Raw genomic sequence first — 52,690 nt, forward strand, 5'->3', positions numbered from 1 at the left:
CGGTATCTGGGCATGGGGAATAGCCTTGTTTGAGGTAAATCCATGTCTTTTTCATAACACTGGCCTACACTCATTTTGTTGCCTAAGATTTTATATCTGATTTTGGATGTATTTTGTGAGTTGATACGAGAAAACAAGTCACATTTTCTATATCTAGTAGTGGGAATGTGGTTCATCCTACCTGCTATACCGACTACTGATGCGCACAGAGCTGCACCAAACCAAAAAAAAAATTTTTTGTACGCCAGTGTAATGCGAGGTTTCGACATGTTTTTGGTTTTAATTTCATTAAGAATATTTACATACATTGATATGATTAACCTAAACTTGCTCTCAGTCAAACGGCAGGTATATCAAAAAACAGCACCTCTCTACATTACAGTCAAATAAATAAAGAAAGGTGCCTCAAAATGCAGACCATAAAATTTCCAATTTACAAAGTTACACGCTGTTCAAAGCATTTGAAGCTGAGAGGAATGATAAAGATATAGATATCTGTAGTTGATTTTGATCAAAAATATCGGTCATTATGTGACATATGCAATAGAAATTCAGACAGAATCCTTTCCTGACAAAAGTATTTCTTTGTATCAAAAATGGGTTGAATCCGGTGGGGAGGAGTAGTAGCCCTCATATACCTAATATAAAGATTTTCGAACTTATAGGTGACTTTATCCAGGCTATATCCGACAATATTTGGGCCAACTCAATGAAAATTGCAAAACATGTTTTATTCATAACAGTGTATTTTTGCGCCTAAAATATCGGGTGATTTTTTAAGAGCTTGATAACTTTTTTTTAAAAAAAAACGCATAAAATTTGCAAAATCTCATCGGTTCTTTATTTGAAACGTTAGATTGGTTCATGACATTTACTTTTTGAAGATAATTTCATTTAAATGTTGACCGCGGCTGCGTCTTAGGTGGTCCATTCGGAAAGTCCAATTTTGGGCAACTTTTTCGAGCATTTCGGCCGGAATAGCCCGAATTTCTTCGGAAATGTTGTCTTCCAAAGCTGGAATAGTTGCTGGCTTATTTCTGTAGACTTTAGACTTGACGTAGCCCCACAAAAAATAGTCTAAAGGCGTTAAATCGCATGATCTTGGTGGCCAACTTACGGGTCCATTTCTTGAGATGAATTGTTCTCCGAAGTTTTCCTCAAAATGGCCATAGAATCGCGAGCTGTGTGGCATGTAGCGCCATCTTGTTGAAACCACATGTCAACCAAGTTCAGTTCTTCCATTTTTGGCAACAAAAAGTTTGTTAGCATCGAACGATAGCGATCGCCATTCACCGTAACGTTGCGTCCAACAGCATCTTTGAAAAATACGGTCCAATGATTCCACCAGCGTACAAACCACACCAAACAGTGCATTTTTCGGGATGCATGGGCAGTTCTTGAACGGCTTCTGGTTGCTCTTCACCCCAAATGCGGCAATTTTGCTTATTTACGTAGCTATTCAACCAGAAATGAGCCTCATCGCTGAACAAAATTTGTCGATAAAAAAGCGGATTTTCTGCCAACTTTTCTAGGGCCCATTCACTGAAAATTCGACGTTGTGGCAGATCGTTCGGCTTCAGTTCTTGCACGAGCTGTATTTTATACGGTTTTACACCAAGATCTTTGCGTAAAATCTTCCATGTGGTCGAATAACACAAACCCAATTGCTGCGAACGGCGACGAATCGACATTTCACGGTCTTCAGCCACACTCTCAGAAACAGACGCAATATTCTCTTCTGTATGCACTGTACGCATTCGTGTGGTTGGTTTAATGTCCAATAAAGTAAACTGAGTGCGAAACTTGGTCACAATCGCATTAATTGTTTGCTCACTTGGTCGATTATGTAGACCATAAATCGGACGTAAAGCGCGAAACACATTTCGAACCGAACACTGATTTTGGTAATAAAATTCAATGATTTGCAAGCGTTGCTCGTTAGTAAGTCTATTCATGATGAAATGTCAAAGCATACTGAGCATCTTTCTCTTTGACACCATGTCTGAAATCCCACGTGATCTGTCAAATACTAATGCATGAAAATCCTAACCTCAAAAAAATCACCCGATAGATGCAATTGGACGAAAACTTGAGCCTTCCCCATATATCTATTACCAAGATTTTCGAACATCCACTTGACCTTGCTCCGTATGATTGGTAATTGTACATAAGGTACCTTAGTGAAACCCAGGGAATATTTTTTGAGTATGTGGCATATTAGTAGTATGTGGGATGAGCACAAATAGATAAAATCTGGTCGACACTACCCCCTACTCAAATATATTCAATATAAAATGTTCGGTTGCACCCGAAATTAGCCCATCCTTAATCGTTTTATTTTAATATATTGCATTATTATATTCAATCATGCATTTTTATTCATAAAATCACTTTAAATAATTTTGTTCGGTTTTTGAGATCAAATGCTCCAATGTGCGTCGTTTGCAATTTAAGTGTGCTCTGTTCAATCCACAGAAAGCAAACCCTCCTCAACATCGTATATAAGATTCTACCGACCGTACTGTGTTAAGGATTAAAGCCCACCGTCAACAAACTGAATGAATCTTTTCAGTGTGACCTCAGGCTTTTGACAGCACGAAAGAAGCTGCCTTTGCGCTGCAATGTATGAATTTGGTATCCCCGGCAAAACTAATAGGGTTGTGTAAACTGACGTTGAGCAATACCAATAGCTCCGTCAGGATCGGGAAGGACCTCTCCGAACCGTTCAATGCCAAACGAGGTTTCAGACAAGGCGACTCTCTTTCGTGTGACTTCATCAATATACTCCAGCAGAAAATAATTCCAGCTGCTGAGAGGAATAGAGATGGTAAATTTTTCTAGAAGATTGTACAACTGCTGACATACACTAATGACATTGATATCTTGGCCATAACTACTGCGCCGTTATCTACTATCTCCAGGTTTGACAAAGAAGCGCAGCAAATGAGTCCTAGTGAACGAAAGCAAGACGAAATATCTCCCGTTATAAAACAAACAGCCGCCGCACTCGCGACTAGGCTCCCACGTCATTGTTGACAATCATAACTTCGAAGTTGTGGATAATTTCGTCTATCTTGGAAACAGCATTAACAGCAACAACAATGTCAGCCTCGAAATCCGACGCAGAATAACTCTTTCCAACAGGTGCTACTTCGGACTGAGTAGGTCATTGAAAAGTAAAGTCCTCTCTCGGCGAGCAAAGGCCAAATGCTACTTCGTTGGAAACACATAGTGGAGACAATTTCAAATTTCATCTGATTATTCCACTCTAGAATGTATACTATAAATCAAACACGAATGAAGTAATCAGTGTTCTCAAGATATACGTATTTCTCATGTTCAAATATTGTCGAAATCGCACTATAACTTTTGAAGGACCGAGACATCAAACATGCGAAGCCAGTGCATTTAGCTGATTTTTTTTTTACCGAAAATAGGCCTCCGTTCCGGTTCAAAACGATTCAACACTAAAACGGATTGGACAAGAAACATTTTTTTCACTATTCTAATAAGTTTTTCTAAAGGAAATAGGATTAAAGTTCGGTTTCTCATGGTACTGTAACTTACATAATTGTTGTTTCTTTGTTAAAATATTTATTCTAAATAGCGATTTAACATATGAACATTCTGAACAATGCCTCCGTCGAGTTGAGGATTTCCATTTCGCTATGATTGATCAATTTGATATTAAAACTGAGCGAGATATGTGCTTTTAATCCAACCTCATCCAGTATTGAAATTGGATAACATCATTCTCACTTAGGTCCAGTATTGAAAATGGATAACATCATTCTCACTTAGGTAACTTGTTTCTGTCTTTTTATAGGAATAAGCATTGAATATCTTCAATCATCTTAAATAGCGAAGTTGCCTTAATTAGGTTTGGTTCTGTTCCGGGACTGATCTCCGTGTTTGACTTTTACTTGAAAGAATGCCGGTCGGCTGATACGACAAAAGCTATTAGGCATGAATCAAGAAAACCTCATTTATCAACAGAGCCCTTAGATCTTTTCACAAATCTGTTGAAGCAGGCTTTTTTGCAGACAAATTTAACAACTAACCTTTACCAAAACTTTCAGCCAGTATTGCACTGCTAACGGTGTGAGTATTTACCTGTCTGAAGAAGGCTGTAATCTGAAGAAATGTATTTACTGCTGCTTTAATGCAATTTGATAGACGCTGCATTAGACTTGACTTGAACCCAATTACATATGAAAAGTTTAATTAAATTCAATATGCATAGCTTCGATATATTTTAAATTAAGTAACAAAAGTAAGATATTCGGAAAATAAGTGAAACAGATTCGGCGCGATCTGCAGCCATATTATATATTCATATAGTTTAATATTTTCAAAAATATTTTAGAACGAGAATTAGAATCAAGATTTAAATATTAACATACTTTTAGACCCTATCTCATCCGTGGCCATCTGACAGGAGTGTTAAACATACTCAGTACCAACGGACTGACTTCGCGCATTCAAGACAATAGCTGACAGAGGACTCCTAGGCATATAATCAATGAAAATTTAGCGGCTCGCAAATGCATTCTGCTAGAAAACAAGACATTCTACACAAGTTAGCAAAGTTCTTTTGTACATTGATTCGAAATGATTGGAAATATTTGCATCGAAGAGGCATCTGAGTAGACCTTGGGTGTGTAAAGATATACCCTGTATATTAATTATCTTTGTGTCAGCCACTTAAGCATAGTCTGAGCCGATTATAAATTACAGGCAATGTACAGTTATATTGTCACATTTTATATATGTAAAGTGTGTGTAAAAGTATTTTGTCATTGTACAAAGCCACTAACTGTCTCATCTCAATCATTGCCAATGTTGCTCTTGGGTAATTACAAAAACACGCTAATCATCAGCGTGGCGCTTCGTGGAATTGCGCAGCGTAAATATTTTCATATGTAAATTAACTACGATATGCCGGCACACCCCGACATTGCTGAATGCCACCACAAATCAGCAGTCAAAGCAGTGCGAGATATGCGAGCGTCTAAGATTTACAACCACAAATGAGGGTATAATATGTACATATGTATGGTATATAACATAGTATAATTTAGTGGCAGTCAGGTTCGCAGTGTTTTTGCATGAGTGCGAGATGTTTTCATGCCAAAAATGCATGACCGCTCCTGAATTAATTCAAATTACACATAAATTAGTGGGAGTCAGAATGCTTAGTGCGCCTCCACAATGGTCATGGCATTTGCCGCTATGTCCCCATGGAAATGCAGTCAGCGTTGCTTAATTGAAGCGGACAGCGAGCGGGTGCCACCAAGTTGGTAGTCGGCAAAAGGCTAATGTCCTCAAAATGTGAAATTTACGACTTAAATGCCTGAGTTTGAATTTTAAGCATTAAATGGGACGCAAGTTGAACATCATTTCATTGCTGCCACGCTTATTTATTCCACGCAAATATGCCGGCAGATAAGAAGCGTGTCGGCGTGGCACCACAACTCAATTTCGGCGCAATTATTTCCTCTATAAAATTTAGGTTGAATTTGAATTGAAATGGTTTGCTTTAATTGAGCAGCCACTTCCGTTGCTCGGCTCACCATATTCGCATAAAATAAACGCCGTGTTGCCACAGGCGCTCGATGCTACGCAGTATATTTCTTACGTGGCAGCTTTTGCTGCTTTTGGGGACTTTCTGTTTTGGTAACGCGCTCGCTAAGCATTTTTTGCTGCGGCCACGACTGTTGCTTTAAATAAATTCAACTTAAAACTTTTGCAGCAAAAATTATTATTATTATAACTAACGAGCTCAAGTGTGCGTGTGTGCGCCGCAATAATAATCCACATTAGACGTGCCACGCTCCCTTTCGCACGCCACCACAGACAGCTCGTGGCACATACTCAAAGTACGCGCATACACATCTCCGGTACACTTATCGCACGCAGTCAAAACACACGGCAACCCTTACGCCCTCACTTTGGCAACTCACCTTTACGCTCAGTCGCTTTTAATTTACAGTACGTCTGTGCCTCTTCTAACAATCAGCCAGTCGTTTGCCCTCACCGCAACGCAACGTCCGTGTTTGTGCTCCAAAAAATGCCTTTGTGTCGGCAGCCTCAAAAACTTGTGAAATAAGCACAGTTGGCAACACTCTTTTGCCCTCAAGCATTTGCGATTAAAATTTTAATGGTTTCAGTTACGCTTGCCACGTACTTGCCAACTTGCAAAACTCGCACTGCAACAACAACAGCATTAGCAGGCAGCAGAAACAATTGTTCGTATCTGCGCAGAGACAACGCAGTAGACGACTTAGATAATCTGCAGTATAATGATTATTGTTTGTTACTGATGGTTATGATGCCGTTGATGTTGCTGCTGTATCAATGGTGGCCGCTTAGACTCCCGTTCCTGCTGGTGCTGGTGGTTTTGTTGTTGTCGCTTTTGGCATTGCAAATGAATTAAATACTCGCTGCGATAAGTTTGCACCTTGGAAAAGTTTCAACCGCAAAGTTAACGCAAGTGAGTCACATAAAAGCAGCAGTTCTAGTTATCATAATAGTTTCTCTAAGCTGAATGCGGAGACGGTCCAAGGGTGTGGATTCGGAATTGGCAGTATTGAAATTTGGAAATTTCGTAGCATTATGAATATTTGCCATTTGTGTTTAGTTGCCGACAATGATTTAGTCAAGCTGAATGAAATTTAACTGAAATTCGATCGTCCCAGTTTTGAGGCTTTCGAAGATCTGCGTGCGAAATTCCAAGATGGAGTTGCTAATTTGACCCCCGTATCGTTTGGTTTACCAGACTATTGCTTCGGCACCAGATTGTGTTGGCAGTCAAGGAGTTCTGTCTCTGCTCTGTCGAACAGAAGGAAGAAGCCAAATAGGAGGAGTCGGAGTCCAAGGAAGTAAATGGGTTTCGGTCTCTTCGACTAATAAACTCAACCCTAAAGGAACTAAAGTTTAACGTTCTTGTCATAAGAAGTTGAGATTGAGCATAAATGACCACTACGTTCTAAATAGTTAACTGAAAAACCATGGACGGACCAGATTCAAATTCTACAAAAAACAAGTAAGGAAGGGCTAAGTTCGGGTGTCACCGAACATTTTATACTCTCGCATGGTAAAGTGATAATCGAGATTTCATTATCCGTCATTTACATATTTTTCAAATACCGTATTTGTGTAAAGTTTTATTCCGCTATCATCATTGGTTCCTAATGTTTATACTCGTATTATACAAAGAAGGCATCAGATGGAATTCAAAATAACTTTATATTGGAAGAAGGCGTGGTTGTGAACCGATTTCAGCCATATTTCGTACATGTCATCAGGGTGTTAAGAAAACATTATATACCGAATTTCATTGAAATCGGTCTAGTAGCTCCTGAGATATGCTTCTTGGTCCATAAGTGGGCGGCGCCACGCCCATTTTCAATTTTTAAAAAAAGCCTGGGGGCAGCTTCCTTCTGCCACTTCTTCCGTAAAATTTAGTGTTTCCGACGTTTTTTGTTAGTCGGTTAACGCACTTTTAGTGATTTTGAACATAACCTTTGTATGGGAGGTGGGCGTGGTTATTATCCGATTTCTTCCATTTTTGAACTGTATATGGAAATACCTGAAGAAAACGACTCTGTAGAGTTTGGTTGACATAGCTATAATAGTTTCCGAGATATGTACAAAAAACTTAGTAGGGGCAGGGCCACGCCCACTTTTCCAAAATTACTTCAAATATGTCCCTCCCTAATGCGATCCTTTGTGCCAAATTTCACTTTAATATCTTTATTTATGGCTTAGTTATGACACTTTATAGGTTTTCGGTTTCCGCCATTTTGTGGGCGTGGCAGTGGGCCGATTTTGCCCATCTTCGAACTTAACCTTCTTATGGAGCCAAGGAATACGTGTACCAAGTTTCATCATGATATCTCAATTTTTACTCAAGTTACAGCTTGCACGGACGGACGGACAGACGGACGGACAGACAGACATCCGGATTTCGACTCTACTCGTCGCCCTGATCACTTTGGTATATATAACCCTATATCTGACTCTTTTAGTTTTAGGACTTACAAACAACCGTTATGTGAACAAAACTATAATACTCTCGTTAGCAACATTGTTGCGAGAGTATAAAAACCAAAATTTCCATACAAGGGCTGAATTCTGATCCTTCAGTTTGTATGGCAGCTATATGAACAGCTTCTTTGGCAGAAAACGGTCTGGGCAAGATTTCGGATCGATATCTCAAAAACTGAGGAACTATTTTGCATATACGCAAACACGTGGGGACGGACGGACAAGGCTATTTCGATTTAGCTCGTTGGTGATCATTTTTGTATAGGGTGATCCATTTTGAGGTTCCCTACTTTTTTATCACAGAAACTTGAAACTTAATGGGGAATGTTTATTATCATTCGAAAGAACATTATTTGCCATTTATTTTTTGAAGATTACCTATTTAAAATGTTTGCCGCGGCTACGACTCAGATGGTCCATCCATTAAGTCCAATTTTCGATAACTCGTTTGAGCACTTCGACTGGTACCTGGCGAATGATGTTTTGTTCCAAGGCCTGAATTGAGGCAGGATTATCCTCATAGACATTAGACTTTACATATCCCCAATCGACCGGCCCAAAACGTGAGTTATACATATGCTCACCGAAGTGTTATCTTAATAAATTTATTGATTGTTGCGATGTGTGGGAAGTGGCGCCGTCTTGTTGAAACCAAATGTCGTCGAGATCACTAGCTTCAATTTCAGACATCAAATAGTTGGTTATCATGGCACAATAACGGTCGCCATTGACGGTTACGTTCTCACCGGCATCATTTTTTTTAAGAAACATGGATGGATGATTCTACCGGTCCACAAAACACACCAACCATTGTTTTGTAGGATATAATGGCAGCATTTGAATCTCTTCAGGTAGCCTTTCGTCCCAAATCCGGCAATTTTGCTTGCTGACGTACTCATCGAGCGAATTTAACACATCGCTGAACAAAACTTGGTTCGAAAACATCGGATCTTCTTGGAACTTTTCAAGAGCCAATACAACGAAGCTATGTCACTTTGGAAGGTGAGAGGTCAGTTCTTGCAAAACTTGAATTTTGTATGCTTTCAATTACGTCAGTCCGAGTTGCTGCCAACGGCGCCAAATCGAGTCTCCACGGTCTTCGTGTACACTCTTACCTACGTCTGCTATATTGTCTTCACTGCATACTGGACGTAGTCTACTTGGTCGAATATTACCCAATAATAAATACTGAGTCTCAAGATGGGTGATGGTGTTGCGAATAGTAAAAAAAAAAACCAGACACGACTCACGCCTGATCTGTCAAAAGAGGGATATTGAAAAAAGTACCTCCAAAGGGATCAGCCGTTAGATATTTTATAGAGCCTGATGCTTTCTTCTGGGAGCTACAAATTTTGTGGGAAACTTGATATTCCCTATTCAAAGTAGCATAAGGAAATGGGAGATTTTAATGAAAAAATTTTATATGATGAAAAAACTTTTTAACTTTAAGTACACTTTAGGATCCTAAAAATATTAGTTCAGTTGGTATAGAAGCAAAAGAAAAAGGGGTTCTGATCTAAGCTTGCGCTTAAGCTACTGCCAGTCGAGTCCCTAAGAACTCCGAGGAGCTCTTAAGAACCCGGCTGTATGATGTGTTGTCCGTCAAATCCATTTAGTGTTTGTTATATAATCGCAAACCCATTCAAAGAATATGATAGTATCTCAATGTAGCACTTTTCTGACATCTCTGACGCACAGCAAAACCTTCCTGGCTGTCAATCCCGGCTTGGCCATTGTTTGGAACGATTCACCGGTCTCCGATTGATATTGTCGTATGTGATCCTTTTATCATAGCCAGTCACCATACGCTTCACAAATGGGTCGAGTTCGTTCCGTTTCATCAGCATATCGCAGGCGTTGATTCGGTCCAGAAGGTTTTTTTGAGTCAAATCATGCGGCACCCAAACATCAAGCTTTTTTGTATATCCAGCCTTCTGCTGATGGTTTAAAATGGTTTGGTGACTAATCCCTGTCTTCTGGGTGATGTCACAAGATTCCACATGCCAGTCTAACCCGATGTTTTTCATGATTTGATCGATATTCTTCGTCACAGGTCTTCCGTCGGCTGGCTTATCAATGGTGCCGTTTTCACCCGCTCTGAATCGTCGAAACCATTCCTCCGCAGTTCGAAGTGATAGGGTACCATCCCACAAAACTCCATTATCGCAGGAAAACTTTATAATAGCGCGAATTTCGGCGTTAGTGAACTTCATGTTTACACGTCTATAACTAATCAAGCATAGCGTCGTTTTGTAGGTTATGTCAAGACCAAAGATGTATAGTATTGCTAAATACGAGCTCTGTAACGCTTTATACATAGCCGCGAAATTCAAAAAACAAAAAGGCGGAAGGGAGATATTTGACAACCTAATAATTGTACGCTATGTGTGTTTTCGTAATACAAAAATATATTGAATATATATTCTGACAGGTATTTCAATTATTTGTCTCCTCACAAAACTCACTCTCCTACCACCTTGCGTTTTTTACATCGTTTTAGACCTTGTATAGCTGATAGATTTTACGAGAAGCTTTTCATTAGCACCTGCTCGACAAGCCCTCCAGGGCGGTAAACACTATTCGAAAAAATTTTTTTTGTGATGTTGGTCAAAGGGTAGGATCGAAAGCATAATTTGGGGAAGTTAGACGAACCTAAAGGCTTTAAGCTGACTCCGAGCAGCTAATAGAGTTTATAAGAAACTTTTTCAACGCTAAAATGTGCTGCGGGGTTATAAAATTCGATTCAAGGGATATTTATAATTGTCAGAAATGCGAAAGGACCCAGATAATGATAAATTCCAGGGGGACAAATAATTTTCCATATTAAACCTGAGTTCAGTTAAGGTAGGCCCATTTTCCAATCCCTTGTAATCTATACATTCATACACCCGCCACCTCAAGCAATTCATGTATATAATTCATGCAAGAGAATTTTATTTTTTGACGTATCTCGATGTTTTGAGAGCTTTTTATCACATCTTTGATTCCAACCAGTTACGCCGTATGAATCTAATTTGCATAGCCTTCATTAGCATTTTTATATGCATTGTTTATTTCTTTAAATGACTGCATGCTCGCAGGTTTGCTCTTCAGCTGCAGAGTTCAGCACGCCTTCTGGTTCACTTTTAGCTTTAGATTGGCTACTTGAGGGCGAGAGAATCGATTTACATAAATTTACACTTTCCCCAGCTTAAACGAGAAATCACTGAAACTCATTTAAAAATTCAATTTTAACACAAGCAAAGCTTAAAGTACACAACAACAGCCAAAAGAAAAGCAAAAACATGGACTGTCATAACAGTAACCAGTGGCAAAATAAGGACAAGCAACAAATGTTGACTGTCGTCTTACCTGGCAGACTCTTCCCATCCTGCCATGACCTGCGCCAAATTTATTAAGCCAGCAAAATGGCCACAACCGGCGAGCGGTGAGTTGACCAAATACCAGCCAGCAAAGTAGGAAAGGCAAGTAATTTAACAGAGTACAAGAGAAATTTAACTTTACTAAAGTGCACTCAATGGACGTGAGAGTGATAAACTTGAAGTATAAAAGGAAATTGAATGAAGAATGAAGGGCAACCGGTGAATGAAGTTAGATGTGCGAAAAAATACGGTGCACAGTTGTCCACCGCCTGGACTTCTAATTTAACTCAAGACATCTATATTTACAACCAACTGTTAAATTTATTCATGGCGTCACACTAGATGCATTGGCCAGCAAGTGTGGTAGAAATGTATTTGTTTGGAACTAAACTGATTCAGAGAAATTTCACAATATGAAATTATTCGCACAACCACATAAAGATACAGACTTACTGAGAAATGCTCTTTTTCATTGCTTTGATAACAGAGAATGGTAAGGCCTTATTATAAGTCATAAGTCATTATCACAGATTGGTAACCGTAGTGATACTCTCTATAATTTTTAAAACTTTAGACACCAAGGACAAGGATTATAAGATGTCATTCATTGAACTTTAGACACTGATCCTTAGCTTTCATACTGTTTTAAATTGTATTCAATTCATAAATTGAGAAAGACATGTTTTATTATTTTAACTTATATTTTAATATAATTTTTGTGAGGCAATAATTCTCTTGGAACAGACCCGTGAAAAGAGGATCGACACACACCTCCTCTTCGTCGAAGTCAAAGCTGCTTTTGACAGCACGAAAAGGAGCTCCCTTTAGGCCGCAATAATATGAATTTGGTATTCCCGTGAAACTAATACGGCTGTGTAAACTGACGTTGCGCGACACCACGTCACTATTAACAGTCATAACCTCGAAGTCGTAGATAATTTCGTTTATCTTGGTACCAGCATCAACACCAACAATATTAGCCTTGAAATCCAACGCAGAATACGAGTAACACTTGCCAACACGTGCTACTTCAGACTGATTAGGCAATTGAAAAGTAAAGTCCTCTTCCGACAAGTTCCTCATCATTCCCGTCCTGCTATATGGTGCGAAGGCATGAACAATGACATCGTCTGATGAATCAGCCTTAGGAGTATTCGAGCGAAAATTTTTGCGGAAGATTTTAGATCATTTACGCATTGGCAACGACATACAAGGTCTGTCGCAAAAGAAACAGAACTTTTTAAATATAACTGTTTCTGGTGGCGCCACCTATTGGTGGGTGTATGAAATAAAAAGTTTGGTTTCTTGTTGACATTTCGTAAAAATTTTAAGATAATTGGATAACCACAATCGATGTTATCGATCAAAAAGTGACAGCAGCTTTTGGTCATCGGTCGTAAAATGCAAAGAGAAAATATTAAATTTTGTTTTAAACCTGGGAAAACGTTTACTGAAACATTTCAAATGATGAAAAAAGTTTATGGTGATCAGTGCCTATCCCGTAGTAATGTGCACGAGTGGTTTAAGCGATTCCAAGAAGGTCGTGAGGACCACTGTGACGATCAGAAGTCGGCCGTCTTCAGAAGTCTAAAATAAAGACAATGCTGATTTGTTTTTACGATTCCAAGGGGATTGTACACCGAGAGTTCGTCCCACCTGGCCAAACGATTAATGTTTTGTTTTACCTTTGTGTTATGAAGCGTCTTTTGTCACGCATTCGTCGTGCTCGACCACAATACCGTGAGGCAAGGTCCTGGCGCCTGTTGCACGAAAATGCGCCGTGTCATCGGTCGACGCTTGTCACTGATTTGTTGACAAAAAACTCCATATTAACCATTAATCACTCACCCTAATCCCCTGATCTGGCACCTTGTGATTTTTACCTATTTGGAAAACTTCATTTGCCCATGAAAGGACACTGGTTTCAGGACATTTCAGCTATCCAAAAGGCGACGACCGATATTCTCAAGAGCATTCCGAAAAATGACCTTAAACACTCATTTGAAATGCTAATTGACCGGGCTAAACGTTGTATCGAAGCACAAGGAAACTACTTTGAATAAAAAAATATAACTTTTGAAAAATATTAATTTTTTGTTGGTTTTATAACAGTCCTGTTTCTTTTGCGAGATACCTTGTATACCGCAGTCGATGAAACGATGGATTGTACGAGATATACTGCGATATTGACATAGTTCTGGCAAGATCATGTTGTCTGGATGGAAGAGAACACTCAAGGTTTGAAGGTTCGATTCGGTACCCGCCGGTGGAAGCAAAGGCAGAGGAAGACCTCCCCTCACGTGGAGAAGAATTGGCAGCAAATAGCGAAAAGATGAAAGGACTTCCACGCTGTTGTTAGCTCGGCAATAACCGTGGTAAAGAAAAAGGATATATGATGTATCGACAAAGTCATGAACCCATCACAAACATGTTTAGATGTTTCATTTTCTTCAAAACACTTCTATGATTTAGTATTCTAAACATAGGTGTATTCAAATTATAAAAAGAATTATATTAAATTATTAAAAAGACGTTTAAATATAATAAATATTATTTTACGCTAGCCAATCTTTAGACCCTTAAAACAATATTATAAGTATAAAAAATAAAAAGTGCAGGAAAAGTTCGGCTAAGCTTCAGACTTTGACTTTTTTTTATAAATATAAGGGTGTCTATTATATTTTAAAAATGATTTGATGAGTTTGATAGTCTCGGGCTTATCTGAGAAGACAAGCGACTTCACAGAACCCCACAAAAATAGTTCAGCTGTGGTAAATCGCACGAACTTGAAGGCAAACAAAATTTTCTTGAGGAAATCGGGATCGGTGGTCACCTCGTTTTGGGCTTCCACTTAAATTCCACGAAATTTTCCATAAAGTGGCTGGGCACAGCTCCAACTGTTGAGCGCGATGGAGAATGGACACCTTCGGGACTTCTTCGATACCCTGGCATTAGCGTCTTTGCTGCACATTGTACGGCGTCCGTGAGAATGCTCATCATCCACTAGAGTAAATGTGGTGCGAAACCGATCCCATGTCGCTCGAACCGAACCAATATTTTAATAATAAATTTGCACGATTTGCAAACATTGTTCCGGAGTAATTTTGAACTCTGAAAAAGTATTGTCTCACTGAAAATCATAGGTCTAAAAAACTTCCGTTACCCCATTACTTAATTGAAATGTACTCGCACCAGTAAGATTTAGCCTTTGGGAATTTTACCAAAGTTGAAATCTCTGAGAGAAAAAAGTTAGCAAAGTATACAATAAACCAGTTAACGGGTTATAATAGACGCTTCAATATTCTTTGTTTTTGCAAAATCTATTCTTAAATTATAATAAATTCCAAAAAGAGCGGCATAACATAGTTTGAATATAAATAATATAACATTTGCATACCCTGCTACTTGGTTATATTCCTACAAATGCGTTCTGGTATTTAAGGGGGTGAGAACGCACGACGAGTAATTTCACCACAAAGTAAACCAAGCGAAATTAATTAATGCAATTGAACATTACTGCATAAGTACTCTAACGGCCGCTTTGGGATGCGCATGAGGTGATGGGGGTGTGGTGTGATGGTACGCTCTTCGTACCCTCTCGTTGAGTTGGTGCGAATTGTGCCATCAGGTAAATTACCTGCAAAGTGAATTCAAATAGATAGAGTCGTGAGCGCTGGGCAAAAACGTGCAGTGGGAATGATAAAAACAAACAATAACATTTTTGAGATCTTCCGCTAGTTGCCAACTAACTAAACAAACACTGAACCGCAGCAACAACACAAACAACAGCGCTGCCTTGGCAAATAAACGGCAAATGCAGTGAGTGCCGCAATTGCAACAGTGCATACCGTTTGCAGGCAGCAACAACAACAACAAATAGTTAACAAATGAAAAGTCGAAAGAAGAGGGGGGCTTGTGAGGAAAAAAGTTCGGAATTAATTAAGTGCAACCGTTGGAAACTTCAACTTGCCAATGAAGTGCATTAAGAGCGCATAAAGACACAGGCAAAAACAAAGCGAGCGCACAGACAGACAAGCACACAACGTATATAAATACATTGCAGATGCTTTAAGCCACAAACACAACTGCAAATCCACTAATAACAAAGTACACGCAGACACACGCACACAAACAAGCAAAGATTAAGTGGAACAGCTGGCAACCGCAGACGCAACTGCATCACAATTAGCCGGCGCCGCGTACGGACTCTTCGCCCCAGCGCAGCCAGTGTGTGCTTATAAGTTAACGTTTAGTCGAAGAAGCCCGGAAGATGGGTAGGCGCCGCTTGACACGCCGTGAGGGCTGAAGCAGCCATGCAGCACTGATTGCGGTTCGGATTCCTTATTAGGAGGAATTAGCTGCGGATGTGGCTGCAGACACCGTTATGTGCGCTTTGAAATGGCGCTTACTCACACAACATACAAACAGCACTTGAGTAGCGGCAAAGATCAAAGATGGGAGCCGGCACGCACTGATCAAGTAATTGCATGTTGTTTATGGAGATCTTGATATACGAATTCAAATACGTGTACAGTCGTAAGGTGCGAAAATTGGGACTTCAACAAGGTAGATTGCATATTGGGCGATTTAAAGCTGTGAGCATGAGATTTTGAAAAATTTTGGTTGAAAATCCAACGCAGATTTCCAACTTCGCCAGGTTCGTCGAATATATTTCAACCGAAATTATTCAACCTAAGAGCTGGAGAGTTGAAAAGAAAGTGCCTAGATGATTCCAATTCGCATTCTTACACCCAGCTTTGGCAATTTGCGTCCGACAAGATATGTAACAATTTTTCCACTCGCTGAAGTGGCGCAGGTATGATACCGTCCAGTCCTAGTTAATTAACAGGTTTTAATGAGTTCAGAATCCGTGTGAGACGGCGCTCATCTAAAAGGTGAAAGACGGTAGCCTTCTCGAAGCTCTCCAATGGACTACACTAAATTGGTTTCGTGAAAAGTGAGCGTCCGAGAGTAACTTAAGCGACTCCTCAATACTCGACGTCCAGATAGCTCCAATGTTAAAAACCCTCCAAAGGGGTTTCCCTTTACCTTTCCGCGTTTTCAAAGACAGGAGCTTTCAGTGCGGAACATACATGTAATGGGTTGTCAAAAAAGTCTTGCGGTATTTTTAGTGATTTTTTTTTATTGAAATTGAAATGAATTTTTGATGACTCATGCCCAGCTCTTGACCGATGCTACGGCTGCTACTCTGCCGGTCTCTTTCGACCAATTCAGGGATTTTATTGCAATTTTCGACGACAGGCCTTCCGGAGCGTGGCGTATCTTCGACCACCTCTACACCAGAACGAAAACGTTGAAACCATCGTTGTGCGGTGGAAATGGAAACTGTATCGGGTCCATAAACTGCACAAATTTTATTGGCGGCTTGAGATGCTTTTTTGCCTTTATCGTAGTAGTACTGTAAAATATGCCTTATTTTCTCTTTATTTTGCTCCATGTTTGCGACGCTATAACTCACGAACGACTTAAAAGAAACGACAATCAATCAAACACGTGTTAGCGCGTGAAATGAGCTTTCCAAAAAGGTATAGCATGACCCGATGCGACGAATAAAACCAGAACTACGCGCTTTCAGCGCCAACTAGCGAAAATACCGCAAGACTTTTTTGACAACCTAATATAACTGAAGACGTCGGATAGGTTATAGTCTCATTAAGGCGCAACCTGGAAAGCTGATTGAAACTTCCTACAAAAAAGTTCCAATTGTTGCTTCTAAAGTTTGTATATGGTTAATTATGCAGGTTAAAACTAATTTCTTTTGATTAGAAAAAAAATACGATAAAGAACCTCATATTCACAGATCAAGAATGGAATTTCCCTCGATGCCAAGGTGATGTTAAGAACTTCTTTCCTGCCCATAGGTACAGAAGTAGGGGAGTTTCCTCTGTTCCATATAAATAGTTCTTCGATACCAATAAAATCAAAAGAGACTCACCTCTGGCGCTTATGTCCTAACTTCACCAGACGGTGTGTCTTGAGTTCGCCTTCGAACTTATTATAAAACCGGTTCTCCTTTACCTGACCTCCCCCAGTTTTTTTTAAGCATTGCTGAAGTTAGCTTCACTTCGTCGGAGGGCGGCATAAAGGCCGAGACTATCCAAAGGCACTTCTATTGTTGAGTATTTTAGCTGGCTTCTATGAGACACTCATACATTACTTTCATCACTAAAACTTGGAGTTTCGAATCGTGATTTTCTTAATGTTTTATAATAACTGTCTTTAATTTGCCAACCGTTACACACCAGCGAATCGAACAAACTAAACCAGATGCTCAACTAAACGGACAGCACTTGTGGTGCACCCCTGCGATAACATGTCTTCTAACGCATGCGCAATATGCGTTATGATTCTTTTTTAGTTTTGAAGAAAAGAAAATCGCAAAATCCAGTAATATATGATTAGTCCGTCCGTTTGTACTACGTCGAATACTTTCAGAGCTTCAGTGTTTTCATCTATTCGGACAACATGATCTAGCGTAACCGCAGCCGCTTTATTTGCTGAACTATGTCAATGTCGTCGTATATATCGCACAGCTCATCGTTTCATCGACTGCGGTATTTGCCGTTGCCGTTCGCACCATAAATCTTTCGCTGAACCATTCTCTTGAAATCTCGTAAATCCGACTCATCAGATATTGTCACCGTCCATGCCTCTGCACCATATAGCAGGACAGGGATGATGAGTACTTTGTACTTCTCTATTCTCAAATGCAGCTGCACAATCTTATAAAAGTTTGTACTTCTCTATTCAAATTTGCAGTTCCAATTATTTTCTGCAGGTGTAGATTGAAGAAATAGCACGATAGAGGCAGCCTCTTTTCGTGCTCTGAAATGAACGAAGAGGCGGTGTCGACACGCCTTTTCACGGTTTTTTTCCAAGATTTGGTCAGTTGCTGATTTTTCAGGTCTAAAGCCACACTGATTAGAGAACACATGCTTTTGGGCATGCTTTCGTTCGACCATGTTCAGGTTGTGGCTAAACGTTCATCTACTGGGGTTAATGCCAGAACTCGGCGATGGAGCCTCTCTCCCAGCACCAGCACCCCACACCGAATTTGCGCTCCTTTATATGGTCACTGTAGTAAATGCCACAAGGATCTACTCGTCTCATTACTTGTTTCGTCGAGAACATCAACCAGCTGGGCAGCGGCACCTTCCCAAATAAGAGACCCGACATTCTAGGTGTATTCCCCTATATCGTAATCCTTAATACGTTAGCAGTGTCATCATCAAAAGCGGGCTCTCTCATCCGAGGCTGTCCAAAGAAGTGTTTTTCTTTACTAGGAGAGTTCCAAACCCAGCGCACAACCGTAAGTAAGGATGGTTCGCCTTCTCACTTTGGCTTGCCTTCAAACGACGTTCTTTGGCTACCCAGAGGATACTTGGTATAATACCAGAAGTGCTTGAGCCATATATAAAAGTATCGTTTCTGACCTCTCCCATATGAAAGGCGTTTAGAGAACTTTCCTCACTCGCGTAAACTTCTAAACATGGCTCCATCCTCCAACCGTCCGTTTAAATATCGGTTAATAGTTGAGAAATCTTAAAACAATTTATTGATAAACAGATTTAGTTCCGAAAATGGAAAGTTATTGGTATGATATGATATAGTTTCACTTAAACCAAATATGATAAACCTATGAATATCCATTCGTCCCTTTAACTTTAAGCTTTAGATAAGTCCGTATAAGATACTATATGTATATAAGAGAGACCGCAAAATATCAAACGCCGTGCCGTATACGCAACTAAAATTCATTAGTGCCGCCAACTTGTGTGAAAGCGTAACATAAAAGCTTGGAAAGCTTTCCGAATACTCAGTAGCAGTAGCATAGACACCCACCACTCAACAACAGCAAAACACTAAAGTTACGAGTAATCACTGCGAGTAAACGTGGAAAGTAAAGCTTTGAAGAAGCTTATTAAAAGCAACATTAGTTTGAACATTAAGCATATAGCAAGAATAATAGAAATAATATGTGCAGTACCAAAATGTCGTCCCATTACCTTTTTGGAGTGCCTCTGGCAATAGACCAGGAATATTTACTTTTATGACAGTGCGATTTCTTAGCATTTTATTCGTTAATATATAATAAAAACGGTAATATTAGAAATCCTGAAGGGTAAAACTCAGAAAAGAAACAACATTGCTCACTTCGGAGACGGATTGATTTGTAGGCTCCCGAAGTGGCAGCAACCCCTACGTGCGACAACAAACACAGTGCGATAGCAATAATAACATTTGTAGCCAACACAGACAGCCGCTCTTTTGTGCCATTGTTACTACGAATGAAGACGGCTACAAAAACAAAACAACAACAACAATGATCACAACAATAACAGCAACATTACAGACATTTTGCAGAGCGCTTACTATCTTATCGCTTGGCGGAGGGAAGGGTCAGCCAGCCAGCTAAATTCGTGCAGGGACCGAACAGCGTTGAGTTGATAGCTTCAATTCGTTGTAAATTTTCCGGCATAACAGACGCGACTTTCCGCACAACGCGTACGAAATTTTTGCAATCGCTTGCAAACAAACGCTGAAAAAGCAAATAAAACGCTCCTTATTAGCTGTGCGTATGTGTTTTGTTGTTAATATTTTCCACTCTTGCGGTTTTGCAATTAATTGTGCTATGTTTGCGTAATGTGGCAGCTATGTTGGTGGCAAGTGGTGCTGCGTAGCACCGAAAAAGCGCACACACATTACAAGTGTATCGATCGGGCAGTGAAAATTGTTTGGTTTCGAAAAGGAATTTGTGCTAATTAGTGTAACATACCGTTAGATTGAAGCCAACCACAATCGCTTCCAACTGAAAACGCGTTACTTAATTGCGGAAAATTTGATATTCGATACACATATACATACATATACATGCATATATGTATATGTATATTTTTTACGCTTTGAGTTGCACAAACAGATACATTTTCCAAAGCTACTAGCGCTACATATATTCACTATATTCAGTAGTGCTCGTGCATTTACAGTTACTCACTCATATGGCGCCGAGATACGCTCGTCGTGGCGCTGCGATTGATTGTGGTGGCAAGTAGCTCGCAATAAAAACTGGCCACTGCTGGCCACCTGTGCGCCCAGCTGCCCACTGCAATCGCACCGGATACACATTTCAGCTGCCATTCACTCGGCCAGTGCTTCCACTCACCGCACCCGCACATCCGCACATCCACCCGCATACACACGTGCATTTGTATGTACGAGTAGTCATGAATGTGCCACGAAAAATCGTAGTAAAATTACTTGAGATATGCTGTGCAAAAAAGCCTCGGACGAACGCAGCCGAAGCAGCTGCGTATTTATGTAAACACGAATTTGTTCGAGTAATTTAATGTGCCGGCTTTTTTACGAGCTCGAGCCAGTGGAATAGTTGGAATTGTAGTGAAAATGTTACAAAGCAAATCAATTGATTACAATGATGAAGACCACTTTCAAAATATATATATGGACTATACAACTAAAATCGATTTTAAAATTATATACATGCATACATACATATAATTTGCTAATTAAAGCTTATATAAACATTAACTGCTCGATTTGACGTATGGTCGCTGGTTATATAACTGATCATAGTTATCATTTTATCATGTATAATATATTAATTTCACATGTAAAACTAAATAAAACTTCGATCTTTATCAAAGCAATAATTAGGCTATTTGGCGCCTTGGTGTAATGATCAGAGCTGCGTTCCCAAATGAGACATGGTTTTTTTATTATGAATACTTATATAGTGAAATTCCTGTAATCGGACACCTCCCATAAGCGGACAAATTTCATGAACACAACTTTTTATACTCATGCAACCAATTGCTACAGAGTATTATAGCTTTGTTCACCTAACGGTTGTACGTATCAACTAAAACTAAACAAGATAGATTAAAGGGTTATGTATATATAATTGATCAGGATGACGAGAAAAGTTAAAATCCGGTTGACTGTCCGTCCGTCTGTCCGTCCGTTCAAGATGTAACTTGAGTAGAAATTTAGATATCTTGATAATACTTTGTATGTGAGTTCCTTAGTACAAAGAAAATCTCACTGCCACGCCCACAAATCGCCATTAGCCGAAAACATATAAAGTGCCAAAACTAAGTACTAAATTAAGATAACGGGTTTTTCAATAATAGTGCTACAAAAGTTTTTATAAATAAAACAAGAAAGGAAGGGTTAAGTTCGGGTGTCACCGAACATTTTATACTCTCGCATAATAAAGTGATAATCGAGATTTCATTATCCGTCATTTACATTTTTTTTATTTTGCTGTAAAATTAATTAGATTAGTAGTTCCTGAGATATGGGTTTTTGGTCCATAAGTGGGCGACGCCACGCCCATTTTCAATTTTAAAAAAAAGCCTGGGTGCAGCGTCCTTCTGCCATTTCTTCCAAAAAATTTAGTGTTTCTGACGTTTTTTGTTAGTCGGTTAACGCACTTTTAGTGATTTTCAACATAACCTTTGTATGGGAGGTGGGCGTGGTTATTATCCGATTTCTTCCATTTTTAAACTGTATATGGAAATGCCTGAAGAACACGACTCTATAGAGTTTGGTTGACGTAGCTATAGTAGTTTCCGAGATATGTACAAAAAACTTAGTAAGGGGCTTTTCCAAAAAAATTTCGTCCAAATATGCCCCTCCCTAATGCGATCCTTTGTGCCAAATTTCACTTAAATATCTTTATTTATGGCTTAGTTATGACACTTTATACGTTTTCGGTTTTCGCCATTTTGTGGGCGTGGCAGTTGGCCGATTTTGCCCATCTTCGAACTTAACCTTCTTATGGAGCCAAGAAATACGTGTACCAAGTTTCATCATGATATCTCAATTTTTACTCAAGTTACAGCTTGCACGGACGGACGGACGGACAGACATCCGGATTTCAACTCTAGTCGTCACCTTGATCTCTTTGGTATATATTACCCTATATCTGACTCTTTTAGTTTTAGGACTTACAAACAACCGTTATGTGAACAAAACTATAATACTCTCCCTAGCAACTTTGTTGCGAGAGTATAACAAAAACGTTTTTGGTTTGGGATATCAATGAAATTCTTCATTCCTGTGAAAATACATTCGATGCCATTATGTATTGAACTCGACGGGCACGCTAGCAGAAGTACAGACGCTGAATCCAATTTTCGACACAAGCATACATTAAAGCATAAATCGGCCGATACTGCTGCAATTTCACGTTCGATATTAGTACGAAGTTTATCAATCGTCGCTGGTTTGTTGGCATAGACCATAGAAAATAGTCTAACGGCGTCAATTCGCATAACCGAGGCGGTCAATTGACTTGACCATTTCGTGAGATGACACGTTCACCAAACTTTGTTTTCAATAAATCGATTGTGACATTCGCTGTGTGGCTTGTGCCGCCCTCCTGCTCCAACCACATATTATCCAAGTCCATATCATCCAATTAGAGTCAATATTATTATAATTGAGCGGTAGCGATTCCCATTCACAGTAACGTGCCGGTTTTGATCATCACGGAAGAAGTACGACCCAATGACGCCGCCGTCCTATAAACCGCACCAAACCGTAAATTTTTCGGAATGCAATGGTGACATATAGAGTACGAACGAATATACTTTCACAGGAATAAAGAATTTCATTGATATTCTTCTTAATTGGCGTAGACACCGCTTACGCGATTAAAGCCGAGTTAACAACAGCGCGCCAGTCGTTTCTTCTTTTCGCTACTTGGCGCCAATTGGATATTCCAAGCGAAGCCAGGTCCTTCTCCACTTGGTCCTTCCAACGGAGTGGAGGTCTTCCTCTTCCTTTGCTTCCCCCGGCGGGTACTGCGTCGAATACTTTCAGAGCTGGAGTGTTTTCGTCCATCCGGACAACATGACCTAGCCAGCGTAGCCGCTGTCTTTTATTCGCTGAACCATGTCGATGTCGTCGTATGTCTCGTACAGCTCATCGTTCCATCGAATGCGGTATTCGCCGTGGCCAATGCGCAAAGCACCATAAATCTATCGCAGAACTTTTCTCTCGAAAACTCGCAACGTCGACTCATCCGTTGTTGACATCGTCCAAGACTTTGCACCATATAGCAGGACGGGAATTATGAGTGACTTATAGAGCTTAGTTTTTGTTTGCCGAGAGAGGACTTTGCTTCTCAATTGCCTACTCAGTCCGAAGTAGCTAGGCTGACATTGTTGGTGGTGTTTACGCTGGTTCCAAGATAGACGAAATTGTCTACAACTTCAAAGTTATGACTGTCAACAGTGACGTGAGTGCCAAGTCTCACTGTTTGTTTGATGACAGGAGACATTTCGTCTTGCCCTCGTTCACTGCCAGACCCATTTGTTTTGCTTCCTTGTCCAGTCTGGAAAAAGCAGAACTAACGGCGCGGGTGTTAAGGCCGATGATATCAATATCATCGGCATACGCCAGCAGCTGTACACTCTTATAGAAGATGGTACCTTCTCTATTTAGTTCTGCGGCTCGAACTATTTTCTCCAGAAGCAGGTTGAAAAAAGTCGCACGATAGGGAAAACCTCTAACAAGTTTAATATTCATTCGAATTTTGCTGAGTACAAATCTTATAAGAACTTCTACCGAAGGGCGATAAATCAAAAACCAAATATCCCATAGACATTCAATTTTACAAGAGAAATAGTATGAGAAAGCCTTATGTGTAGTAGTGTGGAAATTGGACTATGGGCGTGGCACCGCCTACTTTTTAGTGAAATCCCGTATCTCGAGAACCGACCAACCGATTTCGACAACACACAGTACGCGGCATTCTTTTTACATTCGTATGTCACATTGTGAAAATGGACGAAATCTGATAACAGCCACGCCTACTTTCCTTATAGCTCAATTTTAAACCCCACTTGACTCGTTCAGTGTCCAATATATAAATCAAGAAGAAATTATTATAACAGGATAAAACTTTGCACGATTAATGTCTTTAGTGTGTGCAATCTTATGAGCAAAAATTGTTTCAAGCCCCTAAGTACGAATATTTAGACCCTGGAACCTATAGTTGACTTTTGATCGAAAATGTCGGTCAAAGTGTGATTTATATAACTGAATTAAGGAATAATCCACCTCTTATTATGATATGTCTGTGTGTCAAAAACGGGTTGAATCGGACCAATACTTCCCTTAGCTCCCATATACTTAATGTAAAGATTTTCGAACTTCCGGTGGGACTACGTACCGCATATATCAGCCAATATGTGAGTTATCTCAATGAAAATAAGAGAGCGTGTTTTACTCATAACAGTGTATCTTTGTGTCTAAAATACAAGTTGATAAATTTTAGCGAAAACTTGGCCTAGCCCTCATTTAACTATATATCAGGATTTTCGAACATCCGGCTGACTTTACTCTATATGATTGGTTTTACACCTTAAAGTTTTTCAATGGTTTTGATTCTTGCAATTTGCGGGAGCATAAAATGTTCGGTTGTACCCGAACTTAGCACTTCCTTACTTGTTCATTAATATTTTCATACACAATAAATTCTTATAACCGCGCATAAAAACGGTCCAATGACCGGACATGGACACTATTCTGGTAGTATTTCGTACAAATTATGCCTGATAAACGGACATAAAATATATGACCTTGTGAAAATTCACTTCTGTCCCAGTATCAGCAGAATGTGCTCAAGTCGGAGCTCCGCTGATTACTATGAACTGAATGGATGAACCCCACAAGAGGTTGGCGAGCTCTAGTCTGCAACTAACACTCATACTCGGAAAGATGTTCCGTTCCGAGGTAAATTGGAAGAGATGTAGTGAGCTCTTCGCCATCAAGAGGTTAGCGTTTCCTCAATTTTAGGGATTTTAACTAACCGTTGTGCATCCAGATGAAACAGCAGAAATAGAAACAAAATACCTAAGCAGATTCGTATTGAGTTTAAAGCGCTTTGTCGATTCCTCCATCATTACTGAGCCTTTGTATACACAATTTTTCAAAATCGGACTAGGATCATACTAATATACGGAATATGGCCGCAAATGTACAATCCTAGCCACCACTTTGTTTCAAATCTTAGTACAACAGTTTTCGTAAAAATTTGATTACATAGCTAATGAAGTTTCTTATAAACCATACAAATATTTGTCCGATATTCGCTGTGTGAATAATAAGATTTTGTTAGAAAATGATTTGGCTCCCGAATGGGCGGAACGTTTTCACAATAGTAGGCAAAACCTTCTGTACTATATCAAACACTATCACCGTCATTATTTGTAGTTTGTGTAATTTTGTAAGCTTGAAGGGAACTAGAGATATGTTGCCAGGCGCAAGACTTGTAGAAATTTTCTTAATCTCCTGTATAGTGTAAGTAACGGGTGATCCAATAAAAGTACTTTTTTCGAAAGCTTTTTTTTTTGACAGGTCACGCCTGAGTCGAGTCGAGCTGTCATGTTACTTTTGTTTAGCATTGTTTGGCATTTTATCATGAAAAGACTTACACCTGAACAACATTTACATACAAAACGTTCAACATTTTTACGAAAATTCACGTTCTGTAAAGAATGTGTTTCGCGCGCTTTGCTCAACTTATGGTCAACATAATCAACCCACTGAACATGCATTCTCAACACCATCACTCATCTTGAGACCCAGCGTTGGTAATTGGATAATATTTTACCGAATAGACCACATCCAGCACGCAGTGAAGAAAATATAGCAGCCGTAACTGAGAATATACACGAAGACCTCGAAGAGTCGATTCGTCCCATTCGCAGCAACTCGAACTGAGGTTGGAACGACTTGTCGCATTTTACGGCGAGATCTTAAGTTGAAAATGTGCAAAATAAAACTTGTGCAAGTGTCAGCCGCTCGGAAAGTTGGAAGGTTCCAAGAAGGCCCGACGTTTTCAAAACAAGCAAAATTGTCATTTGGGACGAAGAGAAACTATAGGAATTTTAAAATCAGCAATCATCAATCCATATTTCTTCAAAAATGAGGCCAGTGAGAACGTAACCGTCTATGATTTTGAAGCTCGTGGTCTCGGCGACAGTTGGCTTCAACAGACGGCGCCACGCCAATTACCAGTCGAATGCTCGAGTCAAAGTCTTGAAAAATTAGACTCAACGGATGGACCATCTGAGACGTAGCCGCGACCAACATTTGACAGAAAAAATCTTCAAAATAAACATTCCCCATTAAATTTAAAATTTCGGTGTTTTTTCTTTAAAAAAGTAGGTAACGTCGACATGGATCACCCTTAATATGCACTTAGTATAATGAAGTTTACCTGTAAATCATCAACTGATAGTACCGAAACTATTATCCAAGTTGGATGTTTTAAATCATGACTGTTGTCAGTTACAACGATGAGTTTGAAAGAAAAAAACAATTATCCGCCACTTAACAATTCATACATGTTCTTTCATTACAAAGTTTTTTTAGTGACTGACATTTACATAACAGTAGTTTGTAACACCTGAAAGACATTAAATTTGGCACCCAAGATGATACGGAAGGTTTTAGGGCGTATCCAACCATTGGATGAAGTACTATATCTCAGGAAGTACTTAAGCATTTTCAACTATATTTTGTACATAATATATGACTTAACAGTGCCATATGACATAACGGTCCCAGTTACGTTATGAAAATGGGCGAAACTGATCTACAACCACCAACCACGCCTACTTCCCATATAGCAACTTTTTAATTCCATAGTATTATTTCACCTTACAGTATATAAATCAAGAACACATGACGTTATCGAAATAAAACTTTGCGCAAAAAGGGTATTTAAGGCATACAATTTCAGGCTAGAAAATAGTCAAAATCGAACAATAAATTTTTTGGTCGCCATATATCGAATGCGTCGATCACAGTGTCTATGACTATCGCTCAATCTGTGAGGAAACCAAATGAAGATCAGAGAGCATCTTTTTTCTAAAAATTATATATTGTTATGCGAAGAATCGATAACATTGGTTTATTACTCTCCCTAGATCCCATTATATATTTTATACATTTAACAGAAAGATTTTCGAACTTCTGGTTCACTTGATACCGTATATACTGGACAATATGTGAGATGCGTAGGTTGCATTTTTGGTTCGGTATTTGGCAACACTAGTGTTGCATTCTGGGAACTCACAATCTCACCGTAAAGTTTTACATTTTTGGTGGTATGCTTACTCAGAACGTGACAAACGAGCGTTATTTGTAGTGTTTACAGTAACTTAAAATATTCTGCTCGGCCAATAAATGGATTTAAATCTCGAACATTTTCGCGCTAATAATTTTAGCAAATTTCGATTTGGATTAACTCACAAGAGTACGTAGTTGCACTCAATTCAATTTTTGACGATAAAACTTTATCAAGGACTAATGTTTATCGATGGTATAGTGAATCAATTCAATCGAGACTGCAGGTCAATCCAAGAGGGATTTTGTTATGGTTTTCCAAAATTAGTTGTTGTTCCTATTGATGCTGTGCGCAAATTAATATTGCAGGATGACCTAGCAGCAACGACAGGCATGCTGGTCCCAGCATACAAAAAACCAACCGTCGAAGACGGATCACTCTTTTTTCCACGATAATGAAGTAATCCATCATATGGTCAGATTTTTATTCCCGGATGTTAAAGATAAACAAAGAGGTCAACGTTTTTCGACACCTGAAGAGGCGGTTGATGCGTTCAAAACTCATGTTTTGGAAACCCCTCAATCTGTGCGGCAAAAGTGCTTCGAAAATTGGTTCAAACGTATGCAAATGGAGAATATTTTGATAAACAATAAAGTGATTTTCAATTATTAATACATGTTTTTGTTCTCAAATCCTGTACGTATCTTAAAGTAATTAAGAAAAGAGTGGGTCCTTGTGCCTAAAATGGATAAAATCAGATCAACACTTACCCTAGCCGCCATGTACCTTATATACCAATTCAAAACTTCCGGTTGAATTTATAGCCTAAAAATCGGTCAGTAAAAAAGATGTCTTAGCAAAATTAATATATGTACTTGTAGTTATCACGCGATTCTACGACCCGCTTTTTAAAAGAAGCATATGCATTTTTAAGTATTTAATAGCTTCTATCCAAAGCTAGCCCTTCATTATTATATTTTGTCTATTTTTTATTCACCACGCAGTAAAATATGCACTAATGCACACATAAGTATGTAAATATTTTGAAAGTTCCATAAGCTCATTAATACGAGTATACAATATTATGCCTTATACGAAAATGAGATCATAGGACTATAAAAGTTTGTTTATTACCGCCACATTCATCATCATTATGATTCACTAAGCGTCTATTCCTCACACAATACTTTTAATATGCAACGAACTTTCCGCACATTTCGACCCTGCCAAGATGGATGAGCGGGCGATTAGGCAAAGAACACGGTGCATTTGTGGGCTACTCTAGATTGTGGACGCGACAAGGCAAGGGCGATTGTCTAGAATGAAACAGTGGCTTAAAGTGTGGTTCAACACAGTGAGCGGCCAACCGGGCTCCAGCGTACAACTTCACTAAAAATAGACGTCGAAAAGTGTGCGAACGTGAACTGCATTTGAAATAGCAGCGACGGCCAGCAGTGCGGTAGTAGTAGACTCACTACACACTTGTCACATAAGAACGGGAATGCAGACGCACTCTATTATTATACAACGCGTTGATAAACGGTGGAGTGATAACAATCTCTCCTTCAGTCAGTGTACACAGTTGATGTTGCAACGCAGTTGCGGTATTTTTATCCGCTATGCGATGATGCTGATTGCTACAAGCGAACACTAAAAAACCTGATATGCCATAATTGAAGATTGCCAACAATGAATCAGTAGAGGGGAATGGCGGACGGTGGACCGCTGAGCAACAGCGCCCACAGGCCAGCAAGCAAAGCAGTCAACACCGGCCGGACAGGCGACGTCAGTTACGCTGTTATTTTGTGTTGATAAATGATGAAAGTTTCTCGGGAACACACCGATAAGTACCTGTATTCGACGATTACAAAATTTCAGGTGAATAGCTTACTTTTGGCCGCACATGAAAGATCCAATATCGGTTGGCGATTCAATTCTTGCTTTGGAAAGAAAACGCGTGGTGAAATCAAAGAGCCTTTAGGTACTATATACGATGAGTCCACGTCTAATATAACCAATTTTAACGTGGTCTCACGTTAGTTTTTAATAAACCACGATTATCACGAAAGGTAACGTGAAAAAGTCTACGATCTCATATTACAAGCATGCCGATTAAAGGTAGACGAGTTATCTGACGTAGTAGGCATCTCAGTTTGGACAACAAACGTAACCGTAAGATCGCTTCGCCGTATAGACTTAGTCACCATAGTCGTATTCGGCTTCGAACTGCTGCACCATCTACCGTATTCTTTAGATCTGGAATGAGAATGTTCGTTTGGCTTTTGTGAGCCAAGTACTTGTGGGATCGGCCGCGTAGACAACTACACTGACAGACTGACAGGCAGACAGGCAGACAAAGCAGACGTGTTGCCAGTCACTGGCGAACTTGCATAGAACCGTGTCTTTTTTCGGTTACACAATTTCGCAAAGGCATAATCATGAATAATGAGCGCTGGCCAACGCTGCCACAACACCTTCATCGTCGCCGCCACCGCCACAGCCCCATAAGCAAAACTTGTACCCACAAGTATCTACATATGGGTATAATTTGGAGCGCACGGTAGCCGCCAGCCGTGAGCCGCAGCAACGGCAGCGCAACTAACGCGCGGCCAGTACAAATTGAGAATTTGCTGAGCGCGGACGACGAAAAAATCTGACACGGCGGACACAAAACGCAAACGAAAGCAGTGTTATTAAGTGAATTGAAGTGGAAGTGCAGGAAGAAGCAGAACTGAGGCGCAAGAAAAAGAAGCAGCGCAAATAGAATTCAATTGAACATTTAAATTGGATGTTGAATTGTGAAAGGCGAATTGAAATTAAAATTAAAATTGGGTGTAATTGGTGTAAAAAGGCGCACCACCTTCTGTCCGACCGACAGTTGAATGCTTACTGCACGTAGGTATGCCCAACGGCGGGTGCGGGCGAGTGTATCCGTTGGAGTAAAGAAGTGCATTGCAGCGGCAGGCAGGCAGGCTTTCGATTTGATTACTGCGACTGTAGGCAACGGACAGACCGTGATTTCAGTGGCAATTTACCGTTGCACATGCAACTTGCGGAAGTGAACGCGGTTTCCGAAAGCTTTAATTGTGCTTGAAGTGCACTTCGCAGTAAAATAAAACGGACTAATCCAAAATTCAAAAATCTTGTTGAAATCGAATCTTAATGTCTATCACGAAGAGTGCTCCGCGCTGCTAATGGCGATTTTATCAAAATATTTACGCAGTTAATTTCATTGTGGCATCATCTTCAATTTAAATCCATTTAATTTATCGCTGTTCCGCTATAATCACAAGCACGAACAACTAGTGCACAAATATATAAATATATATACAACTAAATAATACAGCACTTTGGTGCAGACTTTACTCATATAACAGCACAAACACCCACACAAATAATATGGTCCATAAGTAACTATATGCACATAACGCTCATACTAAACTACGCTCGAAAACTAACGGTATGTACATACATATGTGTGCCTCAAATACATGCAGCACACATCTAACAAATGGACGACATGACCTGCGCTGCGGCGCTGGCCCAACTGTCCCCGAACAGCCTTGTATGCGATCAAATTTAAGTGGCCACTCAACCATTCTGCTCAACGTGACGTCTGCCCGTGCAGCGGCCATCTCCGACCCCACTTTTTGTACTCTGTTGTCCGGCATTGTGATTATTTGTTTATCTCGTAAAGTGTTTTGCTCTTCTTCTATGTATTTACTATTCTCTTTCATTAATCCCGTTTGCATGCTATTTTATTTCTAGTTTATGTGATCAAGCTCGTTGCATGTACTTACATACATATATAGCTTTTATTGTTTGACGACTCAAGTTTTTTGTTGACGCGCTGCGTAGCCAAAACGTAGACGTTTCGTCAACATTGCCAAAAAAGGGCGCTTACTAAATTCTTGTTAGCCGAGTTTCCGCTGAGTTCTACTGTTCGAAAATTGCAGCCAATTTCAACCAGTACTTCTTACATTTAATCGAACTCTTAGGAAGAACTATGGGTACCTAGTCAAATAAGTGCATAGTTATAGAAATAATTGAAATAGTGGACGACTTAATCTCCTCACCTCTTGTTAGAGGAGCAGCTCGGGTTTTGAAACACAACATCGTGATAGGACCTGAAAACTATTTTGAGATAATGTGAATAGAGAACAAGCAAAAATGTTTCTACTTTAATTGAAAAGGAAATTAAGTAGCATGGTAAGGAAACATGAGATCGTGCCTTCAGAAACAGAAACAGAATGCCGAGCATGGCTGAGGATAATAAAAAGAAATTTTTATTTTTATTGCGAATGCGCAGTCTTCACCCCGTTGAGAGAGGATATAATCCAGTGTTCAAATTAAAAAGAAATTGGACAGCTGTAGTGAGTTTGTGAATTTTATCAAGTTCATCGATTTTTTAGTGGTCCTCAATTGTGGAAGTCAATTTAACTGTAAAAATAAAATGGATGTAAAATTAAAAATCAAATTCCCTTATAATATTTTCATACTTGAAACTTGATATCTAGTTTTGATACTTTATCCAGTTCCTTCCTCGTGTTCCAGCGTCTCTCTGATGCCTACTTCCCTTCACTTTCTTGATGTGTCATCGTTTATAATGCCAGTAAGTTGTGAACTTTTACTAGACGAACACCCGACTCTGCATGCTCCTAAGCCATTCCACCTCAGCTTAGTCCCCCTTTCAGCCTTTTCGGTAGAAAAGCAGATGTCAGTTTTGGCAATATTATAAGCTACTTCCTGACCCCAAAAACTTATGCCAAGAAAATACTGTAGTTCTTCGGCTTCGCGCAATAGAACCCAGCGCCCACACTGTCACCTATTATTGATGTTTTAAAGTTCCGCTGGTTCGTCATCCTCCTTCCTTTAGTGTGATTTGAAATATTCTCATATTCTCTCCCTGATAAAGCATGAGGGTATGTGGTCTATTTCATCCGCAGACTGCCTGTTTATCGAGCTATGAAGAGCTTATGAAAAAGCATAAGTCTTATGAAAAATGCTCCCAAACTGTATTCGCTCCAATGGTTTCCGGTTTTATTTTTGCAAAGCTACGTACATAAATCCTGATTGGCTTGATTATCGCTGTGTAACATCAATTCATCATCATCTTAGAACAGTTTTAAAGAGAACAGTTTTAAAGAGCTCCACTAGTCTTTTTTACCCTCTCTTCCACATTCAGTTTACTGTCCAAAATTATTCCAGAATACTTAGTAAGATTCCTAATAGTTGGCTCTACCCCTTCGACCAATCCTATTTACCTTGTTTGACTTTTAGAGCGCCTTTAATCACGCTACTCGTCTAGGAACTTAAAGCTATATTGTCTGTATACGCTCTCAATTTGGGTGCTCTTCCTTCAAATACTCCCTGATGCTCATTTCCTACAAGTGAACACAGAAGAGTCGACAGTACAACTGAGGAATTCCGATTTACGCTAATCTGAGCAATCTGGCTTCGTTTTATTAGTAGAGTACATCTCCATGTTATAATGGCGGACTCTATCTCGGCAAGCTACAAACTATTATTGAAAACTATGCTTTAGCTAACAGCGCTTTTACTACTTTGGAGCCAAAAACTCTAATATGATTAATTTTTGTTAACCACTTGTCTACCAACCCCAAGAGATCTTTCATGATATTCGCGCCATAACTTCTTACGACCTGTACTGTTGAGCAGCTCGCTATTTACGCGCTCAAATATTACATTTTTGTCTATTATTATAATTGTCATATATATACATATGTATGTACGTGATTGACATAACAAAGCTTTTCAAATACCAGTCGCGTGCGTCGGCGACAAGTCTTACACAACACATGAATGCTGCGCAGAAAGACTTATGAACCAAGTAGTACATATGTACATATTAATTCAATAGCACACTCTGGAGACAAACGTTATTGGTAACGAGTGAGTCGTACTTCTATTGCAAGTGCTCGCCGATCGACACACAAAAAGCCGCAAAAGCCGAAACGACAACTCCGTTAATGACGGCAACTTGGTCTAAAGTGGGAAAGCGCACTAAGCACACTGTGTGGCGAGTGCGCAATTTGGGAAAAGTTTGCTGGACAAAAGCGAAAGACGGCTGGCTAAACCGGTTGGCGGCTGGCAAAAACTCCGGAAAATTTTCAGTAGCTATTTTGTGCTGATTTTATTGTTGTTTTGTGTTGTTGCGTCGTGTGCCACTATACAAAATATTTTCTTGAAGTGATCACAATAGTCGGCGATTTGCAAGTCGCTCGCTACAAAACGTTTTCGGCTTCCCAACCGCGTGCCAGCACAAACGCCTGCCTGCGTGGCATACTAATACCCAATACCACTTGATGGTTTGACTTAAGTATTCTAGCGTCAACCGACAAATATATGCAGACAATAAAATCAGCTAAAACGTTTGTCATTGTTTTGTCTTCACAGCAAATATAGCGATGTAAGGCGACACAAGCGCGCGCCCATTCTTCAGATCACCAATTGCAACGCCTGCGCAATAATGAACAAAATAGTAGTGCCATAACAAAAAAATAACCGCAAAAGCCAACAACAACTACAAGTGTTTCCATTAACAATTTCGCTTGTCAAAAACGGTGAATTAAAATTAACAAAACAAAATAAAAGATATAAATTCTCAATACGCACAAATCGGTTGAGGAAATAATACCAACGCGAGTGAGTTATAGAAAATGAGCAATCAAATTAACGGGCGCCCGTCGGCGACGAGCGTCGCTGTTATGGCGCTGATCTGTGCAGCAGCGATTGGCGGCGTGACTGCCGATGGTGCCGACATCGGCGCTGCCGCACAATTGGATCCAGCATTGAAGAATATCAAATATATCGAGAACAAAGTTATACCAGATGTCAAGTCATTAGCCAATGAGCGTCCAAGAGCCGAGGGCGTCGACGCGGAAAAATGGCAGCAGGTGCAGCGTTTCATGGAGGACGGCATGCCCGTACTGGAGCTCTATGGTTACAAACCGAAAAGAGGTGAGCATATAGTAAATGTTTTCCTAACATCTAGATGTTCGACAAATACTGTCTATGGTTAGATTACACGTGCCGTAGTCTTATTCGCCTAACATATTCGCTTCCTATGACTTTTTTCTTTCAAAAATAAAGAGAACCTTACAGGTACGTCGATTTATAAGATAGATCGATAGGTTTCAAAGTACAGGCGCGGAAAGTTAAACATTATTTCCATCAAAAGAAATGCTTAGCGAAAAAAAAATTTGAGTTGCAAGTATAAAATTGTATAGCTCCCCAAGCCAAAACTCTACTCTGGATCTGCAAAGCACATCTCCATTTTCATATTTTTGTCTAGAGCTTTCTATTATAGACACGAATTCTTATATTAGTTTTATTTGAAAGGGTCAGGAAATTAAATTACGATTACTATTAATGATTGATGGTTTATTTATTTGTGCATTATCTTAATATTTTGGTCCGAAAATATACTCATACAAACGTCAAACATTTCTATAATAAACTCCCTATTTAAAGTTCTATTAAGTTTTTGGGCTCGTCTCTCACATAAAGAGTTAAGAATTTCTTTCGTAATAATGTCAAAAATTAAAAAATGTGGCAATAAAGGTCAGGAAGTGAAAATTATTGTCACAAAGTTTACTTCACTTGACGAACTCTTTTTAAGTTATACGAGTACTAGGGACGTTTCTGTGGAACAGGGCTTTCTACCATGAGCAAAAAATAGTAAGGTTTTGTTCATAATTAGAAAGTTCTTAATTTATTCTTCAAAATCTACAAGTATTTCATCCCCCTCAAAGTCATCCACCTTTGCCCCAACGTTTGTGCCAACGTTTTTTCCAATCCTGGAAACAGGTGTTAAAGTCAATTTCCGGACTACCCTTCCATGCACGTAGCAATTCACATTTAATGTCTTCAATAGATTTAAAACGGTTTTTCGGGAGCGGTCGTTTGAGTTTGCTGAATAACCAGAAGTAACACAAAGCTAAATCAGGCGAATTTTGCGAAAAACTCACGAATACTCAACATAGTATGCGACGGCGTATTACCGTGGTGCAAAAACCAAGAGCTGTCGTCCCATAATTCAGGCCTTACGAATAGCTTCGCGCAAACGACGCAAAATAGGAATTCGGAGTGCACCACACCTCGATAATAGAAGAAAACTACCAAAATAATCGACCTGCTTTGACGTGGTTTTCGGCTTCGGCTCACATTTGTGACGATTGATCGTCTGTTCGAAATCGTAAGCAAGTACATCCAAGACTCATCGCCACTAATAACATGTTTCCTGACACCCTGGTAGTAGGAAAGCATTGTTTCACAGTCGTTTGGAACCAATCGTGTTTACACTTTTCTTAGTCCGAAACCTTTCAAAATGATCCTTCACTGATTCTTCCCATATTTCAATGATGCCAGTAAGGTCTTTAACTGCTCGATTCACAAGTTCTAATTCTTTTATTTTATTGACGTGTTGAGCATCATTTGATGTAGATGGTTGTCCTGGACGTGGTTCGTCGTCAACACGTTCTCGACCTTCTTTGAATAATTTGTACCAATCAGAAACACTTGCTCGCGATAAACAATTATCACCGAAGGCCCTTTTCCAACAGTCTGAATGTTTCGGTATCAGAAATTTGATTCCGCACGCAAAATTTAATGGAACTTCTATTATAAATAATTTCTGTCATCAACACAGAAATACAAGCATATATTAAACACTAATGATTATTTTAATGTGACATTTCGCGCAGATGTCACTGACAGTCATACCAACACAGAAAAAAATATTTCATCGAATAGGCTTTGAACTAAAATGTCTTACTATATTTTGCCCACGCCTGTTTATGACTAAACTATAACTGATGTATGATTCAACACACTCGGTTCGTCGAAACGTATTGGTGGATTCATTGGCGACTAACTACAAACATAAATTACTCCAAAACTAGTTAGCAGTCAATAAGAAATCGAATCGAATCTTTGCGCAAAATCATCGCTTTTGATAATTTCGACAAACTTGGTTTCTAACGCAAGCTTGTGGGCTTGTTTCAATAGAGCCAATAAAAGGAAATCTGATGATGTGAAATCACACGATCTATGGACCCAAAACTGATCCCCAAAACAAGAGAGTTTTGTTGAAACCAAATATTGGCCACATCAATGTCATCTAATTTCGGCAAAAATAACTGGGTTATCATGCCGCGCTGTAAGGCACCTGTAGTAGTCACAACATGACCTGCCTCATTTTCAAAATTGTATGGTCCAATTATGCCTCCAGCCCAAAAGCCATACCATGACACGTGGCTGCATTTGTTTTTCGACAATCACATATGGGTTCTCAGGATCCCAAAATCAGCAATTTTGGCGATTAACAAAACCCATTATGGTGAAAATATGCCTCTTCACTAATGATTGTTTCGCTCGAAAAAGCAAGCCGCGAAGCTTTCGTTATTTTTGAAACATTGTTGAATAATGAAGACTCGTTGTTCTATCGTGTAACGCTCCATTTTTAATAACCCTAAGCTGTCTGCTGTCGACTTGTTTTGTTTTTGTAGGGTTGTCAAGACTTTACTACAAAAATGGCGGCAAATTTAAAGACTGCGTTAACTTCGGGGGACCCTGCATAAGTCAAGCGATGATTGCCATGGAGTAGTGTTTAGAGGGCATACATATATTCTTAGTAGAACTTTTGGTTGCATCCAGATTTTAAAAATTGGTTTTAGTGCACAAATATACCACTTAAAGCTTATAAGTTCCTCAATCCAAAACGGAAGGACATATTTGAATACATTCCTATGAATTAGTTTATCATCAAAAAAGTATACTAATTTTGTTGATACAAAAACATCTATTTTCTGTATCGTAACACTGAAACCTTATATGAATATCTTATTACCAAAGACCAGTTGGTCAATGTATGGCGTGGCAAGCGGCCAGTATAACCTAACCTATATGAATACCTATTTTTTTAAATTAATACTTAAAACAACATCTACTCAACAGACACTCAGTTCACCATGATTATACCCAAAATCGATGTACGTACCATCGAAAAGCCACGACTTAAAGAATTCATGCTGGAGCATTTAGTGCCTGGAAAAGTCTATGATAACTTTGCCGATGAAGATGTCTACGGCAATGGCAACGGTCATAAAATCCACTTATATAAAGTGGAAAAGTCACAAAATAGTTTGTGGTTACTAAATGGTTATCTCGTTTTGTACAAAATTCGCTTGAATGACAACTTAATGGCTATTGCAATCGATGGCTACCTTGGTGACCGGAAATCACCCTATTCCAAACGCAACATACAAGAATCGAATAGGTAAGTGCAAACTTGTTTACGAGTGCTTGAAAACGAAATACCAATTTCACTAAAATAAGTTCGCAAAACTTTTCTCACATACACACTTGAACTTTCAATTCGTAGTCGTTACAATGAACCGCAACGTTTGGAGATGCGCAACACCACCACAACGCACGCCAAAATCGAGCCCATACTAAAGGAGTCCAAGTCCAGCCCACTGATGTCCTTCCTCAACAGCATGAAAAGTGGCACCAAAGTTTTTCAGCATTTCCTGTCCAAAAGCAATCTCACACAGATAATGGACGACGGTTCCTACACGATACTCATACCGTCCGACAATGCTTTTCAACGTTGGCATCCCATCGACTGGGGCTTCTATCCGTTCAGTGTGCATGAGTTCACCGAGAGTGTGTTGCGTAACCACTTCCTGCCCACACAACATCCGTTGCGCATGGCCGAAGTGAAGAGCACCGACCAGATGGTGGTGCGAACTATGGGCGGCGAGAATGTGGTCTTCCGCGGACATCGTAAGTGCAATTACCCAGTTTGTGTTCTTTCATTTTTGGCTGGCATTAGTTTGCTGAAATGTAACACCTCTCGCTTCTCTTTCAGCTAGTCCAACTGTGAACAATGTATCTATTATGTCGGACTATGCACTGGTAAATGGCAATCAAGTGTTCCTAATCTCCGAGGTTTTGTTTGTGTCAGAAGCTGTGGTCTCCAAATTACATCAGGTAAGAAGAGCAGCAAAATCGTCAAATTGGTGTGTTCGTTTATTAATTTACATATATATATTCATGCAGATGCACAAGGACAAAGAGACACCACCACTTCTGGCCTTCCCATGGTTTGGCGCACAGTTTTTATCGCACTCATTTTTGGCATTGGAGCGCGACCCTAGATTTACTCAAATCACAAGGTAATCGCGCAGTTGTTCTTTAATGTTGAGCACAGTCGCAAACATTTAAACTGGAGATAGTATATATTTATAACTATGATACCTGCCCCCCAAAATTTACAATTATGAATGAACCTTTATCTACTTTCTTAACGCGAACTGTTGAGGATTATCAATAAAATATAGTCAGGGTTATAAAGGTTTTTTTAAAGGTTCAAAAATCAAATAATTTTGACTTAACGTTCGGTCGGAATCAGACGATCTGATGTATAATGTGGTGTACGGAAACTCACTGCTGCTGGACGCGTCCTTGTATCTTCTACAAAACCCTACCACAAAGATGCGGAGCAACTGCTTGATTTCCTGAAACACAGTTAGCAGGGTCTATTACCAAATAAACAATTCCTTGACTACTATAAAAATTCGTCTTAGTGAATTGGATTCAGGAGATTCTCAATCGCTTTGTTCTTAACCCAACAGACCAACTTCGATTTAATTAGTAACAAATTGCTTATATCGGATTTTTCATCCTTATTCCTGTGAAAGTACATTCGATGTCATTATGTATAGAACTCCATTTCTTCTGCATGGCCACTACGGGCACTCTTGCAGAATTCAAGACGCTGAACTCAATTTTCGACGGTTTCAAGCATAAATCGGCCGATACTGCTGCAATTTCACGTTCGATATTCGCACGAAGTTCATCAATCGTCGCTGGCTTGTTAGCATAGACCACAGAAAATAGTCTAACGGCCTCAAATCGCACGACCGAGGCGGCCAATTGACTTGACCCTTTCGTGACAGAACAAGTTCACCAAACTTGGTTTTCAATAAATCGATTGTGACATTCGCTGTGTGACTTGTGGCGCCGTCCTATTGGAACCACATATTGTCCAAGTCCGTGTCACCCAATTCGAGGCAAAAATAGTCGGTGATTATTGAGCGGTAGCGATTCCCATTCACAGTAACGTGCCGGTCTTGGTCATCACGGAAGAAGTACGGCCCAATAACTTCGCTGGCCCATAAACCGCACCAGACCGTAATATTTTCGGAATGCTATAGTACGTGTGGATTGCTGCCTGATCAATAGTGCATATTCTTGCCATTCAGCCAGAAATGAGCCTCATCGCTGAAGATGATTTTTCAATGAAAATCCGGTTCATTTTCAAGTTGTTGCTCAGCCCAACACACGAACATACGACGATTCTGGTCAAGCGGTTTCAATCCTTGCGTCAGTTTGATCTTGTAAGGATTAGGCCCGTATCTTTTCTCAAAATTTGCCACAATCCCGCCACAGAAATGCTTGAAGCTTGAGAACGACGTGTGAGAGACTGATTTGGGTCTTACTCAATTGATGCGCATTGCAGTCGCTAGTCGCTTTTCGACACTATGGGCACTCTTTGGCCCACTGGCACGTCACCGTTTTGTACTGCGCCTGTGCATACAAATTTTTGCACTAGACGCTCAATTGTTGACCTGACTGGACGATTATGACGACCATAAAGTGGACGTAGTGCTCTTAAAGTTAAGGCCACTGCCACGGAAATTCGGTAGTAAATTTTAATAATTTCGACTCGTTGTTGGATCGTAGTTTCCGACTATTTTCGTGCAAAAATCGACGCTTTTTTGTCGAACTACTTTTAATAAAATTATATTGAAGATAAAAAGTAGTAAAAGCATTTACCATATACATAAATACTAAACAATATTTAATACCCTTAGAAACTACCGTTAAGAGAACGAAAGTGTTATACCTGCTTATTTTTCGTGTGAGTTCGTAGTAATCGTTGACGCATTACTGCTTTCTTTACAGATACTTGAACAACGCCGAAATAGCGCCACATGTTTCTGGCGCCAATTACACCTTCTTCGTGCCCGAGGACAAAGCTTTTGAACGACTTGGTTTTGACAGACTATCTGACGATGTTATGGTAAGTATGAATCAATTATCATTTGTAACTCTTACCACAAATATTTCCCCATTAATCCGAATAGGCCTCTCCACGTGGCATCAAGATGTTACTCAATCACTTTGTACGCGGACGTCTGTACGATCGTGATCTACGTGATAACGAGGTGTTCGAAACTATTGGTGGTGGCCACATCAAGATCACCCGCAATCCAGGAAGCAATGCAACTAGCGTCAATAACGCCAAGATCACCGAAAGCGAAGTGTTCGTCTATAATTTAGGCACAATGTTCTATATCGACGACATACTTTACGCACATTTGCTACGTGAATACGTCTCGAAGCCGACGAAAACGAGATCTGACCCCAACGGCAGTGGTGGCGGTGGTGGACGTAAGTCCACAATGTTAAAAGCGAAGTGTTTTTACGAGATTATACTTCTTTCTATTTTCTTTTTTCCGGCAGAACGAAATGGCGACTACATTATTGGTGATCAGGATGATGAGTTCGATGACGAGATTATAACGCCGAAGGCACTACCCGTCCAGATTTTTGAACTTCCACAATAGATGCTAATTTGAATGAAATTCAAATTATTTACATTGGTTAAAACATATATAAAATAAGGAGTATCCCAATAATACGTAGTATTTGAGGTTATATTTTCGGGAATCAAATATGCGTACATACATATTACTTGTGCAAATGTGGCGCCAAGTAGGAGGAGGAGGAGGAGGAGGAGCAGGCCCCATCAACGCCACTGTGTATAGATTGATTTGTATTTTGTTAATTTTATGTTATCGCTCGAACCTTTTTTAATATAAGTTTGTAAATTTTCAATCGAAATCTTGTGAAGTGAAGTGGGTATTTAAATAAACATACTGGATGGAGAGAGATGCTAAAGCAAATTAACGAAGAGTGAAATTTAAAAGTATACCACAACAGACTATATTATAACAGATAATTCACGGTCCATAGATACATACATATTTATATGAGGAAAACTATTAGCAATTCGATAGCATGAACTGGAAATTTTTGAACTCATAAGCAAGCTAATCGTGTAAATCTAATAAGAAATAATCAATTAAAATCAAGTAAAAATTAGGAAATCTGCTAAAAATTCATTCAGTAGTGTGGAAACTTTCCTTGTGCTTCGCATTAGTGATTCAATGGATTTCTCTAATAGAAGGCCCTAGCATACACAAACACATGTTATATAACTATACGAGTAGTAGTAGTACTTGAGAGGGCATGAAGACGAAAGGCTAGATAACATTCTGCTAAAAACTTTAGGCAACACCATTAACATATCGTCATATACATAAAATTGATGCAAAATTAGAACAAAAATTGTGAAAGTAAAAATGGCAAATAAACAAAAATATTCCAAAACTCAATTACGTAATATCTCGAACCAAAAATGTGCTGGCAATGTCAAACGGCAAACTGAAAATGTGCGACCGAGAGTATCTCTAATTGTGACATGAATTTATAACTGTAGCAATATTAAGTAAACAATTTTATATTAACACGAAATTCGATAGTTTGTTAACAATAAAACAAAACATAATATAAATAATGAAACAATAAAGAAGATAAAACCAACGCTGATACTTGTTTATAGCATGAAACCAGAAAGGACTTATTTCCGTACTTAAAAGTCAACCCAAAAATGTACTAAACGTTGACATTTTTCGGTTTACGTCGGAGAAATACTTATATGTATGTACATATACACACCAGGATTCAAATATATAAGATCGTATTACTTGAGAGCGTGCTTCTTCTTTCGAAAATATGGTACATTTAGTCGATTAATTGAAATTTCATATGAAACTTTTGTTTGCATTCTAATGATGGTCCCCATCGTACCAGCTGTTCTTTTGCTCTTTTCGAAAACCAATAGCTTCGTTTGCAGCTGTACGTAAGGAGTTTGACAGGTTCACAGTTCCCTGGAGGAGTGCAAGTCAAGTAAAAGTTTGGCTGTCTGTTGTGATTGCAGCTTCTCAACGCCGAACCTTCCTTGTGTTTGTTGACGTGCTTTTTTTGCTGCACAGAGGCAGGTGCATATCTTCGCTGCAACAAGATAGTAATCCGAGTCAGTGCTAGGACTTCGGAGTCGACGCACGTCTAAAACACTGAAGACTTGCCTTTCGTCTATCACAACATGATCGATCCGGTTGGTGGCTTTTAGATCCGGGGACTAGACAACCATATTTCGAGCGCCGGCGAAGTCGATCAGCCTCAACCTACTAGGGATGTTTCGTCATGAAGACTGAATTCACCGGCCGTAGTGCCAAAGATACCTTCTCTCCCCACCCTGGCGTTAAAGTCGCCAATCACAATCGTAGCGTGGGCAGCTCTCATAAGAGCGCTCCAAGACATTTTTGATCACATTGTTTTTCTCTTCCGTCGGGGCGTGGACGCATATAAGCGATATGTTGAAAACTTCGCTTTAATACGAATTATTGCTAGACGTTCATCTACCGGGATAAATGAAAGTACTCGGCGACAGAGTCTCTCTCCCACCACGAATTCCACACCGAATTTGTACTCCTTTATATGGCCACTTAAGTAACTGCAACGCGGGCATCAACCAGCAGCATCTTCCCAATTAAGGGACCAAACATTCCAAGTACATGCTTTTAAATCGTAATCTTTAATACGTTTGCAGTGGTCTCTCATCCAAGGCTATTTTCTTCATTTGTTTTCTACGTGGCGGGTCCCCAATCCTGCGCACAACTCTGCGGAGGGGATGTTTCGCTTTCTCACTTTAGCTCGTTTTCAAACGGATGTCTCTTTGCTACCCAGAGCACCAAATAACCAAGACGGGAAGTCGTGAGCTGCTTAAGCCATATGTAAAAGAATCTTTTCTGACCACTCCAAGTGAATGGCGTTCAGAGAACTTTCCTCATTTGAATTTCTACACATGGCTACATCCTCCGTTGCTTCAAAATAAGTATTATTTTATTATAAAAAGAAAATTAAAATGTCGCCTCTCTAAAAGCTCTTTATTTGTACCTTAGTATTTATACTTACCAAAATTGATTACTTCATATTCAAAACTTTTATATAACTTTATGAATTAATTGATTGTTCCTCCATTGAAAATATATCACGAATTTAGAAATTTAAGTAATAGAAAAAAGTCGCCTGGTCAGCGGCGACCAGCCGGGCTAGTAGCATATTAAGGTACATAGACATACTTATGTACTTATGTAAGTATGTTACAAACGGTCTTCATGCCACACCTTATCGAATGGCTGAGTACATCAAGGAATATTTCTGCACATACTTCCTGTGCTCGAATGCCGTCCTAATTTCGTAATAATTATGTTTACTCTATAGTGCTTGTCCTGCACGAAACCCGAATTTACAAGTTTTTAAAGTACCCGTTTGAAGCACATCACTAAGGAGCAAGCTAAATCAGCTGTGATTGCTCTATTGTGAATGAATATTGCATTTAAGAAGCACTGTTTATTTATAAAGAAAGTGATTAGTAATTTTTAAAATAATTTAAGCTCATTAATAAAACAAGACACAATGCCGCACGGCCACTCACATAACCATGGACAGGATTGTGGTCATGAAGCCACTGATGTCGATCATGCCCTGGAAATGGGTATAGAGTATTCACTGTTCAAAAAAATTGATATGGACAATTTGGAGTGTCTGAACGAGGAACTCGAAGGAAGCGGAAAGAAAGTGTTCAAAGCTTATGAAAATCGATTGAATCATGCGGATGTAAGTCTTTAAATCCTATACATAGATGTAACTAAAATATCAAATCTCTTATATCAAACGCAGTTCGTGCAAAGTGATGCTGATGAAGAATTACTGTTCAACATACCATTTACCGGTAACATAAAGCTGAAAGGTATAATAATTGTGGGTGCTAATGACAATACACATCCGAACAAAGTAAGACTGTAAGTAAACGAAAATTGTAATGTTCAATTATCGAATAAGCACAACAAAAAAGTATATAATTAGTTTTAAGAACCGGCCTAAAATGACATTTGATGATGCACGAGCCAAGGCTGACCAAGAATTTGAACTGACAAGAGATCCCCGAGGAGAAATAGAATATTCACCAAAGTAAGTAGAGATTTCATATGTATATATTTATAACTAATTATAAAGTAAGCCCAATTAAATAAAAATTTTTATGAAACTATATTTGCCATTAAAAATGTAAAGGTGTCCGATTTTTAGTTATATTTGCTAAATAAAATCTACTTATAGAGATAACAGGGTTTTTTGGTGTACAAAAGTTTAATTGAGAAAATAAATTGTAATACATAAAACAAAAAATTGATGAGGAGCGTGGTTAATAATATTACAATACTCTTTATTTTTGGTTATTTACATTTTATTGATTGCTAATTTTTCCATCTATCCTCAGGGTGGTCACATTCTCTTCGGTGCATCATTTATCATTGCATTTTCCTTCCAATTTCGGCGATGATGCGACACGTATTTACTATATTGGTGAGGTTATGATAATAGATTGTAATTATAAAGAAAAAATTTTTACTTTTCACATTTCTTGTACAAAGGCCTACGTGGTGAGTTCAGCGAGTCACATTACCATGGCGTAACAATTTGCACCTATGAAGCACGTCCAAATGTAAGCGACCACAAAAATGAGGCCTTCGATGGAGTTAACCGCACAATACAGTGATAAAGTGCTTTAATTGATAATGGAAAAAAGTAAAACTAAATTCAATATCAATACAGTGATACAATGCTTAAATTGATATTGCAAAAATATAAAACTAAATTATTTAACACTTTTTTAATAGAAATCAAATTTAAAATAAAATGTTATATATTGCAAAAGCATTAATATATCTTTCTTGCTGACTCATTTTAAAGAAACATTGATAACAATAATTACGATATATTTACCAATTTGCAATTATTAATGAGGGTATTTTTGCTTTGCTTTAGTGGAATTTCTAATTCCGTTCAGATGGATATAAATACGACGCTTTTCCTGTTAAGTGAAGTCAAGGTTACAAATAATGCATAAATTAAATTAGATTTTCAATTTTTGTACCAATTTTGGGATTTTTAATCCAAATTTTTTAATTAACAAATTCGCAGCCCTATGTGAAGCTTTGTTTTGAGAATGGATTTTTTTTTTTTATAGATTTCTCTAACAATTTAAATAGAATGAATAAAACATTTCCCCCCAACAAAGAGCTACAAATGAAAGTCAAATCACCATTTTGTGAAATTATTCGTTAATATTTTTAATAATTTTATTTTTAAGATAATCTATTCACTATTTTATTTCATTATCATTATTATCTTATTTTCATCTTCGCTTATACATTGTGTTTTTTCGCTTCTCGTTTTTATGTTATTTTATTTATTATTATTTTCTTGAGTGTATGCCGTTTTATACGATTTAGTGTATACATACTTCAATTTTATATCTTTAAGATTTTACGTTTTGATCCAAAATTGGTTACTATTACATACTTAGCATGTTACTGACAAAGTTCTGTATGTATGCAAGGTTTTATTAATTTCATATCCGTTTAAATTTTTTTTTGTCTTTTTTTTGTTTTTACTAAATGTTTACTGATGGTATGCGACCATTTGCCACCCGCACACTTCTTTTTCGTATGTGTGGAAGTACAAATAGCGTAACCATATGTATGTACTATGTACTAGTATGTATTATATTATTAACAAATGTGTGTTAGGCATATGGATTCGTAGGATGCGGCAAAATCGAAATTTTCTTTATTAATGCATGTTTGTATGTATGTATTATTTTTATTTAAAATTCAATAATTTTTATTATTAATTCACTATGTTATTGATTTATTTTTTATTTATGTGATTATTCAAGCTTTTGTTTGCATACATACATGTACGAGTATGTATGTATGTATGTATATATAGTACAAATGTTTCGTATATAAATGTGCTGCACGCAAACGCATACCAACTGTATGTATGTTTGTAAGTATGTTCGTGGACTTGGCGGTGTGCATAAGCGTGTTTATGCAAAATGTTACTGTACATAAATTATTACTTTTATTTACATTGTTACTATATATATGCATGTAGTTATATACGTATATATATATACATATTTCTATTTATATAATGTTTCATAGATCTCCTTAACCTTTGGATGCACTTTGACTTTATTTTTTTCATATTTATAATTCCCATCTATTTGGAGGTGTTTCAAATGTGTGTATAAATGTAAGCGTGTTGTTTGCATATGTGTTGGGTGAGCTGCATATTTTTTACACACGAGTTTTTTATGTTGAAGTTTTGCTATTAAAAAAATTATATCTATACATTTCAGCTTTCTCACGAATTAAACAACAAAATCTTCATTTTTCTCTGGTTAAACTGAACATATGTAATTATAATCCACACATTTCTCTAAAATGGCGCCCTCTTTGAAATCACAATTTAATATGAGCACTTTGGCCAAACAAAATTTGAAGAAAGTAATTTTAAATATATGTGTGTGTGTGTATGTGAATGACATTTGCACTCAGCTGTGTTGTAAAATATTTGCCTAGATTATTAAAAATGTATCTTAATAAGTTATGTTTAGTATTTTTCGTTCGTTTTATTTTATATATAAGCATCTAAAACTGGGTAGTAATGATGTAATGTTAAATGATTGACGACTTTGTAAAATTTGTATTGATTTATATATTGTATTTAATAAATTTGTGCTTCCCTTTTACAAGTAGGATTATTAATCACCCACACAGGCTCAAGCAAATACTTTCTAATTAAATAATTATAAGGATTTAAACATATAACAAGGAGGAATAGAAGAATATTACTTTAAGTATATAAAAGTATTTATGCGAATTTGAATAATAACAAGAAAAAGCGTTAACTTCGATTGCTCCGAAGCTGAATATCCTGCACAATTAAAGACGTTTCCATACAAGAGCTTGCTTTCATCAAATAAAACGGTTTCCATACAAGAATTTAATTTTGAGCGTTCAGTTTGCTATATGCTAAGTGGTACAATCTGAAATATTTTTTTCAAATATTATAGCGTTGCTTTTCTTTAAGATATCTCATCAAATCAAAAAGTTTTCCATACAAGAACTAGATTTCACCGTTCAGTTTGTATGACAGCTATATGCTATAGTGGTACGATCTGAAAAATTTCTTGATATATTATAGCGTTACTTTGGACAATAAATCAAGCCAAATTTCTTTAAAATATTTCATCAAATAAAAAAGTTGTCTATACAAGAACTTGATTTTGAGCGTTCAGTTTGTATGACAGCTATATGCTATAGTGGTACGATCTGAAAAATTTCTTCAAACATTATAGCGTTGCCTTGGGCAAAAATCTATACCTAATTTCGTAAAGATATATTGTCAAATAAAAAAGTTTTTCATACAAGAACTTGATTTTGAGCGTTCAATTTGTATGACAGCTATATGCTAAAGTAGTCCAATCTGAAAAAAATCTTCAAATATTATAGCGTTGCCTTGGACAATAAACCAAGCCAAATTTCCTTAAGATATCTCATCAAATAAAAAAGTTTTCCATACAGCAACTTGATTTCACCGCTCTGCTAAATTTCCTACTGGGTTTTACAATTTTCATAGCAAATAATAATAATGGTAAAAATATTAATAAATTAAATTCAAACTCAATAAATAATTTTAAATAATAATTTCTCAGCCGTTTCGCAAAGCGCCCTTCGACATTATTACATTTTTATTTTACTTATTTTGTATTTTAATTATTATTTATTTTTTTTTTTTTGTTTTCTTTGCAACCACAAAGAATTTTCCTTGTTGCATAAATTCTGTTCATTGGCTTTGAAACCAGTGCTTGCTTATTTTGACCGAATGTAAGTGGGCTTGTGATCTGGATAGGAAATGTAATAATCATTGTAATATAGCAGATTCTTCAATAATCGGCTTGAAGCAAGTGTGGGTGTATATTTTACATATAAATCTTTTTTTCTTTGTTTTAGTTTATTTTATAGATTTTTTTGTTTCTGCGCTTTAAAACAAATTTTTTCGAATTTTCGGAATGACTCAATTATACATACATTGCAACAAATATAGATTTAATTTACGAGAAACAGCTACTGTATTGTTATTGTATTTTAATTTAAAAATATTTTAGTTTTATACTGGTTTTTAACTAAGAAAAATTACTTTAAACAAATATTTTTAATTGCTTGAGAGTCGATTTGTATACTTCAAATAATAATAAGTAATAATAATAATAAAATAAATTTTAGTCTCTTTTTTATGTTTTTTACGCTTTTTGCGAAATAATGAAAGGCTCGTTTTAGAAAATAAATTTTAATCCCTTTTTATGGCTTGGTATGATTTATAAGTCTTGCTGCCTTTTGTTGTTTTTCGTTTTTGGTCTAAATTTTTTCATTTAATTTTAGTAAGTATTCTTAAATATATGTATGCAAGTGATATTGTATATATGTATGTATATGTATGTATGTATACTGGTATAAGGTTTATCAAACATGCAAAAAGTCTTTACTGGTATGATGATTAGCTTTGCTCTGCAATTAGTTGTATGTGTGTGTGTATGTATGTAATAATTGCGTCTAACTTTTGCTGATTTCGATTTCATATATCCTTTTATAATTGTATATTTAGTACAGCGTAATCGCATTGCTACGGAATTTCGGTTTTTTCTCTCAAAATCGTGTCGAAGTAATGCTTTTTTTCATATATTTATATATAATTATAATTTGTCTTTTATATTAATTTATCATTTAGCAAAAAGCGGGTTTTTTTCTTCAAGCAGGTCAATTGTTTCTTGGCAGGATTACATTTTTAATTTAAGTTTTATTTCTTTAGTATTATTATTTGTTTAATTAATTGTTACATATTAAATATAGTACTTTGTTTGTTATTAGCGTTAAAAACTTAGTTTATTTTAAAAAGATTGAAAATGCAAAAGAGTTTGGTAAGAAAATGCGCTTTTATTTAGCAGCGGCGGTCGCTCACTGTGCGTAAGTTGAAGTAGTTGCATTCGGCTATGAGTGTGTATGTGTGGCTGGCGCATGTGTGTGAGCTGTATACATATATATACACATTATTTGTATGTGTTTGTGTGTGTGTGTGCATGTGTTAAGGCGTTGTACACAGTGGTATAAGTGTGTGCTGCAGTTGTGAGAGCCCTATTGTTGTCGATACAAACGTTGCCAACAACAACATTTGCATCATGTTTGGTCATAAAACTTGCTTTAATGGCTTTGCTCGTACTCAATCAAGAAGATTAGTTCAACAGCTAGTTTGGTTTGTTCATTATTCATTTTATGTTTATTATGATTTAATATAGCAAAATACACAGTTAGGCGACATTTACTTAAGTGCTAAAATTGTTTATGCTGTTCATTATTAGATATTACATTGATTTATTATAGGCATGTATGTATGTATGTATGTATATATTTAAGTATAATGCGTATTTTAGTTTGTTTATCTACAAAATTTCAATCATTGAAATTCTTTTAATTTACAAATTAACTATTTAACACTAGACTACTGACAATGACATCGAATTAACGGTTAATTAAATTAATTAAAGCTTGTTTTTACTTTTTACACTTAGTTTTATAGTTGGTAATGAATGTACAATTTTCTATTATGAAAACAAAAAACAAGTAGAAGAGTAATATTCTAATATTCATAAAGACCGAAAGATAATTAAAGTCATTAACAAACCGAAAGAAAACAGTATGCATGTATGTATACATTAGTGTGTCCGTTATTCCCTAAGTTGAGTTTTATTTTTTTTTTGCAAACACCCCTAAAGTTTCAGTTTTGGGAACCAACGGAAAATTTGAAATTTGAATTTACTAAAATTTCTATAACTAAAATAAAAATTAAAATTTTTAAACTACGCAAAATTCTTTAACTAAAATTGTAAATTTTATATTTACTAAAATTTTTAAAACTGAAATAGAAATCTTAATTTAAATTTTTCTATACCTAAATTTTGCTATTTCCTGTGGGATTTCTTGATATTTTGCAATAAATATTTTATCTCCAAGGTACATATACCTACAACTTTGAAAAAATAATATTCGAACTCAAAATTTTCCTCGCTACAAACAAGTTTTGTTGATTTTTTTTTTATAAACAAATTCCTTTAAAAGTTATACGCAGCTTTAGTCATGCAATAAATGCATTGTAGTCAAATGGTACACCATGTCGTATGATCAACACGGAATGCATTGTACAAATCACTTGCATGAATGCGCAAGCAAAATCATGTTGCGTACACATGAGTACATACATAGGCTTTGATCAAAAACCGAAACTTCCAGGGGTGTTGGCAAAAAAACAATCAACTTGGAAACAATAATGGAAACACTAATCCACATATACTTACATACTTATAAGAATATATAAACATCAAATAATTAATAAGAAAATATAATACAAACGAGCGTAAAATTATTATTTAAGTGCTTACGAGCAGCGTATAAGTAAGCGATAATTCAATTATTTAACGTAATCATTAACTAATAACATACGAGAAGAAATGCATACATATGTATGTATATATTATAATAATAGTTAACCAAGAACTACACCCTCTCAGCTTTAGACCGATTGTTAAGGTCTTAACAAAAAGTAGACACCGCTTATTATTAATATAAATACATATGTAAAATATTTACTAACTGCATAAAAATAAAAATATTTAAAATATACATATAAAAAAAAGTAAAAAAAATTAAAAATATAAACTGGAACATAATTTTTCTTGCTTAAGTAGAAGTAATTTGAATTTTTCACCAACAAAACGCAATTGTATAAAACTTAAAAATTTTTTTTTCGTATTAAAATATAAAACTGTTCACTAAAATAAAAAAAAATAAATAAAACTGCAACTCCATACCAGATTCTTCAGATATTTTGACTTTCTGCGCTTGAAGAAACTGCTTAATACAGTAATTTTCAGGAATTTAGCTTTAAACACTTATTCAGCTAAAGATAACGATTGCTGAATTAAGTGCTAAAAAATTAAAGCGTCAAGAAAGCCTGTTGAGAAGTAGCACTCTGCTGCTAAAAACTTAAGCTTCGTACATATTGCATTTTTACATTCAGCGCTTGTTCAGCAGAAGAATAAACCAGCCAAAAAGCTTTAAAGACTTGGCTTTTCAAGTCGTTCGCCAGTCAGCGCTTTCTTAGCTCAAACATAAGGCAGCTAAATAAAATGATGAAAACAAAGCACCGTAAGCCATATGGATTTTTCATGTTTTTGGCTCTCAGAACTTATTCAGCGCAAGTCAAAGTCAGCTGTATTCACCGCAGAGAGCTAAAGCGTCAGGACAAGACGGGTTTCTATTGTTCAGCGCAAGTCCAAAGTCAGCTGAATACAGTGCAGAAAGCTAAAGCGTCAGAAAAAGTTGGATTGGAGTTGCACTTTTAGTGATCACACAATTAAAATCAATCTGTGAAGAAACAACAAAAAAACGTTCGATATTTATAAGCTACTTATTTACTGTTATGGTGGTAGTGTTTGTGTATATTTGCATGTATGTAGCTTTCAAACTGTGGATAATGTACGCAAATATGTATGTATGTGTGTAAAAGGCATTTGTTTGGTTTTAATTTAAATATATTTATTATTAATTAATTCACTATGTATGTAGCTTATAATGGCATTCAGCAACTTTCTTGCAACGTCATTTCACTGCTCTTAATTATACAATAAAATTTAGCTACTCGCGTTCATACAAGCATAATTTAAATTTCATATTCTTATATTCTTTTACCTTTTTTTTAATTTATTACAAATATAATATTAATATTCAACAAAGTGTAATTTTTATTATGACGTGGAAGAACTGCGTTGATGAATTGCTTAAAGAGATACGCATTGAAATTAAATTCGGTAGTCTACTCAATAAATTATAAAGTGTATGTTTATATATGTACATATGTACATGTACCGGCTAGAGGCATGCTGTAAGAAGCTGCAACAGACGGGTTAAATCGAAACCCTTTACGTTTTTCACCGCAGTTACACTTGGAATTGGGAAATTTTAAGCTGAACTCC

The 52,690-nt window shown here is 37.7% G+C and overlaps 2 protein-coding genes across 9 annotated transcripts; both read left to right on the plus strand.

The window, feature by feature from the left end:
* Positions 1-19,890: 19,890 nt before the first annotated feature.
* Positions 19,891-42,231, plus strand: LOC120767721. Of its 8 annotated transcripts, none has more exons than XM_040093920.1 (8): positions 19,891-20,008; positions 33,952-34,515; positions 37,513-37,834; positions 37,940-38,343; positions 38,429-38,550; positions 38,620-38,735; positions 40,528-40,645; positions 40,710-41,192. In XM_040093920.1, exons 2-8 carry the CDS (start codon positions 34,215-34,217, stop codon positions 41,190-41,192), a joined length of 1,866 nt encoding a protein of 621 aa, XP_039949854.1. In that variant the 5' UTR covers positions 19,891-20,008; positions 33,952-34,214. The 8 variants fall into 8 exon arrangements, with proteins under 8 accessions (XP_039949854.1, XP_039949853.1, XP_039949855.1 ...); XM_040093919.1 differs by having other exon boundaries at positions 19,891-20,004; XM_040093921.1 differs by lacking the exon at positions 19,891-20,008 and adding an exon at positions 30,154-30,433.
* A 1,862-nt stretch (positions 42,232-44,093) lies between these two features.
* Positions 44,094-45,430, plus strand: LOC120768291 (PITH domain-containing protein GA19395). Its single transcript, XM_040094918.1, has 5 exons — positions 44,094-44,370; positions 44,434-44,555; positions 44,620-44,724; positions 45,032-45,117; positions 45,186-45,430. The coding sequence occupies exons 1-5, from the start codon at positions 44,170-44,172 to the stop codon at positions 45,308-45,310; spliced, it is 639 nt and encodes a 212-aa protein (XP_039950852.1). The 5' UTR covers positions 44,094-44,169; the 3' UTR covers positions 45,311-45,430.
* Positions 45,431-52,690: the final 7,260 nt, after the last annotated feature.

Source organism: Bactrocera tryoni, chromosome 2, assembly GCF_016617805.1.
Source record: "Bactrocera tryoni isolate S06 chromosome 2, CSIRO_BtryS06_freeze2, whole genome shotgun sequence".
NCBI lineage: Eukaryota > Metazoa > Arthropoda > Insecta > Diptera > Tephritidae > Bactrocera > Bactrocera tryoni.

Bases quoted from the DNA above. Each gene is read 5' to 3' on its own strand.
- LOC120767721 (XM_040093920.1), top strand. From the start codon at position 34,215: ATGAGCAATCAAATTAACGGGCGCCCGTCGGCGACGAGCGTCGCTGTT. The intron at 34,516-37,512 runs GTGAGCATATAG...TCTACTCAACAG, and splicing joins TGGTTACAAACCGAAAAGAG to ACACTCAGTTCACCATGATT. The intron at 40,646-40,709 runs GTAAGTATGAAT...TAATCCGAATAG, and splicing joins GACTATCTGACGATGTTATG to GCCTCTCCACGTGGCATCAA.
- LOC120768291 (XM_040094918.1), top strand. From the start codon at position 44,170: ATGCCGCACGGCCACTCACATAACCATGGACAGGATTGTGGTCATGAA. The intron at 44,371-44,433 runs GTAAGTCTTTAA...TATCAAACGCAG, and splicing joins ATCGATTGAATCATGCGGAT to TTCGTGCAAAGTGATGCTGA. The intron at 44,725-45,031 runs GTAAGTAGAGAT...ATCTATCCTCAG, and splicing joins GAAATAGAATATTCACCAAA to GGTGGTCACATTCTCTTCGG.